This window comes from Acinonyx jubatus, chromosome A1 (genome assembly GCF_027475565.1).
Source record: "Acinonyx jubatus isolate Ajub_Pintada_27869175 chromosome A1, VMU_Ajub_asm_v1.0, whole genome shotgun sequence".
Lineage (NCBI taxonomy): Eukaryota > Metazoa > Chordata > Mammalia > Carnivora > Felidae > Acinonyx > Acinonyx jubatus.
This window is the reverse complement of record NC_069380.1, coordinates 155,431,663-155,492,287: the sequence shown is the minus strand read 5'-3', so window position 1 is coordinate 155,492,287 and position 60,625 is coordinate 155,431,663. Positions and strand designations below refer to the sequence as shown.

Below are 60,625 nucleotides of genomic sequence, written 5' to 3'. Positions count from 1 at the left end.
CTCCCTAAAGGCTGGGGAAAAAGGAGGCTGGGGAAGCTAGGCATTCAAGCCTGCTGGCCGCTCCAGCAGCCCAATTTTTTTCCCCTTTTGGCCTTGACCGAAAGTGTTTTACCACGTCTCCCGCTTTGTCATTTGTCAACATGCACTACAGCTGTTTTCTAAAATCATACTTGGGAGAAAAAAATAAAGGCAACATTCATGCTGGGGCAGAAAGAGTTCTTTGTTCACACAGCAATTAATTTGCTAATATCGCTTTTAAGGGATTATTTACTATTTCAAGCTATATTTGGCATAGTTTACCAAAAACTGCAGCTTTTCTTTTTTTTTGAGTGCTGGGGTTCTTATTGTGATAATGTTAAGAAGTTACGTGTGAGGTGTTTAACATACGGATAAGCTAAATGCTAGTTTACTTGGAGATTTTCCAGTGCACATTAAGGCTACCTATTTAATAACTCCTTAGACCAACTGAAAAAATAACGATCATGCTAATAATGCAAGGATACTTCAGATTCCTTCATGATAACTCACTGAAGTAAAGGTTATGACTGCCTCTAAAGGGCCTCGAACTATCCCAATGCAAATGAACACCCGAGTCCACTAATACCAAGAAGGGCCAGAGGTTACTGTGGGACTCAGCTTCTCCATAAACATGAAAATTCTCACAAGTGCTCTGTGTTGAAAGAGTTATTTCTCCCTTTCCTTATTTATTCATTTTGCCCTACTTTAAAATATCTTTTCTCAAGAGAGCTATTTTGAGGGTATGAGGTACTGAGGAGGGACTGAGGTACTGAGTAGGGGAGTGAAAAGACTAGGATAAGAGGCCTTTGGAATGTGAACAGCTTTTGATTATGGGCCCTTGTTGCTCAGTTGGAAGCAGTATAATATAGTTTCTCATGCTCATAGGGTATAGCAAGAGGCATTATTCATGTAGTCACTGATTTTTATTTTTACAATTTTTTTTAATGTTTATTCATTTTTGAGAGAGAGCGAGACAGAGAAAGAGGGAAGCAGAGTGTGAGCAGGCGAGGGGCAGAGAGAGGAAGACACAGAATGTGAAGCAGGCTCGGGCTCTGAGCTGTCAGCACAGAGCCTGATGAGGGGCCAAACCCATGAACCATAAGATCATGACCTGAGCCGAAGTCAAAACGCTTAGCCGACTGAACCACCCAGGCGCCCTATCACTGATTTTTTTTTTTTAAATCTAGTTTCCCTTGCACTAAGTATAATTTCCCTTAGTCTTTAGAACCTAAACCATCCTGAAATATCTAAGAGTATAGGATCACCTTTTCTCTTGGGTCAATAGAAAATATATTTTGTCAATCCCTTCTGGTAACCACAGGTCAAAAACAAAGACACTAGAATGGATGAATGCAGAAAGAAATTATGGTATGTACCTGCAATGAAATATTATTTGGGATTAAAAAAGAAGGAAATCCTGTCATCTGTTACAATATGAATGAATCTTGAGGGTGTTATGTTAAATGAAATAAGCCAGTCACAGAAAGACAACTACTGCATTATTCCATTTATGTCCGGTATCTAAGGTAGTCAGACTCTTAGAAACAGAAAGTAGAATGGTGGTTACCAGGGGCTGAGGGTAGGAGGAAATACAGAGTTGTTCAACAAGGAGAGTTTCAGTTTTGCAAGATGAAAAAAACTCTAGAGATCTAATGCAAACAAGGTGCATATAGTTAACACTACTGTAATGTATACTTTAAAACGGTGAAGATGGTAAATTTCATGTTATATTTTTATGTTTTGTCACAATACAAAAAAGGGGGGTGGGAATTGGGAAGTGGCAGGAAGAAGCATGCATTTTCTCCTCCATTATTGAGTATGGGAGCCAGGCCCATGGTGGGTAGCATGGGAGATACGAAGATACATAAGACTCAGGTGTTACCCTTGAGAAACCAAGTCTATAATTAATGGTCGCTACATTGTGAATATTAATGCACCCAATCCTTTGAAAACATACTGGTTGCTTAAATAATTATAATACAAGCTTATGCATTCAGCAGCAGAGGTAGGTACAAAGTACAAGGTTAAAATTCAGTGAACATTAAGAAGAGACTGTGCCTGTGTGTCACCAGAGAAAAGTTCACAGAGGAAGTAAACAGTGGCTTGGGTCCTAACAGATGAGAAGGAATTGCTAATATGAAGAGGAGGGAGGTGGGAAGGGAGAGAGTTTTAGAAGGAATAGACAAACATCATATGAAAATCACATGCAAAGGTGTAGAGACATGGAAGATCATGGTTTGTTCAGGAAACAGAGCTGAAATTAACACTGGTGTGCAGATTCCTTTATTACAGCAGACAAAAAAGAGAGTGGTAGAGGCTTTCCAAGAGATTTCAAAAGTCAGACCTGGGAATACTAACTATATAGATTAGGGGTCCCTCTGTATATACCAGAGAGCTCAGCTAGATGCTTACCAAACCCATCTTCTTTTCCAGGACCCATAGCTGAACTACATTTTCCAAAGCTTTTACATGTAGATAAGGCCATATCATTAATTCTGGGTAGCAGAATATAATCCCTACTGAGCTGTTAAGAAAAGTGTGCCTTCTCTATTCTCTTTTATCCCTCTCTACTAACTGGGTGAAACCAGGTCAATGTTGAAGCCATTGTTTGAATCTGTTGGTCTGCTGCATGGAGGAAGATTGGGTTCCTGAATGAATGGTTAGAGCAGAGCTGCTTCACAGCATGCATTGTACTGAGACATGAGTGAGAAAATAGATCTTTATTGAGTTAAGCCAAACATTTTAGGGTCAATTATTATAGCAGCTAGTGTTACTTATCTTGGCTAATACAAGATCACAGATGGTCTATTTCGTGATATCGTAAAGATTCTTTTTATAATTATCTTAAGGCTACTTTTTTTAATAATTATTTTCCTCTTATTTACAATTTTTATTTGGTTTATATATTTGTAGTTTCCCTCAGTAGCATTTAATTAAAAATTTACTTTTACTGGAGTATAACAAATTGGATTATCATTAGTCCTCCAGTCTCAAGGTCATGGGGAACACACAAGCAAGCACCTCCCACCCAAACAACGTGCTTCCCTATTTTTGCAGTGGAAATGCCACCATTTTCTATTCATTCTAATAGATGCTCTTATCTCCAGATACAATGTAGCCACATAAAAGCATTAAAGTATGTGTGAGGTAACTCAGAGAGTTATTACTGGTTCCCAGATCATGAATATTAATATACCAGTCTTTGAAAAATATGCTGATTCCTTAATGACTAGAGAGGAAGCAAGTGTTACTACGGGTAGGTCTGAAGAATTAGGCTTGGCATTAAGATTTTTCCAACTGTGTTTCAAAGGAACTAGTTTTCCATCTGAGGAGGTGGGGGAGAAAGATACCTAGAGAGGTCTGAGCACCACCTTCTCCCATCTCATAGTCAATCAGAGCAGTGTTATTGTCATCTAATTTTATGTTTTATTTTTTTTTCCAGTTTATTTATTTTGAGAGAGAGAGAGAGAGAGAGAGAGAGCGAGTGCACAGATCATGACTTGAGCCAAAACCAAGAGTTGGACGCTCAACTGACTGAACCACCCAGGAGTCCCTGAAAGAATATATTAGAGTTTCAAGTTTATTTTCAGTAAAAAGAGGGTATTTCTAACATTAAGAGGAATAAAATTTTAAGACTGTCTAGAGCAAGGGTCTCTAAAGTGGGGTACAGAGGATGAACCTGAACCTGAAATTTGAGAATAAAGTATTTGGACTTCTATGTACAAACACATATACTTTTATCAAAATAAAGGGAAAGAAGTCAAGCTTTAATAATATTGAAGGTGAAGACTGGCAGCAGCACCCCCACATGGTCCATAGGTGGACAGGCACCTGGGGTGCTCTGGGGAGAGGGTGGGAGCACAGCAGCACACAGAACAGAAGGGGAGGGCTCTCTCCATTGTTCGCTTTCAACATATTGCCACATGTTGCAGTTTCTGTCTCACTAAGTGGATTTATGTAGGATATTTAAATGAACAGTTACAGCATGGACCAATGGAGATAGTGTTAATAATGCAAGAATAAGCAAACACAGTTGGCTGCGTTGACATTTCTGATGTCCTTTGGAAGCCACATTGCAAAGTAAAAAATGAATGACTTAATCGGATCTGACAAGTTGGCCATAATCATTGAAATAATAAGAACATTTGTTTTAAGTATGAATTTACATATACTTTTGCTAACTGACTTCACCCGGTGTGTATCATAGTTAATAGATAATGATATTCTGAACTGATTACAATTAGCTAGCCATTTAAAAACTACGCATTCAAACATGAAGGCAAAACTCGGCATCTCCAGCATATTGAGTAATGTACTGTTCAAGCCAATACTTTAAAGAAAATTCATATATTACAAATGCTAAAAAGCTTTGTCTGAGCTTTCATAACCATGAATGTCAAAAAGCAACATACGATAGGGAAAATAGTTTTTTTTCTTGCCAAGATGAAAATCCCTGCAATTATACATGGAACACAAATGGAAAAAAACAACTTCATTTCTTTGACAGTGAATACCTTGAGAATATGCATATGAAACACTGCTAAAGACCCAAAGACACAAGTATTGGAACAAGTTACACAATGTGGGAAGTTTAGCATAAAGTTAAACTGAAAGCACAGATGTTTTTAATATGTCTCACGTTATGGTGGATAGATTCTGTTATGATAGATTCTGTTTCAGTGTGGTATTTACTACACTATGTTTTGATAATGAAATACATTTTAAAATGACATTTTTTGTGTGTGAGCCACTAAAGAAAAACTATAGTACAGAAGATATTCTTTCTTAACTACATCTTGAAATGATGTTTTAAATAATAGTTGAATTTGTAAAAATAAAAACTGTTTTATACAAAACTTGTGTAGTGTAATCATCGATGGATTCATTGTTTTGACTAAAACTTTTTAAAAAAATGAAGGGGAGGATTCCAAGCTAAGGTTATATGAGAGCATTCATGTGAAATTCATTCATGGTACATTTTATAGGAAGTTATTCCAGCAAAGAAGTTGGGGCCAGAATACACAGCACTATAAGATGTTAACAATGCAGTTAATTTTGTGCAAATGAGACTTGTAGAGAGTTTTTAAAATTTTTTCTTCATTGTGAAGTATAACACCTGTACACAGAAAATTGCATAAAAATCATCACAAATTAATAATTATAAAATAAACTTTCCTAAACATCTCCCAAGTCAGAAAATAGGGTATTATCAACATTCATGCAAGGGTACAGGCATGTGCAGACACACACACACACACACACACACACCTGGTGCCCACCCCCTTCCCCCTCCCCAGTTACAGTTATCTTTTCTTCCTTAGAGATAATCATCACCTGACTTTTGTGATGATTATTTATTTTTCTATATTGCTTTACTACATGTGCATCCCTAAGCAAACATTTTAATTTTGCTTCTTTTTGAACTTTTTATAAGTGGCATTACACTGTATATACTCTTTTGTGTCTTGATTCTTATGATCATCAACATTTGTCAGATTCATTCATGTGAATGTAGCTGTGGTTTGTTCCTTTCATTCATTTTTATTGCTGAATAACATCCAATGGATATATACACAACCATTTACTTTTCCATCCCATTGTAGATGCATATGTGGGTTATTTGTAGTTTTTGCCTATTACAAACAAAGCCTCAAGGACCACTCTTATTAAATATAGTGGGTATGCTACGTCACAGGGTATGTGTATGTCCAACTTTAATAGATAATACCCAACTGATTTCAAAAATCACTTTAATTACTACACTCTTAACTTCAGGGCATGAGAATTCTCCCCTTAATCCTTTATATACTTGAGTATACTTACTATATGTCAGATATGATAGTAAGTGTTTTACTATTATTGACTTATTTACTACTTATTAATATTTAATATCCGCCCTGTTGAGTACATGTCTTACTATCCTAATTTACAGGAGAGAAAATTGAGGCACAGAAAGAGGCTAAGTAACTTGCCCACAGTTATACAAACAATGAGTTGGGATTCCAACTTAGTAGACTGGCTCCAGAGTCTATGCCCTTACCCACTACACTGTGTTCATATATAAAAATACTTCCTTCATTATGTAATTTTTGTGAAGGAAAACATTGCGTGTAACCTATAAAAATGCATATATTATAGGCTTTTTTAACCTAGCTAAACATTTTCCAAATAAGATTTCCATGGGTTTTGAAGCCATTTGTTAAAAATATAAACATTTACAACATCTTCTGATTAGAGTGTAGAAACAAATGAGTAACATTAGGCAAGTTGGAAATGTATGTATCTAATATCATTAGATATTAACAAAAATCTTTACATAAAAAGTGGGGCTGAAAAATAAGTATCACGATTTAGTGACTCAGCTAAGGAAGCAGTTCTTCCATTCAAATTCATTTATCTTCATGAGATCTTTTCAGAGGAACTTGAAGTAAACAAAAGGTAAAAGCAGACATCTACATTGCTGTATCACAAAGAGTTAAACTAAGAGTTAAGAAAAATACTGAATTATTGTTCTCTCTAAAAAGCTCTAACAGTAACATTTTAAAGAAAATGTATTTTGTGTTATTGTTAATACAGTTTAAAATTATTTAAAATATAATTTGCTTCATCTTTATTTCATCTATTTATATCTTTATTTCTGTATGTTTTATTGTATTCATTATATATTAACAGGAATATATGCATGTAATTTATAAAGATATTGAGAGTGTGTTCAAAATTCTTTCTTATCGGGTATTCAGCCAAAAAAAGTTTGGAGACTACAGATCTGGTACTAGGGCTGTGCTCTAGAGAGCAAGCTTAGGAAAACACCATAGTGGAGTCCTGTGCTGTTGAATAGGGCATCAGGGCTGACTGCTGGGGTGAGAGAGGCGGGGAGAGAGGAAAGAAAGAGGAGATAGGAGGCAACACAGATAAACTGCCGATCTACGTGCCTAGAAACCTGCCTGGTAAAAAAAGTATTTATATTGTATTAACTTATCTAATGAGAGATAAAGCTTGCAAATTCACAGAAAAATCATAAAATTCAAGATTAGCATCTTTTTGTTTTTACAACAAGAGCATGCATGTACTTCACATAGAATAACCTAAGCAGAGTCACATGCCAAGGTCAGTAACCATACAGTCAGTCATGAGAAAAGTTGACTTTATTCATTTTATTACTTAGGTAATTCTTCCCAGAGAAGTAGCTGACAGTTTATTACTTCTTTCTTCTAGTGGATTTCTTCTAGTGGATTTCTTCTAAACTGCAAGGCTGCAATGCTGTCAATTCTGTTCGGATAAGCCAAGGTGAAAATCCAGAATCTAACTACCGTAAACTCTTTCAGAAAAGGTGTAAAATGTGCATTTGTTTGTTTGAATTTATATTAGCCACCCACCTCTATCATTGTGTGCAATCGTGTTTTTCAAACAATCATTCTGTTTTCCAGTTAAAATGTTACTTAAAAATACCAGAACATATGTTCCTTTGAACCAGGACTGCTTGTTGCTACCAGCATTTTTCAAAGGATTGAACTTCAAAGAAATCAGGTTGTTCAGCCTTCAATATGCCTACTCTGTTATTTAGTCCTTGAAAAATATATATACAAGTATCTTTATCAAACATTATTGATTGTATCATTTACTTATGCATAATGTTTGTGAATATTTCCATTTGTAGCTATACAGAAATATATCTAATATAAATATTAGATTTAAATGGTGTAATACTCTGCTGATAGACCTTTGTGAAAATCTTAAATACATGAAAAGATAGATTTTTTCAATATTACTATAATCTGGCTCTACTGTTAACTGTACTAAAAGTTGTGCCATTTACAATGGTAGATTCCTCATAAGTCCTCCCCATCTCTTATATTCCTTCTACTTGCCATCTCTGCTATGCATCTGTGCTACGACCATCCATTGGGCATTATCCCAACTGGGCATTTTACAAGGCTGCTTTGAAATGTTCTCTTTTTTGTTTTCTCTTTTATGTTTACTTTGAGACCCAGGGAGAGCATGCACAGTGTTGGTGGGGGAGGGGCAGAGATAAGGGGAGAGAGAGAACCCCAAGCAGGCTCCGTGGTGCAGAGCCTGATGAGGGGCTTGTTCCCAGGAACCCCAAGCTCATGACCTGAACCAAAATCAAGAGTTGGAGGCTTAACTGACTGAGCCACCCAGGTGCCCCCTCCTTTTTCATTTAACGGCAAGAACAAACCAATTCACCTCACTTCTGACCTCATACAATACTTCTGATCCTTATTTTTCTCACCTTGCTTTTTACTTTTCACACCCAACTCTATAATCTTGTCTGCAATGAAAAACTATTTTACAGTGAACAATTGAAATTTTCTTAGAAGCTTTTTTTTTTCTCTAAGAAATGCCCAGCTGGTTAACAGCTTGTATCCTTGGGGAATAGTCCTTTGGCATTCAAACATCACCTAACTCAGGCATTTAAAACTTTCAGTTTATCTTAAGGACATTTTTTTTTCTCTTCCTTTTGTTTTTCACCTTATCCCGAGATCCCCTGGGCATATTCTTACTGACAGTGATCTCCATGGTCCTCTTTAGAGCCCATTCAATGTTTTAAATATTAATCTGAGACTTCAGTATTATTATTTTTTATTGTTATTCTCACTACTCATCTTCAAATTAAAATATCTGGACTTGCATAGTTATTATTATCTTTCCAGTTATACTACCAGTTTCTTTCCCTGCTATAGCCAGATCCAAACTCCATTCCCAACTGGTAACTTTCCCCTACTCCTACAGGGCCGATACTATTTCTGCTAATGAAGGGGCTTGTCCAGTGTTCTTTCTCAAGATGTTCGGTGTAACAAGCTCCTTCCAGTTTTAGGACCAGGGTGGGACAAGAGCAATTCAATCTACATTAAAAGATTCAGCATCTTCATTCAAAAGTGTCTAGACTTTTCTCAGTGAAGTGGTAAGTAGCAGAAACAAAGCAAAGATGCTTTTGGACTCATCCCGGTGTCAATTAGATCTTCTCAGTTTCCACTGAAATATTCCCCTAAAGAGAGGAACTTGAGCAATACCCCTTACCACGCCCACACCTAAATCCCCATCCAGGCTGCAGCGTAAGTTCCCCACTGCAAGCCCAGGGCTTTAAGTTCTCAAGTTTTGTCTTTTCAGTCATAGTATATTCTTGCTGATTTAATATAAAGATTAAATTACTTACCAGCAGGTAAAATTAAAGGGTGTGCATATTTATACTGTGATGTTCCCCCCCCCACCACCACCACATATTTTGCTTTACTACCAAATTGGCAAATCATAAGAACTCATGAAATTCTGAAAGGCAAGAAAACTCTTCTTTCTAGTGAAATCTAGCAAGACATGACATTTTACTGAACTGGTTAGTTAGCAACTACCTTTTTATAGGTGAACAGAAACGAAAGGATCATCGGTATTTGTTATTGGAATGGTTGCCATGTCGGACAAAAATCCTGTTTTTACTGGTCATTATGTCCAACTCTTCAGAGTAGTGGGAAAAGTTTATGATTCTGTGAACAAAAAGAATGAGACACTCAGAAATGTGCAACTCTGCCATAACACAAGAAGCAATGAAGTAGAGAATACAAACAAAACAAAGCAGACACACACAAAAAAAGCAGTTTGCTTTGTTTTGTTTTGTTTTGTTACAAGCATTTTAGTACTCACTAGCTGTAGCCTTAAATGAAACAGTCTGTTACTAGGTCACTACCCATGAACAGTCACAAATTATATACACTGTTAATAACTCCCCACGCTAGACTCTAGAATTAGGAGACACCTTCAGCCACTGGGTTTTATTAACTCACTATGATTTCTAATACATGACTTAGTCCTGTTGCATTAACTGTGATTACAAGGATGTTTTGCTTATAACTCAGTCATGGTCTCAAAGCTTTTTATTGCAGGAGCTAAAAATGATGTAAATACAGTTGCTGTTCTAAACAACTGAGTTAGAAGTGTCACAGGGAGAGGCCAGCTGGGCTGCTCAGGCTGGCCTCAGGATGACATTGCCTCAGTCAAGTCACATTTTCCAGGGCTCATTCCTCAGTTTTGCAAGTCCAGAAACTTAATTTTGTCAGGGTGCCCAGAGCTGATCCTACTCAATGGATGAGTTTGTGCTAACTCAGTGCACAAGAAGCCAGTGTATAACCTAGATTTGCTCATTTATAATGAGAAGGGTAACTATTAAAGGGCCCAGAAACTTATGATATGTGGCCAACACCTTCTTTTCCCTGTAGGGAAGTCTACATGGGAAGCCCACTATTATCCTTTCAGTTGAACAAACGTTTTGTTTTGTTTTTTAAGAGAGACAGAGAGAGAGAGAGAGAGAGCGAGCAGGGGAGAGGGGCAGAGGGGGAGAGAGAGAAAGAGAGAATCTTAAGCTAGCTCCACGCCCAGCGCAGAGCCTGACACTGGGCTCGATCTCAGGACCATCGGATCAAGACTGATCCAAAATCAAGAGTAAGACAGTCAACCAACTGAACTACCCAGGTGCCTCTCAACAAGCATTTATTAGGCATCTAAGGTATAGGTCATTTTGATCCCAAGGATGTTTTGCATATATAAATAAATGGTTAATTGGAATTAAGCCAGCAAGTGGAAATTTGTGCCAATTTAAAACTTGCTCAATCTTCTACAGTTCTGTCTTCTGATTGGCAGATTCAGGCTTAGGAGAGACTAAGGTCTATCTACATGATGGGATTAGCTACAAAGATCATCCAACAGCCACATTTACAAAGCCATCTTCTAAATATGGTTCTTAACCTAGAGCTTCAAAGGAATCTAATAGCCCACGGAACAAGTATGGAAACAACTGTACTAAATGCACTTGTGTTCTTTACTTCTAGATTCTCATATCAGGGAAAACTTGGTATCTTCTAAACTTCTAAAACTTAGAAACTTCCAGAGCCAACCTGGGCAATCGGGACTATCAATACCACCTGCTAATCAATATTACTGCATTTCTAGAGTGAATTCTTCCTGAATTTTACAGCCACTTTAACCTGATATCCTCCTTGCTACAGGCCCAGCTATAATGTATCCTGGTCACCTAGATTTGCCCATGCATTTTTCCTGCAAAACTTTTCTAGTTTACCTTCTGTAATTCCAATTGGGGTAGAGGGGAGAACCAGACCATTATTCCTTTATCCTCCTGAAGAACTGTTCTTCTGATCCAAAGAGCCATTTGCTATGCTTCCTTCTATCTTTCCTCTTGCTGTCATTTAGCAACCTCCCACTCAACCACCAACCTCCACTTCATACATTGTTCATTATTTTTCTCTCTGCTCCAAATATGTTCATGATCCTCCATGATGTAGATGTCCACATGAATTACTCTTTCAACTTCTTAGCCTCTCTTCTTTGGTGACCTTCACCTCCACTCCACTTTATCCCTCCTTTTCAATGTCCTGTCCCTAGGCATTATCACTACCCACAACTGCTCCACACCTACAACAACACATTCAGATATTCCACAACCTGGACACGCAACCTTCATCCTTCCATTTCCATCATTCAGTTGCTCCCTGCTCATGCTCTCATACAATATCCAAACCCTTGACCCTTCCATGTTCTCCTTCTCTGATAGCCCTCTTCTGTATTTCCCACCCTATCCATTTGAAATCCCATGGTGCATCTCTTTGTGTTTAGCCTCACATCCCTTGTTCTGTAGTCCTTCAGTCCAAAACTCCAACCCTGGATCAATCCAGCTGTCTGATTTTTTCTACACCCATATTTTGATGGCTAAATCTTACTATAGAAAGTCATCGTGCAGATTGGTGGTGCTACAAATTCACAGTCTCCAACTTCAATTGAACACTGGGTATTTCTTGCCAAATGTGGTTATTGCTCTTATTCTCCAGAGTGGTTCAAGCCTTCTCACTGTCTTCTGTCTCAGACTTTGACATCTCCTCCCTCCTTATCTTCCCTAATGTTTTCTGTCCCAGAGAAAAAGGAAGCATCATGGGTGCCTGGGTGGCTCAGTCGGTTAACTGTTGAACTCTTGATTTCAGCTCAGGTCATGATCTCACAGTCGTGAAACTGAGCCTTGAAATTGGGCTCCACACTGGGCATGGAGCCTGCTTAAAATTCTCTCTCTCCCTCTCCCTCTTCCCCTCCCCTGCTTGTGCTCTTTCTCTCTCAAAAGAAAGAGAAAAGAAAAGAAAGAAGAAAAGAGAAGAAAAGGGAGGAAAGGAGAGGAGAGGAGAGGAGAGGAGAGGAGAGGAGAGGAAAGGGAAAGGGAAAGGGAAAGGGAAAGAAAAGAAAAGAAAAGAAAAGAAAAGAAAAGAAAAGAAAAGAAAAGAAAAGAAAAGAAAAGAAAAGACAAGACAAGACAAGACAAGACAAAGGAAGCATCAGATGGGGAACTACCCTCAGCTTCCCACTACTAAGCCAACAAATTTACATGTCACCACATACATCCTTTTCTTTGCCCTTCAGTTACCGTGCAATAGATTCCCTCATCTTATTTAAGGCTGGTATACCAGCCTCTGGTAGTGCTGTGTGTGCTTCCCCTTTTGACACTGGAGGAACTGCACTCCATCTGTTTCCCCTTTCTTCTCTGGTGTCTTCGACATTTACCTCTCTGCTATTCAATACTGTCAGTATTTAAACATGTCTGAGTCTCTAGTTACTATTTTTTCTTCCCCATTTGGCTCAAAGCAACTTTTTTTTTTAAAGAAAATATCTTTTAGTTCTGAGTTATTTAATTACTTCACTTGTCAGGACTTGTATGCTTATCTATAGCAAATTTCTAGTGTTTTCAACAGACCATTTTAAATGCTGCAAACTTGCTTACCTGGAAAATGGTTAGGACTTAAAACTCAAGTATTATACAAGTTTTTATTATTGTAAATTATGAAATATACAACAGCACATGATTAATGAATAATTATAAAACAAATACCCATTTAACCATCATTCAGGTGAGGAAATACCCCAACCTATGCATCCCTTCTAGATACTTTCTCACACTTCTACAGGTGACCACCAATCTGAATTTTATGGTAACAGTTTCCCAGCTTTTCCTTATAAAGTTTAACTCTTTCTTTGCCTGCTCAGGCCCACTCTTCTCACTTCTCCACCCTGCTCTATATACAGGGAAGCTAGCTTGTATGAACTGTATCAACAAGCTCCATTGGCCTCTGGCTTCCACTTGCATTTATCAACAGGGAGATCAGATGGAGTGGAATGAAATAGGATATTTTCCTCCCCTGCCTCCTCTCCTGGAGAGTCTCCCCAAGGGCTAGCTGGGTTGGTTTTATTACTAACTGTGTTCACCAGGGTTAGGCAGAGAAACGAATCAACATGGGGTGTGTGTGTGTGTGTGTGTGTGTGTGTGTGTGTGTGTGTTTATATATATAATAGTGTTATACATCCTGAACTGACATAAATGTCATATATATACATATATATATATATATATGTCATATATATGTATGTATATATGACATACATATATATGAGGGAGAAGGAGAGAGAGAGAGAGATTTATTTTAAAGAATTGGCCCATACAATTGTGGAGGTTTGGTGAATCAAAAATCTGTGTGGTAGGTCAGCAGTCTGGAGACCTGGGGAAGAGTTGCAGTTCAAGCCCAAAGACTGCTGGCAGAATTCCTTCTTGCTTGAGGGAAGTCAGTCTGTTCTGTTAAGGCCTTCAATTGATTGGATGAGGCCTACCCATATTATGGAGGTAATCTGCTTTACTCAAAATGCACTTATATAAATGTTAATGTAGAATGAATAAGTCACGGGAGTAAAAGGCACAGCATAGGGAATATAGTCAATGATATTATAATTGTGTTGTATGGTGACGGATGGTAACTACACTTGTGGTGAACATAACATAACATAGAGAAGATGAATCACTATGCTGTACACCTGAAACTAATGTAACATTGTGTGTCAACTGTACTAAAAAATGTGTTTAATAAATGTTAATTACATATTTTAAAACACCTTCACAGAAATCTAGAATAAGTTTGACAAATGTCTGGACACCATGGCCCAGTCCAGTTGGTATACAAAATTAAACATCACAACAACCAAAGGTCATTGTTCCTGTGAAACTTAACTCTTCATGCAACTCTCTCCCTCTGCGTTCAATCTGCTTACCCCTTGCCATCTAAGGATAGTTATGCCTCCTGCTCTTATTGGACTAGGACACTGTACCATTCCTTATAGCTTTTCCCAAACCCTTCCCACACCTTTTATTAAACAATCTTCACTTGCCTAGCTTGAGAATATCAATACACTACCCAAGTGTGTAATCCTAGAAAATAGAGTTTCCTGCTTTAGAACTTGATGGTGTGTATATTCTGTTGTGTCATGCTTCCTTTGTTCAATGGTATTTACAGAAGTTTCACCCATATTGTTACATATGAGAACAGTTCATTTATTTTCAGTACTGTATAGAGTTCGAATACATGAATGTATCAGTATTTATATATCCATTCTAGGGTTAATGAATTTATGCATTGTTTCCAGTTTGGGGCTATCATAAACAATACTGCTATGACTATTCTTTACATATGTCTCTTTCCCTGTCCCTCTGCCCCTCCTCCCCCCATGCACCTGCATATGTTCCCACTCTCTCAAAAACTAAAAAAATAATAAAAATAAAAGTAAGTCCTTTAAGTTCTTTTTTTTTAATTTTTTTAACGTTTATTTATTTTTTGAGACAGAGAGAGACAGAGCATGAACAGGGAAGGGGCAGAGAGAGAGGGAGACACAGAATCTGAAACAGGCTCCAGGCTCTGAGCTGTCAGCACAGAGCCCGACGCGGGGCTTGAACTCACGGACCGTGAGATCATGACCTGAGCTGAAGTCCGACGCTTAACCGACCAAGCCACCCAGGCGCCCCTAAGTTCTTTAAAACCTTTAAAGGTCAGCTGGTAATAATGTTTGTGAAGTAAATTTCTCTAATATAATTTCACAAAGGAAAATTAATTTCTGCTTTAAACAGGCTATGTTCCCACTAAAAGAATTTATACATTTTATAATATGTAAGCATGTAAAAATATTGCATTCATGGGTTGCAAATGAAAAAAAAAAAAGAACTGAGCAATTTAGAGAATAATGAATGCTATTTCCAAAACTAAAACATTCAGATCTCTGCCAAACTCTTTCACTTCTACAAAAGTAAGTTTTAGTAAGACTGTGTATCTCTGTGTGTGTTTCTGTGGTGTGGTGTGTTTATGTGTATCTATTGTGTGAGAGACTGTCTTGTGTCCGTGTGTCTGTGTTTCTGTGTGCATGTCTGTCTGTGCGTGTTTATGTATCTGTGGTATCTTGGGGCCAGGATAGAGAAGGTGGGATTTTAGTGGTATAAAAGAAAGGAAGGAATCCATTTCTGTTGGAACCCATCTTCCATTGGATAAGAAAAGAATAAAATACATTTATTTTTATTACCAAAAAACCCTTGACAATAGGTGAAATAATTGAATAATTTTATGTCTGTAAGTTTTAGACATTTTAATAAAACTTTATCACAAAAGAAATCCATGTCCATTGTTGTATAAGTTTCACATAAACACATCTGGCCACCCATTGATAACCACTTTATATCCTTCCAGATATTTTGATGTATATATACATACATATTTTTGCAAAATGGGATTACTGTCAATAAACCTTTTCTTAGCAATATGACATGAAGTCAACAAATACTTGTTAATTCTATTCCTAAACCATAGCAGAGTACAGGATATATGGAAAAAATTAAGAAAATATCTGTTAAATAAATGGATGATTTATGGTTGTCTTTGGTAATATTTTTCCCGTTGGCATGTTTATATATTTATGAATTCCATATGAAGTGAGGATTTTAGGCCTTTGTTTTTTATGTAACAAATGCTGTTTCCCCCATTTACACTTAATTTTAATTTTCCTCTTCCAAAAGAATAGAAAGTAACATTTGAACATATAGCTTAATCTCACTGAATAAAAAGTCACCTGATTTAAATCAAATGGGGCTTCACTGCAACTTTTAAAGAAATAAATGAAGCAAATGCAACAGATGAGAGCAAAGTGCTGACTGCTCCTCACTAGAGGTTCTGCTCTATTTAAATAAAGATATGGGAGTGATTTGTAGATAGTAGTGCAGAATATGCCAAAAAGCAGTACATTGTTGAGTCAGAATGTGTTGGTTCTTATCCCACTTGTGCCCTTCAGCAGCTCGGTGATAAGGGAAAAATCACTTAATGCCTCTAAGTATCTGTAAGCAAATGGTCTCTAAGTAGTATTCCATCCCTTAAAGATTACTTCCAGAATAGATACTTATTCTTAAATATGAAACAAAATATATCTAAACCCCCAAATCAGGCTCAGTTCCTCTGCCATAAATTTGATGGTAACATGAGAATATATATATGTATATTATCCTGTTTTATTTTTGCCATAATTATTTTTAAATACCTGGGTTTTTTGAGTTATGTTTAATACTTCTTGCAGAGAAGGCTTTGTTTTGTTTTGTTTTGTTTTGTTTTGTTTTTCTCTCTGTTGGCAGAGTTGGTAGAGAGTCAACTCTGTGGACTAAAAGCAAGTATTTTGTGTTCTTAATTTCTCCCTTGAGAGAATCTTGGTATCATGAAATGGAACTATTAGTACAGTTGTAAATGGAACAAGCTACTGAATGATCCTTTAAATATACTCCATTAACTTTAGTTCAGTAAAAGTAACATCATGGGGTATTTTAGTCCACTGTGTTTTGTTGTTGTTGTTGTTGTTTAAACTAGGATATTATTAAATTAGAAACCTAATTTTACTATAGGCATTATTTATCTCCATTTTATAGATGAGGAAACCCAGAGTCTAGGAGATTAACAATGTGTCCCATTTTTTAAAGTAGGAGAGCTGAGACATGAACACAGGTTAGCCCAGCTCCAATCACTCTGAAAACACCATTCTCCTAAATATATATACATCCTGTCCATTCATGGAAACGTGCCCAGCTGAACCTCAGCCTGGCAAAAATAAATGCTCAATAGTTATTGTAACCACTTTATTACAGGAGAACTCAGTGGTGTGCAAGCTGAAAGTAACAATCTCCTTTCTCCAGCTGTCCTTCAAATTTGCACTGTTACAACTGTCTGTGCTCCACCTTCACTATCTTGAAACCCCAGGTAGATTTTATAGTTCTGTGCTGGCTCTCATGTAATAAATGAAGTTTTAGTACCTAGAGTCCAGTCTGGGGTAATAATCCAAACACTAATCTCATTCCATTTAAAACTTTCCTTTCCTAGTTCAGTTTTGCTGGGGGTTGGAGGGTGGGGGCGGAAAGCTCTTACTTAACTATGTGGTTGTGACCGCTTTGGTGCCCTCAGGAACCACAAATAGTCAAAGGTGACTGTGCTATATGGAACCCTACTGGTAACCTCCTATTGCACTTCTATTTGGTTTACCATTCTGAGAAGCCCATGGGCTTCTAGCAGCCTTCCTCCCTCACACTGCCCCTTCAGGTGGAGTCTATTTTGTGGAGATGTTAGGCTGGGTCCCTCCACAGGTGCCCATATCTAATCCACAGCTTGCTCCCAAATAGCCTTCCCTTTCTTTCCTCTTGAATAGAACGTGCCCATTTCATTCCAGCTCCACTGGTTTTGCCTACTTGCCTTTCCCACCTTTCTTCCTCTCTGTCAATTGAAATGTAATTCCAGCTAATCTCAACACACACCCTTCCCCATGAAGCTTTTCCAGATTTACCTATTCCTACAATGGTTTTCCCAGTTTGAAGTCCTGAGCACTACAGTCTGTCCAAAAAAAAAAAAAAAAAAGGCAACTTTACCTAAGAATATCTTGGATGAAGCAATGAAAATGATCAATTTTATTAAATATTGACCCTTAGATATATGTCATTTTAATATTGTGTGTGAGTTAACAGGAAGTATGCATAAAGCCCTTCTGCTGCATACTGAAATACATGACTGCCTCAAGGAAAAACTAATAGTATACTTGTCCTGACCCGTGACTTGAATTAGTGACTTTTTCCATGGAATATAATTTTCTACTTGAAAGAACACCTGACAGAAACCATGGTTATATAGCATTGAGTGTTTGCCAGGGTATTTTCTAAAAAATGAAAGAAGGTTGTCATTTCAAGGAAAACAAGTGACAGTGTTTAATGCCAATGATAAATTTAGAACAAAAATTAGAATTTGGGAAAACTTACATCTGGCACCATAAGTTTGACAATTTGTGGTGGTTATGTAGCTATGTCCCAATATTCTTTGATCCAGTTCTCGTCAAGAGGCAGGGCTTAGTTTCCCAACCATTGATTGTGGGCTCAGCCATTTCTACTAAATAGAATATGGCTGAAGTGATGAGCTGTCATATTGAGAATAGGTTATAAAATGACTATGCTTCTGTCTTAGGTGAGCTCTTTTATATTCATATTCTCTCTCTCTCTGTCTCTCATCACTCGTCTAGGACAAGCTGTCAGGTTGTGAGGTAGCCCTGGGAGAAGAAAGCCAACTGCTACACCTTGAAAACACTCAAGCAGCCTATGGAAAGGTTCACTTGGCAAGGAACTGAGGCTTGCAAGCAACCATGTGAGTAAACTTGGAAGTGGATCCTCTGAAGCCTGCCAAATGGCACATGAGTCAGTTTGGAAGTAGTCTGTCTCTCAGTTTAGCCTTGAAATGACTGCAGCCCAGCCAACAGCTTGATTGCAACCTTTTGAAAGACCCTGAACTGGAACCACTCAGCTAAGTCCCTCTGGATTCCTGACCCACAGAAACTGTGAAATAGTTAAAATTTATTGTTCTAAGTTGCTAAGTTTGAGTAATTTGCTATGCAATAATAGATGATACTATAGCTTCCCCAAACTTAAAGACTTTTCTGATAAGAGCAGTGGTAATATTAACAAAGAGGGTTTTTTTTGGGGGGGAGAGGGGAGAATAGAGGAATACCGGGAAATTGTTGAATGATGAAACATGTCAATGGAAGGTCTACATAAATCAGAGGACCAATATTATCCAAATGATCAATGCATGATGCTACGAAATCATGCATTAATAAAAGATCCAGTCAAAGCACACAACAGACCAATAAATTTAAATGTAACAGAGTATATGATTTCTATGTTGCAACTAACCCTTAAGAAACTACCACCTATTGAATGCTGATACAGGATCAAAGAAGACTGCCCACACTTATCAGCAAAGAGTATTAACACACTCCTTCCTTATACAACTACATATCTGTCTAAGGCTGAAATTTCCTCATGTATTTCAACCAAAGTAGTGTACTGTAACAGATTAAATTCAGAGGCAGATTTGAGAAGCCAGATGTTTTCCATAAAATTAGACATGTGAGAGATTTGCAAAAACATAAACAATATCACTCATCTCACTACGTGTTTTATTTTGAAAAATATAGTGATTTTTCATGAAAAGATTGTTATTGTTATTTTAAAAGAAACTGTATTAGTTGTATACTGCTGTATCACAAGTCATGCCAAAATTTAGTGGCTTCACAGTATTTATTTCTTATCTCACCATTTCTGTGTGTCAGGAATCTAGGTGCAGCTTCTTTGGGTTCCTCTGGCTCAAGGTCTCTCCCAAAGTTACCTACATTCAAGGTGTCTGCAGAGCTGCAGTCATCTTAAGGCCTGCCTGGGGCAGGATCAGCTGCTCAGCACACTTACATGGCTGTCAGCAGGTCCCAGTTCCACACTGCTGTCAATCAGAGACATCAGTTCCTTGCTATATCGGTCTCTCCACAGGAAAGTCACAACATGGCAGCTGGCTTCCCTCAAAGAGAGAGAGAGAGAGAGGAGCCACAGTCTTTCTGTAACCGAATCTTGAAAGTGGCATCCCATCATTTTGGCCGTGTCCTTCAAAAAAAAAAAAAAAAAAAAGAATTAATCCAGCACATGCTCAAGGGGAGGGGATTACACAAGGGCATGAATACCACCAGGTAAGAATCACTGGGGGCCATCATAAAGACTGCCTACCATATGAATTAACAAGTATTTTCTAAATATCTCAGCATTAATTTCTAATAAGTTATTAATCATAAACAAAAATTTGGGGGGGTTCTCAATAATTTGTAAGAGTGCAAACAGCTTTTGAGACCAAAAAGTTGAGAATTGCTATTCTAGTAATACAAACATTGGCTTTCCACATGGGAAAGATGCAGGGCATTTTTTCAAGAGCTGATAATTCATATCTTACTTTTATTATTATTCATAACTATAAACTCTTTTCCCCAAAATGATAGTATTTATAATAGCATTATAAGATACACAAGTACATAGTGAAATACAGTAATGTTTGCCAGAAGTACATATACAGTGGGTATAGTATCAAGACTTATAAGTACTATATATACCATATATTTATCACATATCTGAGGATACTGCATTAAAAATTTTTAATAATACTTATTCAATATACTAAGTGCTTACATTGATGCCACCAATAATTGGTGATTTTATTATTATTTTATTCAGCAAATATTTGGAAAACTCTGGACAAAGAATAGTATTAGAGTTAGAGATTTATAAAGTTTCTAAAATAATTTAAGGCAATATTCAGATGTGATTTCCATGAAACAGAATTTAATGATAAAATGAATGAAGTACAAGACTTTGGGGTGTGGAGAAAGGAGAGGAAGGAGGAAGAGAAGACATAGAGAATAGCCAGAAATAAAACACAAACTTATCTTACGAAAGAAAAAGAAGGTTATGTTAAGAAGTATAGGATATTGCTAGCATCAGATACTTATAAAACTCAAAAAGAATGAAGACTGAAAAAGTTTTAGATTTGGTGATAGGACTTTAACACACACACACACACACACACACACACACACACACATCCAAAAAAAAAAAAAACCTGCACAGGGCCAGAATCAAATCTAAGTGGGAAGTAAGAAAGCTGAGACCACAAAGGGAAGAGAAAACTTTGGTCAGTAACAAAGAAACAAAAGAAGGTTGCGAGATCTAAGGAACAGGAGATCTAAATATGTACCTTCCTACTGTCTTTAAGAACCGAAGAACTGACAGCATTTACTCTTTATACAAGCCAATAAGGGTCAATTTTGAATTGTATTCAACTACATTAAACCAAATGGTTTGATAAACTAAATTTTAGGGCTGTCTGGGTGGCTCAGTCAGTTAAACATCTGACTTTGGGTCAGGTCACTATCTCACCATTTGTGGGTTCGAGCCCGGTGTCTGGCTCTGTGCTGACAACTCAGAGCCTGGAACCCACTCTGTGTCCCCCCCTCTCTCTCTGCCCCTCCCCTGCTGGTGCTCGGTCTCTCTCTGTCCCTCAAAAATAAATAAAAAACGTTAATAAAAAAAATTTAATAAACTAAATTTTAGAGATACTGCTTTGACTAAGAATTTTTCTATTTTTTTTTCTTGCCAGTATGCTCTAAGTCTATCCTTGATTTGTTCCCTGTACTAAGCGTCCCTAATATCTGGTGTGATCCTGGCAAAGCTACAGTTACAAAAATTTGCATGACTATCTGTGATAATTTGACCTTTGCTAAAGTCAAAAAAATTTTTAAGAGCTCTGTTTCAACTCCCTTACTTTACTGATCAATAAATTTGAGGCAAGGGAATGTAGTTCCTACAGGTGGCCACATCAAGCCTGGCACTAATATCCCAAGTCTCTTAACTTCTAATCCTGGGGTCCCTTATTGGCATCACATTATGCAACATTACTTTTGATGATATTTTCCAAAATTACTGCTGGTGTAATTTTAACAAAAACTTGATACTTTGGGAGAAAGGGTTTGAGGGCGAATAAACCTCTGAAAAACAAGGGACACTGAATTGACAAGAATTGAAAGGTGTTAGCTTTTAGGATTAAATATTTCTGCTCCCTGGTACTATTTTTGGGCTTCCTAAATCCATCATTCCTTTTGTTCAAAATGATATATGGCAGGACCTTGTCTCTTGAGCCTTCGTTTTCATCACAAATAAATCAACCACATTCTGCCCCATTTACTCTTCTCCACAGACTGAACTCCAAACCTCTGGGGCCAGAGGATCTCCAATTTAAGCTAGGAGCGCAGTTCTCTGGGTCCGCATTTAAATCTCAGTTGCTAGGGCCAGAAGCACTCCCAAAATTGAGGGATGAGTTGTAGGAGATGGCAAGAAAACCCCTCGGAGCCTGCGCCACATCCCGGGGCCTTTGAGAGGTCCTGAGCGTTACAATACCACACACGCAATTCAGGACCCACCTTCCTGCGCCTGGAGACCAATGTCTGTCCCAGGTTCCAACTGGCGTGGCTCTGCCCTGTGCGTGACGTATGACGTCACGCGTTTGGCACGTGCCACCAGATCTGCAAGGACTATCCCAGAGGCTCGTGGTTACACGTGTTTGGAAGTGGGAGGAGGTGGGCCTTAGGCTATTGGTTTTTCATTTCCAAGTGGGAGGCTGCTGGTGGAGGGCAGAGGCTGCAGCCTTCTGGTCTGGGCGGGCCTGGGACAGATGCGTTAGGAGCGGCCGAGCTGGAGCTCCAAGGGCAAGGAGGCAGCCTGCACCTGGCACCTGCACGGAGCGCACCGCACCCTCATTCGGACGGCGCACTTCCAGGAGAGCTGGCCTAGGTGAGGACAGCCCTCAGTGCCATCAGCACCTTGTCGCCGCTACCCCAGGCTACCTTCTGCTGAGAACAGCTCTGTTTATTGAAAGGAGAAGGGTTCTTTCATCTTTATTTTTTCAACTGGGTGATGATGAAACTTCAACCAAGAGATTTTGAGCTTTAGCGAAATGACACCATTACCTGAAAGTAAAGTAAACTTTATGTAGACTATAAAGGTACTTAGTTTTTAAAAACATACTGATTTTGCCCCCAAAGGCTAAACAATAACTATTTAAAATGGTATACATCCCTGACGTCTCAGGTCTTCCTCATTTTTTCACGGGAGTTCTTCCTTGATATGTCAATTGATAGTGACCCAGTCTTCTCTGTATGTTGATCTATTTCATTCCAGTATCACATGGGATGACCTCGTTTATTTGCTTGTTTATAGTGTCTTCTATAATGCAAGTTCAAGGAGAGCTATGATCCGGTCTGTTTTATTTATCTGCTCCAGCTTCTGGCACAGTGCCTAATGTTTGTTGATTAGATGAAATGTTTTCTGACTCTGGCCACCCAAAGCTGGCACCCTTGCTCTTGCTTGCATAGGTGACAACATCCTCTGTATGTCAGTGTTCTTGTATTCATAATATTTTATTGTAATTGTCGCTGAATATGTCTGTGCTACACTACGTGCTCCTTTATTTAGAGTAAGGACTTTTATTCATTTTTGTCTCCCATGTGCCTGGCATACAGTGGACACTCAGATTTTTATTGAAAAGGTGGAAGTTATCCAAAATAAAATTTTTAATAATCTGTATCTTTTCTAAACTTTAGACTATCTGAGAGTATTTCTCCTCTTTTTGGTATTTTTTCCCCCTGATACTGAAAGCCACTCACTCCAACTAAGAGAGGTAATAATATGTGTGGTGAAAATAATTCAAAATTTTGAATAGAGAATCTAGATAAGAGTCTCTGTTCTGCTATTTTCTGGTTTGGAGATACTCTAAATTTTTCAGAGCCTGGCTCACCATTTGTAGATAGAGATAATAATACTTACATATGGTCTATGTAACCATTCTATTTCTTTAGATAGAATCCTAAAAAAAAAGCCAAACAAAACACAACAAAACAAAAGTGACTTAATACACTCTTTTAAAAGAAAAAAAAAATAAAGATTCTCCATTCTCCCATCCTCTGCTTAGATTAGACATATTTAGTTTTGAGTTTGATTGAAACTTATTCATGTACAAATGTGTAAAAACCACAAATTAGGCAGATACAATTTAAATCATTGGTCAGAAACACTTTATTTTAAATAAAAGGCATTGTTTTTTACATAAATGTTACATATAATCTTTACAATTTAGGACTGTAGGTTATTTATTAGTCTTTTAACATATAAAAATTGTGTACAAAATAACTTAGAAATACCTAAGAGGATTGGTTGGTACTGGCTGAAAATAAATGTAGTCTCATGACAAGTTGAGATAAATTCACACCTAGTTAATTAAGTCTTGTCAGCGCTCCACGTCATAGAGGTGTCATTGACTTGCTGTTAACGTGTTTGGTGGAAATAAAGAATGGGATCCATCATTCAGTGTATTCATTTTTGCCACTGTTGAATGAACATAATTTTCTTTTTTGATAATTATGTAGAATTACATGGAATAACTAGTTTTCTTTTTCATTGTGCTTGAATATTACTGGTTTGACCAGAGATACTTAAGTATTTGGGTAATTAAGTTATACATTCTGTGACCCTAAGTGAAGGGACCAAAATACACAATCTGTATTGGTTCCTGCAAAGGTTATTGCAGAAGTGGATAAATTTAAGAGTTCTAACCAAAGGCTGTAAGAAATGTGGACTATGAATACTTAAGTGTATTTAATATGTATTTATTTGCTTTACTTGACATGCTTCAATTTAGATTGCTTGTTTCCTAGGTAGAAAAATCTATCAAGATATGTAGCTGCTCAAAAACCCTTATTGGACAATGATAACTACAGATTTGATGAATGATATGTAAGAAAAGAATGATTTTAATTTAAAATGTAAATTTATAGCAAAATTTTCTAATACTAAAATAAGATCTATTTTTCAATCACAGGTATATATAATATATGTATTATGTATATGGCATATATATATATATATGGTGTGTATATATATATACACACCATATATATATATATATATACATATATATAACATAGTTTAAATTCATAAAACCTGAACAAGTTACTAGTAAAAGAAATGGCTTCTCTTGGTTCATAGAAAATAGCAAGAAGGAGTTGATTCTGTCCCACTGGATGTAAGCTCCAATAGAATAAGGGTTTTGTTTATTTTGTTATTTTGTTCACTCAGTGCTGAACAGTGAGGGCACATAGTAGCTGCTCAGTAAATACTGAATAAATGAGAGAAGCCTCCTCCCTGTTATTACTGGAATAGCCATTAATGATAATTTTGTCACAAAAGTCATTATAGGAATTTGCTCTCCAGGTTTTTATTGTCTTATTGTTTTTATTAAATATTAGGAAATCACATATATTTATAAATCGTTGCAAGACATAAATAACTATAGTACATTGACATTTGTGCACACGATTAAGTTTTAGAAAAAAGTAGGGTACTGTTACCTTGGAAATTGTTGTGTGCGCTTGGACAAATCCTGTGTCTTAGTCTCACCCTCCGAGATAGCAACCAGTACACTGAATTTTGTTTATTGTTCCCTTTCTTTTTCTATAGTTTTACCACACATAGGTGTACTCCTAATATATTGCTTAGTTTTGAATATTTTTGAACTTCATATAAATGAGATCTTGCTATTTTTTCTGTATCTTTTCCTCATTCAATATTATTACATTCCTGAGATTTATTCATGATGTTGCGTGTAGCTATATTTTTTCATTTTTACTGCTGTGTAATTAACTATTATGGATATATTATAATTTGTTAACTCTGTAGTTAATAGATGTTTGAGTTGCTTACATTTTTTTCATATTACAGTTAGAGCAGCAGTGAACATTTTAGTCCATGTATCCTGGTGCCAGAGGGGATTTTTCCAGAATTGAAATTGGTGGTCACAGCTATGCATATCTTCACTGGTACTTCATAATACTGTTTTTCGAAGTCATCATGCCAATTTACATTCTTATTACCACTGAATGAGAATTTCTGAGTTCTACATTACTGCTAGCACTTGATATAAGATGAAAGCAATGAGAATTGCAAGGAAAACTTGAATATAATTTATGGAAGATTTGAACATTGTTTTACAGTGACAGAGCTAATAGGCAGAAATTAGTGGGCTATATAAGAATTGAATAATATAATCAATAAGCTGAGTTTTTTCATAATGTAAATGTACTTATACATCTTTTGACTGAAGAATATATGGTTCCTTTGTATGATTTAGGACATTTATAAAAAATTGGTCATGTACTTGTTCACAAAAGAAACATTAAAATCAGGAAAGTAGACATTTTATGGGCAATATTCTCTGATCTAAAAGCCAATCAAGTAGAAACAATAATAGAGTATCAAATCTTAATGACTTGGAAATTATAAAACATAATTAAGATTGTTCTTGGAGCAAAGAAGAAATCACAGGAAGTGTTATAAAGAACTCTTTAAAAAAATTTATGGGATAAAGTAAAAGATTTATTTAAAGTACTTTCATTATTGAAGAAGAAAGACTAAAATAAGTAAATTTTGTACTTAAATTCTTTCTGAGTATAAATTAAAGAAGAAATAAAGAGGAATGTATAAGATGAGAAATAATATAGATACAGAAGATTAAAATAATTACATTCAGCTCAGTGACAACATACTTGAAAATCTTATATAAGAGGATTTCCTAATGAGACATAAATTATTAAAATGGCCCAAGAAGAAGAAAATTTTAATATATAAATGAACATATATGAAATGTAAAAGTTGGTAAATCTAATTTTTAAAACAATAATCAAGACTAAATACTTCCACAATGGAATTCTAGCTAGCATTAAAAAAAAGCAAGGGGGGAATTTTATTGTATATAAAATAAACTTCTGGGGTTTTTTTTAAGATTTTTTTTTCAATATATGAAATTTATTGTCAAATTGGTTTCCATAAAACACCCAGTGCTCATCCCAAAAGGTGCCCTCCTCAATACCCATTACCCACCCTCCCCGCCCTCCCACCCCCCATCAACCCTCAGTTTGTTCTCAGTTTTTAACAGTCTCTTATGCTTTGGCTCTCTCCCACTCTAACCTCTTTTTTTTTTTCCTTCCCCTCCCCCATGGGTTTCTGTTAAGTTTCTCAGGATCCACATGAGAGTGAAAATATGTGGTATCTGTCTTTCTCTGTATGACTTATTTCACTTAGCATCACACTCTCCAGTTCCATCCACGTTGCTACAAAGGGCCATATTTCGTTCTTTCTCATTGCCATGTAGTACTCCATTGTGTATATAAACCACAGTTCTTTATCCATTCATCAGTTGATGGACATTTAGGCTCTTTCCATAATTTGGCTATTATTGAGACTGCTGCTATAAACATTGGGGTACAAGTGCCCCTATGCATCAGTACTCCTGTATCCCTTGGGTAAATTCCTAGCAGTGCTATTGCTGGGTCATAGGGTAGGTCTATTTTTAATTTTTTGAGGAAACTCCACGAGTGGCTGCACCAATTTGCATTCCCACCAACAGTGCAAGAGGGTTCCCGTTTCTCCACATCCTCTCCAGCATCTAGAGTCTCCTGATTTGTTCATTTTGGCCACTCTGACTGGTGTGAGGTGATATCTGAGTGTGGTTTTGATTTGTATTTCCCTGATGAGGAGCGACGATGAGCATCTTTTCATGTGCCTGTTGGCCATCCGGATGTCTTCTTTAAAGAAGTGTCTATTCATGTTTTCTGCCCATGTCTTCACTGGGTTATTTGTTTTTTGGGTGTGGAGTTTGGTGAGCTCTTTATAGATTTTGGATACTAGCCCTTTGTCCGATATGTCATTTGCAAATATCTTTTCCCATTCCGTTGGTTGCCTTTTAGTTTTGTTGGTTGTTTCCTTTGCTGTGCAGAAGCTTTTTCTCTTCATAAGGTCCCAGTAATTCATTTTTGCTTTTAATTCCCTTGCCTTTGGGGATGTGTCAAGTAAGAAACTGCTATGGCTGAGGTCAGAGAGGTCTTTTCCTGCTTTCTCCTCTAGGGTTTTGATGGTTTCTTGTCTCACACTCAGGTCCTTTATCCATTTTGAGTTTATTTTTGTGAATGGTGTGAGAAAGTGGTCTAGTTTCAATCTTCTTCATGTTGCTGTCCAGTTCTCCCAGCACGATTTGTAAAGAGACTGTCTTTTTTCCATTGGATGTTGTTTTTAAGATTTGTTTTAATGTTTATTTATTTTAGAGAGAGAGAGAGCGTGCAAGTGCAAACAGGGTAGGGGCAGAGAGAAAGGAAGACAGGGGATCCAAGGCAGGCTGTGTGCTGACAGCAGAGATGCAGGCCTGATGCATGGCTCATACTCATGAACCATGAGATTGTGACATGAGCCAAAGTTGGACACATAACCAACTGAGCCACCCAGATGCCCCTATACCTCTGTTTTAAAAAAGGAAAAAGAAAGAAAAAGGGATACTAAATACTCTGAAAGATACAAGCCTTCTCAATTCATACTCACATAAATTTAGGACTCACCTGTTTGTACAGAAAAGAAAGGCAAGGACAAATCTCACTTAGGAATATAGTTACGAAAACTATATATGAAATATGAACAAGTGACTCTAGCAAAATATCAAAGCAATAATATGCTATCACCAGGTACACATTATTTTCCAGGAATGCAAATATGGTTGCAATATCAGGAAAGCTAATACAGAATTTATTATATGAACACATTGAGAGGAACAAAAAAGAAGTGATCACATCTATAGATTATGAAATGGAAGTTGATAAAATTCACAACCATTCCTAATAATAATGAACAAAACCAGAATGGGCATAGAGGGAAACTAAATATGATTTAGATAATTTAGAATAACATTTTCTGTTGTTTTTTTGGTAAAAAATTGAAATAAAATATTGAAGCTGTTTTCATTGAAAACAATCATAATTACTTAACATTGTGTTTTGAAGTCCTGGTGAATGTATTTAAATAAGATAATAAAATAATTGATATGGACACAGGAAAAAGTAAGATGAAATTATCTTTTTCCCCCTTTGATGTCAGTGAATACATAGAAAATCTAAGGGGCGCCTGGGTGGCTAGTCGGTTGACCTCTGTCTTCGGCTCAGGTCATGATCTCACAGTTCGTGAGTTCAAGCCCCGCGTGGGCTCTGTGCTGACAGCTCGGAGCCTGGGTCCTGCTTCGGATTCTGTGTCTCCCTCTCTCTCCACCCCTCCTCCGCTCACGTGCTCGCTGGCTCTCTCTCTCTCTCTCTTTCAAAAATAAACATTAAGGGGCGCCTGGGTGGCTCAGTCGGTTAAGCGTGCGACTTCCGCTCAGGTCACGATCTCACTGTCTGTGAGTTCGAGCCCTGCGTCGGGCTCTGTGCTGACAGCTCGGAGCCTGGAGCCTGTCTCAGATTCTGTGTCTCCCTCTCTCTCTGACCCTCCCCCGTTCATGCTCTGTCTCTCCCTGTCTCAAAAATAAATAAATCGTTTTAAAAAAATTAAAAAATAAACATTAAAAAAATTATTTAAACTTTTTAAAAAAAATTTTTTTTCAGCGTTTATTTATTATTGAGAGACACACAGAGCATGAGCAGGGGAGGGGCAGAGAGAGGGGGAGACACAGAATCCGAAGCAGGCTCCAGGCTGCGAGCTGTCAGCACAGAGCCCGACGTGGGGCTCGAACTCACAAACTGCAAGATCATGACCTGAGCCGAAGTCAGTCGCTCAACCAACTGAGCCACCCAGGCGCCCCTATTAAAAAAAAAAAAAATTTTTTTTAATAAAAAGTTACTTTTTAGAGAAAGAAAACCTAAGAAAATTTAGGAGACTGAATGTTTAACTTAGGGCCTGGATAAACTTTATTAACAGAAAAACCAGAAGCTTTGGAAAGAAAATATAGTTTAATTTGACTGTGTGAATATTTAAAAATTTAAAAATGCCTTTCCGGTTGTTTACATAAATATAATTTTTTAAGACCATGCACTTTTCAAAAATTTTTTTGAAGTTTTTTATTTATTTATTTTGAGAGACAGAAAGAGCAAGCAGGGCAGGGGTAGAGAGAGAGGGAGAGAGAGTGTGTGTCAGTGTGGAGTCTGATGTGGGGCTTGAGCCTAATAACTGTGAGATCATGACGTGAGCCCAAACCAAGAGTTCCTAGTTTATCATAGTGGGGAATGATATTGAAGCCCAGAATATGAGTAGTAGGGGTGTTCTTTACGGGGCTAGCAATGTTTCTGGCCATTCCAGTCTGTACAGCTAGACAAAAAATGCATGCTTAAAAATCATTTTCAATTCTCTTTAACATTAAACAATGTTTTATTTTGTTCTTTTATTTCCTGAGTAGGTCTATTTTTTCTCTTATACTGAAATTTTGATTCTTAACATTATTAACTAAAACATGTGTTTATCTTTCACTGTAAGAAACATACTTTCAAATAACAAAACTAATATTAAAACTACCAAGAAAATGACTGAAAGAAATTTAAAAGGTCGTTGTAGTTCTTTTTGTCCTTGTAGTGTTCTGAGCTGTGTTCTTTTTTTTTAAATGTTTATTTGTTTATTGAGAGAGAGAGTGAGAGAGAGAGAGGGAGAGAGAGAGGAAGCAGGGGAAGGGCAGAGAGAGAGAAGGAGAGAGAGAATCCCAAGCAGGTAGAGCCTGATTTGGGGCTTGAACTTACGAACTGTGAGATCATGACCTGAGCCAAAATCAAAAGTTGGATACTTAACCAACTGAGCCACCCAGGTGCCCCTGAGCTGTGTTCTAGAGTCACTGGACTTAAATCATTTTTAGGTGTTGGAAGAAATTTTAATATACAGCTATTTTTTAAAATATCTTTGTTTTAGGGATTAGTTCTTAAAAATACCTATTTTGAAAGTTTTTACATATGTATGCTTTTTATCTCTGTTGCATTACATATTTTCATTTACTTTACTCATGTTTATCAATACTATACATATTAACTTGTACACTTTTATTTTATATTTTCAGATATACAGAATAATAGACGGTCTGCAGTGAATATACCCAGAATTATTTACCAAATAAAAAAGCAGAAAGGGAAATCAAAGACAAATGTTCTTGTTGTATCTGTTTTCAAGTTCTTATTGATTGAGCTCATAATGAATTAATTATATCAGTTAATTAATTAGGACATGTCACATGAGTTAGTATTCACTATGATGGGTAAAGTAAATAAAAATAAAGTGCTTCATATGTAGGGGAAAAGTTTTCTTCCCATAACGTGTGATAAGCATTGTATGTATGTGTGTGTATGTATGTATTTATGTATGTAATGTGTCTTATGTGTTCTGTAGTTACAAATCAGTGGTTGACTCCATGACGAATTTGTTAATGGTAAAATTTTTCATTCTATCTGAAATATAAGTAATATACTTGATTATATTCATTCAGGAAATATTTTGTAATATTGTGAAATTATAAAAGCACTGTCCAGGTTTTGGGAATACAGCCTTAAGTGAACCAAGACCCTGAACTCATGGAGCTTATATTGTGTTGTGGGAAACAGCCAACAAAGAGTCTGACCTTGTCAGCTTCCTACCATCTAACCAACCTCCGCAATTCCTACAATTGGGCGGCAGTGCTAACATTGCAATTTCTGTCTCCTATACGTCCTGCCGTTTTACTGTAACTATTTGAAGACTTCCATTGGGCTTTCCAAGTCTACTCAATATTAATGGTACCCTACTGAAATTATAGAAGAGAATTATTAAAGAATTTTTCAGAGGAAACAAAATGTTGTAAATAGATCTGTTTTGAAATATTTTTGAAAAATGTATATTTATAAGATACATAGCAGATATTTAGTTGGGTATTAAAAAGATGATTTTTTGCCTTGCAGAAGAATTTTATTTATGGTTACTTTTATTTTTTATTTATTTTTACATATATTTTTAAATATTTTTAGTATCTTTAATATTTAAACATATTTTTAAATATTATATATTTATTTTGAGAGAGAAAGAGAGAGTGGGAGTGGAAGAGGAGCAGAGAGAGAGGGTGGGAGAGAGAATCTCAAGCAGGCTTTGTGGGGTCAGTGCAGAACTCACAAACCCTAAGATCATGACCTGAGCCCAAATCAAGAGTCGGAAGCTTAACCAACTGAGCTACCCGGGCTCCCCTCTAGGGTTACTTTTACAAAATAAGTTCCCCTAATATTTTTCAAATGATTTAAGTTAGAAATATCCTGTTGACACACAAGCTGTCTCTAATTCTTACTATAATGAGAAGGTCTGTATATTTTCTCTTGTGACCCAGGATTTCCCAAGCTTGGTCAACTTATGATTGTAAGTAGGATCACAAGAATAACAATAACCTATACTTCAGTGGCTTTGCCCCACCTGCAGAACTTCAAATCTGTACAAAGGCTTGAATCTTCTCCCTTCCCTGCAAATATTTTTGGGAATTCCCAAAGTGTCTAATTATTAAGAACAAATCTGGTCAGCTGCCTTGCAAGTAGCATCTGGTTGGCATTTGTGACTACTTCTATGGATACTACTGTGTCTCCCTGGGCACTGTTTCAGTTTTGGCTCTTCTCTGGACACTGCATCCTCACAATGCACTCCCACACTAATGTGATGACACTTTCAGAGAGCCAAGATCTTTGGCAAAGTCCTGAAAATGCTTCCTTTCCCTTTTTCTTTTACTTTCTGTGGGGGATACCCTAATTGTATAGCTAATTTGTGCTCACTGCCTTAAGAAAGCTTAGTAAGACTGTTTATGGCCTCTCTTTCCTTCCATCTACTCCGAATCCCTACTGGAGGGATCTGAATGACATACACCAGCCTGTGCTCAGAATCACTCTTCTCCCAAGATAATTAAGGCATCGTTACTAGACTGTCTTTGCTAGAGCTGACCCTTGTACTTAAATCTGTGTTCTCTCCAGACGGATCCTGTAGTCTAGTGTATATACATAGGCTTGTGTCAGTCTGCCCCGTCAGTTCTCCAACATCAGGACCTGTCTGAGCCTTTAACAGTAGTTGTGGAGACGTCTCCTACACACTAAATTTATCGATATAAAATTTTTCACTAGTCTCTGAACAAAGTGATATACTATCTTACTATCTTACTTATACTATCTATCTTATACTATCTTACTTTATACTTCATGACATAAACTTGATATTTAATCAGTTAGGCATAAGTGAATAATCATATGGAAACAGTTTTTCTATAGTGTTTTTTAAAATTTATGTGCTTTGTTTGCCATGACACAATTTTAGGGGGCATAAAGAACCCAATAAACATTGCTTTTTGTTAGTATTTTCCTTTCTAAGCCTTGTTTGTGTACGTATAACTTTGGGTGGTTATAAACGAAATTGTTTTCCATACTTTTTGTTAAATTTAGTTTATGCACATAGTTAGATTTTTAAAGACTCCACATTTTACGAATACAACGAGCAGAAGCTTTTCCATAGTGTTGGGGTAGCAATAATTTGATGAATGCTATGTACAGGTAGTCCCTACTTTTCAAAAGTTTGTGTTATACCCACTGTGCTTTTATAAAAGACTTGATAGTACTACCTGCTTTTACTCTCTGGAAGAAATCCAAAGAAGATTTTCACTTTTATGAAAAGGAAAGAAAAATGAAAATAGCATTCAGTGTTTGTGTTGTGGCGAGCTGTTATCGAGGCTATCCAGACCTGAGCAGCAACAGTGGCCCCACCAAGCTCCTTTCCCAGAACTACACTCAGTATCAAGCAGCCATAATAGCTTTGGACCGTGTCTTTGAGCACCTATGCTTTACCTCAATTGATTTTGTGTATCACTTAGCAAGAAGTGTCCTAGGCTATTGGAAAGGCCTAAGAGAGGTTAATTTTTGCTCTGGAAACACTCAAAACATTTTCCATATAAGTTAGTGATAATTGCTTCTTTGCTTTATTCCATTTCAGCTTATAAAATATTTCATAGGAATAGGGAAGCTCTTCTTTCTGATAGCAGGGGAAACCTGTATTTGAATTACTTCCAATTTATGCCATCCTGAAGAGCCTTGCATTAACTATTTTTATACAAATTATTATAGAGGATTTTTAAAAATTGGGATATAGTCCCACGATGACAATTGGTATTGGTAATATCAATGTATTGGTATTGTTTGATATTTTCAGATTGCTTTCAGAACATTCCTACCTCTGACAGTCGTTATGAGAATTAAGAGATAAGTGGTATAACCTAGCTCTTAGCACAGTGTTAAATTAATTAAGCATGGAGGCCATTAGATTGAGGTGCCTCCGATGCCTAAACCTGTAAATGCCTCAAGATTATGCCGTTTAAATCTAAGGCAACAAATCACAAACAACCAACTAGGCTTTCCTAAATAATGCATGCGCTTAAGCTAATACAGTCAAAATAAGTTCCTTGCTTTGTTTCCATGTCTTCCCTATGAAAGTCTTGGCCCTACCTACTGTCTGTGGAGAGCTCCTAATCACTTCTGGTTTAGTCATGCCTAATCAATTCTGGTTTGGCGATACCTGATACGAATAGATTTTTGTCCAAATAAACTTAAACTTTTTAATGTCCCTCAGTTTATTCTTTAACAACAGTTACTAGTACTTATTTGGCCTTCAGTAAGTGTCAGTATCCTTCCTTCAGATAATGATTTTTAAAATTATTTTGACATTACTAAGCATTTAATACATAGTCTGAGATGTACGTAGTCTCAAAGCATGCTGTGAACTGGAGGAATATAGCGCTGGGACCAACAGAACTCATCCACCTGTGAGGCTGGCACCAAAAAGAGAAGGCTTCCAGTCCAAATCCCTGACTGGGCCAAGGATGATTCTGAAAGAAGTCATTCAAAAGACTTGATAGGTAATACTTGAAATCAGGTGAGTAGCTCTGTATCATTTGAGTTCGAAGAAGGTCTGAGGGAAGAATCTACTTAGGATGGTTCCAGCCAGTTGTGTGAGAAATGAAAACAGGCTGAAACCCATGTGAACAAGGCAAACTTAGTATTGACTTTCACCCAAATTTTGCAAATTTTCCAAAAGCAAAATAGCTATTGTATATTTGACAACAGCTGCCATTTATTGAACATAATTGGTCCATCAAATAAGTACTGCCAACTTTTTAAAGACAAAATTTAGGTTTAGAAAACATAATTTGCCCAAGTTTACACAGCCCAGTATGTAGGTGATAAAGTTGGAATTTAAATCTGGGTCTGACTGAACCCCAAAACTCTTCATTCTCGAAGCTGATACTGCCTTCACTTACAGTGTGTAAAATACTCATTTTCTTCTAAGCTTTGTGCAAATCAAAGATTCTCTTTTTTCCCGTATTAAAGCCTTTTAAATACAAATAATTTTGCAGAGCTTACGTAAATACTATTTGGAAGTATTTGCAACTGTTTCCTAATTAATTTTTATAAGTATGGAGCACTCTATTGTGAGCTATAAAAAAAAAAGAATATAGTAGTTAAAGAACATAACATAATTTATTTTGTCTAACATTATTACCTGAAATAACATGATACATAAAGATATGGGTAAAAATGGTAATTAAGCAAAACCCAAAATATTATCATACATGGTCACAAACATAAAATAAGCGTGACAAGTTGCGATTTTCTTAAATCTCATTATCCCCTGTCTTTTTTTCATCATTCCTCTTCCAAGAAGAGACTCAGTAGAAAGCAAAGGACTTTGTTAGCATAACACATAGAGTCCCGTTATGCCTTTTAGCATGAGAACTGCTTTTCTTATAGATTTGTTAATTTCAAATTTCATAGGATGCCTAGGAGAGTGAGAAAAGATAAAAAGAGAAAACAAAAACTGGCTGAAACTAATTGGAAGCTAGGACATCAAGTGGTAGGCAGATGGATGAAAAGAAATTAGGGGGCCAAGGAGAGTGGAGAAGAGAACAGGGAAGAAGACCAGAGAACGAAGGTACTGCCAGCTGTTCCCTGGGGTAAATTCTGATAGGCGTATAACTTAATAGGACAAATAAAGGTTTACATTATCTTACAGACTTTCAGTCTGTGTGTTCATCGTCTAATAAGATTTTCTTTCTGGCAGTGGATTGCAGTTTCTAAATATTAATGGCATAATTATCTTAAACATAAGGGTCATGATGGAGGGAAACATGTTCTACTAAGGTTAAGAGAAGTGGTTGGGTGTCGTGAAGAGTGTTCTCAGATGAGGACTAAGGACAAATCGAAACCAGGGATCTGGCAGGCTTTACGTAGGAAAAGAATCCTCTGATGAACATTTCCTAGACAGTTCCTATGAGCAGACCCTTAGCGCCCACAGATTTATGCTTGCTGAGGACAATGGTCTAGCTACAATTAAATATAAAGTCTTCAAATTAAAATGGGATTTGTGGTGCCTGGGTGGCTCAGTCGACTGAGCGTCCGACTGTGGCTCAGGTCATCATCTCAAGGTTGGTGGATTCGAGCCCCGTGTTGGGCTTTGTGCTGACAGTGCAGAGACTGCTTTGGATTCTCTGTCTCCTTCTCTCTATCCCTCTCCTGTTTGCATGCTCTCTCTCTCAAAAATAAATAAGCACGAAAAAAATTTTAAATGGGATTTATGTTAATCGACTCTGAATTCATCCACACTAAAATAGTAACTAGGTAATCAAGCACACGACATGAAATTCTTCCTAGACTTGATAAATGGAAAATAATGAAGTGGGAGAGGACTATGAGGGAAAAAGATGAAGAAGAAAAAAATAGCTTGGTATTTTAAAGAAGACAAACGATATATTTTATAACTTTGCCTGTCTTTTACTTAGTGATATTTATTTGAGTGAAGGAAAAACAACCTGTTCAAAAGTATTTCTGAATTAACTGCTGGTGTTTCTTTTCCACTTGGCATCATATGTGAAACATTTCTTTTAAAGCATATGCCAACTCTTTTCAAAGGGAGCTTTGTTTCAGATGATCCATTAACTGAGGTATCATTATAGAAATTGGGTCAAAATTCAACGTATAATGCAGAACTCCTTAGTACAGTTTATTTTTCACTTTCCTTTCTCCTCCCCTTCAATGTGTCTTCAAACACATTCTTCCTCTTCTCAGTGCCAGCGTGATTTCAGAAGATTCTGTAACAAGTTCTCAGAGGCCCATTGTGCAGTAACAGAGAATTCTGGCAATGAGCTGTAGGTTCTGTCCTTGCCTCCTTTCCTGAGTGGAAGGGTGCCCTCATCCCTCACAAATGACAGAGTAGGACAAGTGTGGCCGTGGCCTGCAAGCTTGCCAAGCACTAGGAACCCAAGCAAGAACTTGTCATGCCAATCAAACCTGTTGGGTGGATATGTGGGCAGGTGTTGAAGAACTTTTCTGGAAGAAGTATATGCAATCTCATTGTAAAGGGGATAATGGGTGTGGGAAACAACTGGGAATAAAGTTCCCTAGGGTTTACTTGCTTTCCCAGTCACTTACAAAGTGGACCCAGTGTCCCATGTTCTTTTGAATTGTGGCTAGGGAATGTTTTTAGTTAAGCTTTCTCCACCCCCACCCCAATTTCTTTTGGTCTTAGTCGAGGGGATCCAGAAAATAATCATGGACCTTCTAGATGAGTTTAAAGATGAATTCCCTACCATCCTAAGATTATCACGGTCTGATCAGGTAATGTGATTTCATAACTTTGAAAAGGATTACAAAAAGTATATTGAATTTTTAATATCATACCAATTATTTAATGCTTGATTTTGAGATCAGTGCCTGTAGCTTAGGAAAAAATTAATTTTGTCTCAGAAAAACAAATTTCAAATCTTACTCATTGTGTAAGTCTATGGAAAGCAGAGAAATGGCGGACAATGAAGTGAGATAGATACATAAATCTATCTCCAGACTGGAAATCTGGAACCTTTTTATAGCCACAATTGCAATGCATGTAGTTTGCTATATTTGCTTAAGATTTGCTTAATATAAAATCAGAAACATATCTAGATATATTTTAACTAAAATCTATGGCAATTAAGTCAGTGAAAAAACTGATATGAATTATAGTAATAGAAACATAAATATGGTATGGGTATATGTTTTAATGTGGAAAGAAAATAGCGATACCAATTTAAACAAAGCATATGTGCATATGTTTTGTATAACCTCTGTTCCCAAAAGAATTTGCAACAGATAAAATATTGGGAATTGGAGAGTGGATAGGTTGAAAAGATATCTGATCAGGAAAAAGTAATATCTTGTAACATAATTTACTTCAAAGTACACAGCTCTTAATGGATAAGTGTATTTTAGTCATCTAGACCACAGTTAGAATAGAATATGTTGTAAAGTTACACAGTACGGTAATAACCTCCTTATCCAGATAATCAGAGTTCGGGCAATGTCAAACATAAGGATCATAGCCAAAACCTGGAAATATACCCAAAAAACTCTCTGAGTAACATAGTAATCCCAAAGTCTATATATTTCATTCCAAAGGAGGGATCTTAGAACCACTTTTAACCATTCATCCAGACCACCAGGCATCAGACATTTACTAAATACTTACCTATTGGTTGGGACTGGGGACAGGGAATACAGAGATAAAACAGGATTCTTTCAGTCAATGAGCTTAATCTAGTGGAGTCAATTGGAACTGTAAACAAGTAATTGTCTTTGGAACATGGTAGGAGGTACATTTATCTTTGAGGAATGAATGGCTCTACCATTCTGAATGGTCAGAGAAGGATTTATGGAAGAAGGATGCTCAAATTGGGTCTCAGAGAATGATTATAAATTTTCTAAGTGAAAAAAGGGATAGGGTAAGTGGATAGGAACAGAGGAAGCAGTATCACTTAGGTCAAAAAGTATGAAACAGCATAACATGTTCCCAGAATATCAAGTAAATCGGAACCAATGGTATGGGTTTTTGGTGTAGACTTTGGGGAGGGATGATGGTGAAGTGCAGGTATCTGGATACATAGTGGGAAGATGGCATCCAGATGGTGGTCCGCCAGACAGCAAATCAGACTTTATAAATCTGTATCTTAGACTCGGTGTCTAGTTGTTTCCCCCTTTTACACTCCCCTAGTTTTAGTATAAAATCTTTTTAGACAAATCTTTTTGGACATTTTTCTTGAGTATGCTCTGGAATATTACGGTAGGAAATGGGCAGGTGACCATGCTTGGTCTAGAATGTAAAATGATTAAGGCTAGCACACTAGTGGCAATGATTCCTGAGGAAGCCTCAAGGTGAATCCTAGGAAGGCAGAGACTGGTCTGGAAACCCCTCTTGCTGCTTCCACGTTGTGATTCTCTCACCATTGCCAACACTAAAGAATGAAAGAAGTTGCAGCTTTCTTCACAACTCCCTTCATCTCTTCCTACCCTCTGACTTACCTTATTATCACTTGAGCCATAAATTTGGTTTAATAGTGAAATAGATTGATACTCTGATCCCAAAGAAAGAACTCTGAGTTCCTATTTCCAAGTCACTGAAGTCATTTATTTATGAGAACTTTACCTCATTCAGAGAAGAATATAAGCATAGTTACTTTATTTCTCATTTTCAAAACACTTACACTGTACTTTTCCCACCATTTTACTATGAAGAATGTGTTGCTGAGATTGGCAAGAAAACCCAAGTTGTTAGGGGATACTGTACAGATGGAAGTTACTTGTACTTCAACAATAAATTATTCAGAACACAATGCTAATGCTTGGATAATGAAATTATTTTTAAAAGGTCAGATTGTAAATGCTGCAAATTTTATTTTTTTGGGAATGATCCATAGTTCCCAAACATGCTGAAAGGAGTGGTTTTAACAATACTTAGGGGGCTTTAGTTAATTGAGTTGGATTTCATGATTAAATTTAAATTGAGTTTCTAGATTTCATGATTAGTTTTTAAAATCTCTCTTTTTAAAAATTTTATGCATTTATTTATTTAGGAAAAGGCCACCTTGTTGGCCTGAAACAAACAAACAAAATGTCTGGTGGGATTTGTATAGAGGGACATACCAAGAATAATGGTTCTTAAATAGTTCTTCATGACTAATGACTTGAAGGAAATTTTCTTCCTGGGGCTGAGAAAATTTAATTTTAGGCTCTTGGCTTGAGGTCGTGGCTTCTGAAGTCATGTGTTCTTCAGTCAAACCCATATCCCAGTACCTTCAGTATCCACTTCCTTTAGCAAGAAGTAAGTTTTAAAGGTTTACACTTGCCAATTGCAACTGATTTCTTCATGAGGACTTAAAAATATTAAACTTTTACATTTGAACAAGTGAAAACTGTATTCTACAATTAGGGAACTAAAAGTTTTAATTCAGATGAACTTTTACTTGAATGAGAGAAATCTTTTGTGGTAAATAGGGTCAATTTTTGTGGTTTTAATTATTAAAGGTGATTATGTGTTTTATTCTGTAATTATCTTGCATTTAGCCTTATACTATAAAATTGGGAGTAGTAAATAGAACATATTAGAATCCATTTAAATTTTGGATTTTTATAGCTGTTGATGTACTTTTCTGAATTCTCTTGGCTTTTTTTTTTTTTTTTTTGAACATGTGGGACAAAACTCTTGGGGCTGCACCTATAATGTCTGGAAATCACTTTTAATGGTGTTGATATTTCTAAATATGATGAGAATAGGAGTGTAACTAAAGTGTTCTATAATTAAGTTGTATTTTTGTTTTTGGTGAGTTGTTATGGCACTGTCATAATTGTGAAAGTTACAGAGCACATTGTACACTGAAAACTTTCAAGGTGATTCCTAATTTAATATTTGGTATATTTATTTCTCTCTATTAATCTATTTTCAGATAGTCTTCATTCATTCATTCATTTCAACAAATATTTAGAGCACTCTATTTTGTGTCAGACACTATTCTAGGTACTGGGAAAAGATCAGTGATCCAAATGGATATAAAACACTGCTGTCATAGAACTTACATCCTAGTCAGGTAGAAAAACAAGAAACAAGTTTATTTATGTTAATGGTATGTATAAGAAGAAGAATAAATATAGTAGAAATATGAAATAGGGGTAGAAAAGGGAAAACAACTGACTGTTAAGTTAGGATGACCGAGAGGGTCTTAGTGAGAAAATGATTCCTTTTTTTTTTTTTTTAACTTCTTTTTTTTTTTAATTGAGAGAGCATGATCGGGGGGAGGAGCAGAGAAAGAGAGAGAGAATCTCAAGCACACTCCACACTCAGCACAGAGCCTGATGCAGGGGTCAGTCCCATGACTCTGTGATCATGACTTGGGCCAAAAATCCAGAGCCAAACACTCAACCAACTGAGCCACCCAGAGGCCCTGAGAAAGTGATTCTTAAGAAAGACTTGAGGGAAGCCAAGGAGCAGACCTTGGTACCTTTGAAGAATCAAATGACATAGCTAATGCAAAGTCCCTGAGGTGGGAGTATACCTAACCAGCTCAACAACTAGTGAGGAGGAAAGGAGAGAAAAAGACAATGAGGGTAGAGAGGTAAAAAAATGGCAACCTTTGTAGCATTTGTAATTTGGCTTTTACACTGAGCATACTAGGAGGCCACTGAAGCATCTGAAAAGAAAAGCAAGATAGGATCTAAGTTTTACTTGTATCTCTCTGGCTGAGGTGTTGAGGAGTAGAATGGCAACAGACAAGGAGAGAAGGAGAGAGACCACTGAAGAGGCTCCTTGACTAGTCTGGAGAAGAGATAGTATAAATAGAATGGACTGAGTGCTGGCAGAGGGCATAGTGAGAAGTGGTCAAATTCTAGGACTATTCAGAGAAAGAATTGAATGAGACTTGCTGACAGGCTGGTTTTTTGGATGTGGAGTAGTAAAAAGCTGATGTAATGGAAATCGGAGTTCAGCATGAAAACTGCTGATGTTAGAGAAATGGGCATGGCTCTAGAAAACAAAAAGAAAAGAAAAAGGGAAAGCAGCATACATTCAAATAATGGAGGTCAAATAGTGAAATCTGGAGCAGGATTCTCAAAACAATCTGATTAACTGATGCTAGGTTTCTAGTGATAAATGAACATTGCCTGGTGATGCTGGTGAGGGGAGTTGGAATATCTTTTCATACATTTGGTAATGTACTCTGGTGATGATAATGACAATAAGAATCATCTAAACTTGCACACTTTGCAACCAATTCCAGGATACTTAGGCCAGGAGTCAAACAAAACAAAACAACCCAGGGAAAAGAAATGAGCACTTCTTAATTTGGGGTCAACATTTAAATTTACACACATAGTTTGGGAGGAAAATACATAGCATAGATAGTAGACAAAAGGAAAAGCTGGTAGCTCAACAAAAGGACAAAAACTTTTTATTTTAAAATATTTTACTGGAGCCTTTTTCAACAATTCACTGAAGGGGCACCTGGGTGGCTCAGTTGGTTAAGCATCTGACTTTGACTCAGGTCATGGGTTCATGGGTTCGAGTCCCACATCGGGCTCTGTGCTGACAGCTCAGAACCTGAAGCCTGCCTCAGGTTCTGTATCTCCCTCTCTCTCTGCCCCTCCCTGGTTTGTGCTCTGTCTCTGTCTCTCAAAAATGAGGGGTGCCTGGGTGGCTCAGTCGGTTGAGCGTCCGACTTCAGCTCAGGTCATGATCTCTGAGTTCGAGCCCCGTGTCAGGCTCTGTGCTGACAGCTCAGAGCCTGAAAACTGCTTCAGATTCTGTGTCTCCCTCTTTGTCTCCTCCTCCCCCCTCACACTCTGTCTCTGAAAAATGAATAAACCATAAAATTTTTTTTAAATGAATAAACAACATCAAAAAAATAAAAATTCACTGAAAAGTGAATTGGAATCATTACCATAAACTGGTATTTTTTAAATGTTTATTTATTTATCTTAAGGGGGAAGGGGCAAAGAGCAAAAGAGAGAGAGAGAGAGAGAGGAAATCTTAAGCAGGCTTCGCAGCGCTGTCAGCACAGAGCCAAATGTAGAGCTCAGTCTCATGAACTGTGAGATCATGATGTAAGCCAAAATCAAGAGTCAAATGCTTAACCAACTAAGCCACCCAGGTGCTCCAGTGAGTTTTTTTGTTTTTTTGTTTTTTTGCTTTTTTAAAAAGAGGAACATCTTACTCTTCATCTAAAGGACTGTTAAGTAGCCTCTGTTGTTACCTTCCTATTCTCAAAGTCACAAAAACCCCACTTTATATTCACCCCAGTATCCAGATTTGGTTTCTAATACTATTTTTTTAATGTTTATTTATTTTTGAGAGGCAGAGAGAGATCGAGTGCAAGGGGGGAGGGACAGAGAGAGAGGGAGGCATAGAATACCAAGCAGGCTCCAGGCTCTGAGCTGTCAGCACAGAGCCTGAGGCGGGGCGTGAACCCACGAACCCACGAAAACCCATGTGAACCCACGTGAACCCACGTGAACCCACGTGAAATCATGACCTGAGCTGAAGTCAGATGCTTATCTGACTGAGCCACCCAGGCACCCTGTGGTTTCTAATACTATTCTTAAAAGCAGTAATGGTCTTCTTGGGAACAAGTTGATTGTATGCTTTGTGTCAGGGAAAAATAAAGGGGTCAGAAACATTTTATTGCTGGAGGTAATATTTGTTTCGGAGGTAACTGAAAGTTTTGAAAAAGGAAAGCAATGTAAAAATCATGAAGGGAAGCAAAGTCATCAAATTGTAACTATTTCAGCATTAAAAGGAAACAAAGATGATATTAATTAGGAACTGGTTGAGTCTGTTGGAAAAAGCTATGAATTTATGACAATACTGAAAGGAGAAATATGCAAAGGGCACTAAAGCATTATTGTAATGCACACTTGAATTTTTTTAAAATACCGTTTATCATAAATGCTGTATTTATAATGATATTCAAATTCAAATGATACGATCCTACAGGAGAATTTTGATTAACAGTTTATCAATTACAAATAGACTTATTTCTCTACAGAGGAAAATATTTAGAAAGGCAATGTTATAAAAGAGGAGAAGTTTGAACGGATCAATCTAGTATAGTGTTTGGGGGAATGAATTAAGATTAGTTAACAGAAATATCCGAATAAAGCCAGTGAATCCAGGCCAACAAGTACAGACCACCAAGACTTTGTAAAGGCACAAAGTACAGAGAGGGAAGCTCCATAATGTTAATGTCTTGCATCTGCAAAAATTAGAGTCCTTAATACACTGAATGACTATTAGATGAAATTTCAGTAGAGTGTGCATGTCCCACTGCTGTTTGCCCTGGCATTATGCCTCACTTTATGATTATAAATTATGAGAGAAAACACAGTAAACTGTAATCAGAAGTAAAACTAGACATTCTAGCTGCTCCAACTGAAGGAGGAGTGGGAAAGAAGAATCAGCGAAGCAAAGCATAAGATCGCAAGAGAAATTGAATCTGTATGTGCAAGAGCTTTGGCTATGGCAGATAATTGTGGTTTCTCTCCCTGGTGTGCTCGAAACCTAGATATAATATCAAGTGATAGCACCTGTGTGTGATTTTGCTTATTTTACCCACCACATAATTACTTTTAAGGGTTTCTCTACCCTAAATTGGCTTGGAATTGCAGCAATTCTAGCAGCCCGCAACTTAGATTGTTTTCTGGACTGTTAGTATTGACTAGGAAGGTTGAGACAAAAGGTAGGCTAATGGGACTTTTTCAGTAAAGTTAACAGATTTTAAGAAAGTTTTTTAATGTTTATTTTTGAGAGAGAGAGCACGAGTTAGGGACAGACAGAGAGGGGAAGGGACAGACAGGGAAGGAGAGAGAATCTGAAGCAGGTTCCAAGCTGTCAGCACAGAGCCCAATGTAGGGCTCATACCCATGAACTTTGAGATCATGACCTGAGCCAAAGTCAGATGCCCAACTGACTGAGCCACCCAGGCACCCCAGTAAAGTTAACAGATTAAACCACAATAAGACACCAGATCTGCAGAAATACATCCCCATTGACAGACTAGAACAGCTTTTGGTTATCTCCAATGACAAATGCTCAACAGTAAAAGGAGTATTCAACTTTAATGACAAAAACAGCAATAATAAAATTATTTCTTCAGTATAAAAGTTGATGCATTTAAAGTTGATGCACAAAAGTTGATGCATAAAAATGATACATAGTACTTTAGCTCTTCAACAAATGCATGTTGCTCATTGTAGACCAAAAAAAAAAAAAAAAATCCGTGTAAAAGATGTTTTGTGTTTATATATTTAGACTCAATAAATAGAGGTTCAAAGTTCCTTATTTGTGTTATGAACCATTAGTTTCCCCTAAGTCACATACAAAAAAGCCAGAATAGCCCATAAAATTACTTAAAGGAATAATGGCAACTATACTTGCCTGTTGCCTGGAATGCAGTCTAACCGCATTGTAAGTAATTTCTCTGTGGTTCACCTTCTGGTCCAGCAGGGAAAGATCTACATGTCATATGTTTTGCTAATGCCACGATTTTCTTCTGTCAGAATGTTCATGGGAGTTTTTAAGTTTTTACAAGTAAAAGTTCCTTAAGCTTGTTTATTAGTATATAGGATATTTTATTTTCTTACATTGCACAATGCATTATGTATGTATGCATTATCACTTAAGATTTTAAAGTAAACTGGAGAAATATTTGTAACAGTTTTGAATAAGAATTATTGTTTGAATTATTCAAACACTGAATAATATTTGAATAAGAACTGTTTGGTTTTGAAAGTGCCCTTAAAAAAAATCAATGCAAAAATAAATAAACGCAGAGAGAAAAATGAAAAATGTAGATCTTCTGGCTAGTAACTTAAATTCTAGATATTTATGCTAAGGCAAAAATCATATATTTATTCAAAGATTTAGGTACATGGGGTGGGATGTAATTATCAGACACTGAGTATATGCATAGGACCATGCATAATGTACTGTTATGCGGTACTTGGTCTCGGCCTGAAGTAGATTTTAATGATCCACTGGAGAATCACACATCAGTCACTTTTCAGAGGCTTATTTTCCAGAAAAGAGAACCCATGCGAAACCCATCCAAAATCAGAATGGCTGTTGCTCTAGCGAAGATCAACCGAGGAACATTAATTCAAGGATTAAGCAGCATATCCAGATCTTCCAAATCAGTGGCCAAACTTCTGCAGCCTCAACTTGCTTGTAGACTTTTAGAATTAAGGGACATATCGCATCGTTTGCTGAGGGAGCTTAATGTACAAAAGCAACCCGTATGTAACATGCAGGTGAGTCAATACTGCATGTGCACAAGATATGAAATTGCAAGATCTGAAAAATGAAAATGTAGCACATTTGGTTGTCCTACATGTAAAACACGAATATTTGGATAAGGAATGGTTTGGCCTTTTTCCAATATGGCATATATATTCTGGTTAAAGTACATCTGAAAGAGGAAGTAATGTGGACTTTTTTCCTACTTTGTTACGTGACTTAAATATATGAAACTGTAAATTTCAGATGGTTCAACCTAAATATTAGCATACAAATTACCACTTATAGCAAACCTAAAACTAATCGTATAACAAGCCTTAAAAATAATTTTGTTCCTTTTTCCTCATAACCTTGCTATGTTTCCAAGAAAGTCTTTGTTTGACTTAACATATTTGAGTACATTCAACTATAAACTCATTTTGATAGACCCATCAACATCCAAGTATATTTCAAATTACATGTTCTACATGGCTTTGTTGAGGGTCTGTTATATTTCATTAAGGACAGCAGCTCTTAAAACTTTTTCAGGACCAGTTTCCTTTTTTCTAAACTTTATGGGGTAGAACTCTGAGTTTTTCCATCTGGGCATTATTCAAAGCATTCTAAATGTTTGCTACAAAAGATTTGGAATCCTGCAAGTCTGGTACCTAAACCCCAGAGTGGGTCATTTTGACTCTGTTGTTGAAGGGAGAAAAACTCTCACTCAAACGGATTTAAGCCAGAAAGATGTATTAGTTTACATAGTTGAGCAATCCAGAGTAGATGAGGCTTCAGGATATATATAGGTGCTCAAGTGATGCCTTCAGAGTCCTGTTTTTCTCTTTTCCCCCATCTCCTGGCTCTACTTCCTCTGTGTAGACTCCATTCCCGGACTGACTTTTCCTTTCATGGCTACAAGGTGATTTGCAGCTTTCCCAGGACTCCCATCCTTCCAGGTTCAATTAGAGTAGCAAAGAATGAAAGTTCTTGACCCAGCATTCCTAGACAAGTCCTGAGTTTCACTCTTGGAGGTGGGCTTACCTCTAAACCAGGGAAATGGGATGCACTGACTGGCCTAGGACTTGATTGCCTATTTTTTCTCTGCAGTGGAGGTTGGAGCTCCATCCAGATCACATGACCAGAGAATGGGGGAAAGGATGAATCATCAGACAAAATTTGGGCTCTTTTGAAAAGATGAGCAAGCAAATGGATGATGGATTGTTAGAATCAACACAATATCCATTACATAGGAATCTCTCTTTAATCAAAGATTTTAACATTTTCAGAAATAACTGGATAGTTCAATTATGAATTGCTTGAGATAGCAATTATAAAAAGCTCCCTTATAATACCTGATGTTTGAGAAAGTAAAAAATGCTTTGTGTTTGTTAACTACTGGTTTCTCTAAGTATTCCTGTATCTTTAGGTTGTCAGAAAGAAATGTCGCTGAGCTGTATAATTGACATAAGAAGTGTTCTTTGAAGAATATTTCTGTATTTATTATGAAATCACGTTTAAAGACACTATCCATTATGTTATTTAATCTTTCTTTTTGCTCCTCTTTGGTAAGTTAGAACTGAAGAAGAATCTGTGATTTTACACTCTTTTGAAACTAACAAATTAGCCTGCCACAGGTATACACACACACACACACACACACACACACGCACACACACTGACCGACTGACAGACACACAAGACTCCCTTGAATCAGGGACAGAGATTGTTTATTGTCTACTGCAAAAGCAGCAGCCAGAGCAATGTCTTGTGTCATTCCCATACCCCCTCAGTTCCCTCAGGACAATGTGATGAGAGCCACATGATACCTATGCATATAGTGAGTTGCATCACAGGAGAGGAGCCTGAAATTAGGAGACTCAGCTTTTATAGGAGTGTTGGTGGGGCACCTGAGTGGCTCAGTCAATTAGGCGTCCAAATCTTGGTTTTGGGGTTGTGATATGACAGTTGGTGGTTTTGAGCCCCATGCAGAGGCTGCTTGGGATTCTCTGTCTCTCCCTCTCTCTCTGCCCCTCCCATGCTTGCACTTTCTCTCTCTCTCTCAAAATAAATAAATAAACTTAAAAAAAAAAAAAAAAGGATGTTGGTGTATCTGCCCAGCCTTGGGAGGAGGGGTGGGAAGGGAGAGAAAGACAGAGAGGTTTGGGGAGAGAAGCAAATGTCTCCAGAGGGGGAAGTTGAAGGCTCTTGGGAAGTACACCTCTAAATCCCTCCAGAGTAACATATTTTCTCTAGCTTCAAAAACTGTTTCCTATTCAAACATGTGCTTTGTTCAGAAGGTCCAATCTGTACAGGAATGAGAGACATCCATGGAAGAATTGTCTTCCAATACTTATGAAGATTCAATGGCAGGAAAATAATCTATCTTTCTAGTTGAATTTGTGTTTCCTTTTATCTAGTCATAAGAACTAAGAAACATCACACATTTGCCTTTTTGCCCTGACAGTGAATTTCACAGGTAAATTTAGAGCTTAGTTGTGATAACTTATTCCAAGAACCTGAAGTGAGAGAAGCAGGGTGATGGAGTAAATGACCTGTCCAAGGTCCATATGCTGACTGTGACAGTCTCTTTGACATCATTTCAAAATCAACACCTATGAAATTTCTTCTCCTTTGCTCTTGTTCTAATTGTCTTAGAATATAGCTTTAATTTTTAAAATTCTTACTGATAAAATATTTCAAAACATATAAAAGGTAGTTTATCAGAAGTCCTATCCAAATTTAAATTGGTAGTAATATTTTGCAATGTTACCTTCAGATATCTCCTCTATAAAAAGAAATATAATTAACTATGTCCCAATCCATTCCCCATTTTTTCTCTACCAAAGGAAATCATTATCCTGAAGTTGATGTGAGCATTTCTATGCATACTTTCATATTTTCACTACATTTGTACAATCTATTATTCTTCATACATTTAAAATTTATATAAATGATATACTATACTCATCTTTCTGTAACTTTCTTTTTTCACTCAACATTTTTTTCAAACGTTTATTTTGAGAGAGAGCGTGCGTGTGAGCGAGTGGGGGAGGGGCAGAGAGAGGGAGAGAGAGAGAATACCAAGCAGGCTCTGTGCTGACAGCAGAGGGCTCAATCTCACGAACCATGAGATCATGACCTGAACCAAAATCAAGAGCCAAACACTGAAATGACTGAGCCATTTAGGCACCTGTACTCAACATTTTTTATATGAATAGCTATGGTTTATTATTTTATTTTGTTTGTGGTATCCCACAACTGTTTTTATTACAAACAGTATTTCAATGAACACTCTTGTAAATGGCTCCTTATCCATGTGTGTAAGATGCTCTCCAAGGGTACATCTAGAAGAGGCATTACTGGGTTATGAGGGATGCACATCTTCAATTGTATTAGCTGTTGTCAAAATGCTTTTCCCTTGTGAATCATAGTGATTCTTGAATCTGAGGATAATTTCTTCAATTCTAGAAAATTCTTAGCTATTGTTTGTTCAAATATTGCCTCTTTCTCATTTTCTCTAATCTCTTATTCTGGAATATCTATTCAATATACCTTGGACATTTTCATTTTATTCTTTATGTCTATTTACCTTCCTCATATTTTCCTTTCACTTACCTCTTTTTCATACCTGCTGGGCAATATACTCACACACTTACTGCTCCACCTTTTCGTTCCTAGCACAGGGAATCTTTCTTTAAAAAAAAATGTTTATTTCTTTGAGAGAGAGAGAGAGAGAGGGAGAAAGAACATGAGGGGGAGAGGCAGAGAGAGAGAGAGGGAGAGAGAATCCCTAGCAGGCTCTGCACCACCAGCACAGAGCCTGATGCGGGGCTCCATCCCATGAACCATGAGATCATGACTCGAACCAAAATCAAGTCAGATGCTAAACCAACTGAGCCACCCAGGCACTCCAGGAATCAATCTTTCTTTCTTTCTTTCTTTCTTTCTTTCTTTCTTTCTTTCTTTCTTTCTTTCTTCCCCTCCCTTCCTTCCTTATTTTTTTCTTTTCTTTTTTTTTCCAAATGCAGTCTTGTATTACATTTTGGAGTTTGATTTTATATAAAATTTCTAGGTATGTGGGGGAAGGGGAGGGAGTTCCACATTAGCTCAGTCTGCCATACTACTAGAATCAGATATCCTTCAGCTTTGCTTAGTATCTTTTTTATGAGTTTTAATAGAAGACCATTAAATTTCTTTCTGGAAGTAAGTGAATTATTATTCTACTTTTTCCATTTATTCAACACATATTTATTGAAAATCGACATGTAAGATCACTAGTTTAGATACTAGGATTCATAGATGTCTTGCCTTTGCCCTATATGGACTGTGGGGACGATAGGCAAATAAGCAGTGTCAGTGGAGTGTAGTAAGTGCATAATCAGAGAGTGCAAAGTGTACTCTGGAAGTGGCAACAAGGAGCATGTAATTCCAAAGAGTAGTTGGTGCAGGCTTTCGAGAAGATAATACCAGATCTTGAGGGAGGAGATATTAAGCAAGTGAAGAACTAGGAGAATTATTCCCAGAAGTGAACATCGTATAGTAAGATGCTAAGGTGAGAGAGAACATGACTTATTTAGGAAAGGTAAGAAGTTCCACATCGCAAGAGTGAGACAAGTGGGAACCGCCTTCGGTCAGAGATTCCAGGGTCCTCGAGGGTTAGGAATGAGGAATAAGCTATACTTCAATAATATGTATTAGTTAGGGTGGAGAATCAGAATTGCCGCTGAGAGGAAATTAAGTTGTAACAAGCAAGAAAACAACATATCTCAAATATAAAAGTCTCAGTGAGGAGGGAATAGAAGTATGAATAGTGAAGACAATGGCCTAGAGAGTGAAAGTAACAACAGAGTAACGCAAGAAGTGTGATGGAGGTCACTGGATTGGTATGGGAATGGAGTATATCCATGGTGTCAGTGTACCAGAGAGGTAAGTGGCATAGTACGAGTGAGTTACACCAGCCCTGGTATATACATTGCTTGGTTGTCTTTCCACAGTGACAGAGTTTAGCTTACCCAGAGTGGATTCCAGCATGAATTCCTTCAAGGATTGCCAGGCTGCCTGTGTCAAGGTAGAACTTCCTGGTGTGCAGAGAAGTAAAAGGAGTGAAATCTGGAATTGCTATGCAAGGGGATATGCTTGTTGATGCATGGAGGACATCATTTTATGTAGGAAGATAAGCAGACTAGATAATCTGAAAGTGTGTGTTAAAGATCCTCTTTATGTGCTCTGTTTTGTCACTGATCTGAGGATAATTAATGATAGAAAGATATTTTTGTACATAGAGCACCTTAAATGGTTCTACCAATACTCTTGTTGGATATTATGTAGCTGGGAATGCCAGTCAGATTACTCCTTCAAGAACACATAATAGAGAAGCATTTTTTCATTAGGACACTGACTATGACTAGGATAGTATTTCAGCCTTCTGATGTGGTCTGGGATGAAGCATACAGTAATAGTCTCCTCAAGATAATTAGAGCATGAATGTTGTTACAGGAGCTCCCTTGACTTTCTGGTTCTGTGCTCAGACCTAGAGTAAGTCTTCTATATGTTAACATATTCAAAGATTTTGAGCCCAATATGAACTATCCAAAGACCCAATTGATGCAAGTGACCTGAAGAGATCCCAATGGCTTTTGTAACATGAGCACATAGTTCAAGTCTGCCTTCTCCAGCTGGCCATCTTGTTGAAAGAGACTTCCTTTGCACCTGTCTTTATGGGTGCGGTGCTGAGTCAAGTTGCTCCTCAAATCCTTCCAGGTTATGCAGGGTTGAGATTATAGCAAGATATCTGCTAGTCCTAAAAGGGCCTCCGGAATGGAAAACTCTGGTTAGATATTTCTTGGTAGTTTTCAACATCCTAGCATCAGTACTTATGGAATGGTGCATCTGCTTAGCCTTGTAAGCTGTCTGGATGAGTAAAACTTGCAGCTACTTTAGGCTGCAGTGACCTAGATAATCAGCTTCAATGCTGACTCCAGCCAAGACACGTCAGCTCCCAGACACAGTTGTTGACTTTGGCAGGGCAGTGCAGGGCCACAGGACCAGGAGCTCTTCCTATGATAGAATCTTCCTTATAGTGGCATTAAGAGATGATGTGTAGGCACTGTGAAGTGGTGTAGGCAAGATACGGGCAAAGGGGAAGAAAACCCGCGGCATCTAAAATGCCTGTGATATATGTGGATCCAAGTGAACTTGTGTTCCCTTTTTCAGAATGAAGATCAGACACTTTTCTAAGTATAGTTTTTTCCTCATCCCCAACCCTTCAAGGTAGACTTCAGTTTGGGGGTTAAATTGAAACTTCACATATTTTGTGTAACAAATATGTGTGAACCTCAAAAATATCAAGAATCTCTACAGGTCTTCAGTGAGCCTATGGGGTAATCTTGGGTGGTATAATTCAAGACCTGAGGAGAAAGGACAATTCCTGGAAAGTAGACTACTTGGAATCTTGAAGACATACTTCTCCAGAGGTTGGGACATTTGAGCTTTAATAGGACTATGTAAGATCTTATTCAAAAACAATGTTACAGAGGATATTAATACTGGGTAAACGAAGTCAAATAACTTTTTTTACTGTGCACTGCTAGGAGGCTTCCCCGCGCTCATGAATACTGTGTTTTACTCAAGCAAAGACATGGTCATGTAGCTTTTCCAAACTTACAGGAAAGACTTTTTTTCTGGACCTATTAACCCGTCAGTGCTTCTTGCAACACTTACTTGTGAATCATGGAGTTCAAGTTTCCCCCCATTACTCCCTGGATATCCTTCTTCAAGGTGGTTTTGAGCAACATAAACTAAGTTGGGCCTGGTGGTTCTTTATCCTTCAGGTCATCTATAAGTGGATCTTTATTATTTTCTAAACTATTTACTGTTTGCTTTTTTGTGATTTATCTCAGTATGACTGAAAATAAGATAATCACAGATACTCCTTTAATGAGATGAGGCAAAGTTATGTGGCAAAATTTCATTAAACATCGAAATGTTTTTACTGTTGAAATATCCATGTATCTGATATGTTAGTATGACCATATAACCTATCCACATATCTTATATATCCAAATATCTTACACACATATTAACATTAATATTAAAAGTTCAAACAAATATATGGCCATAATACTGATATCAAGATGCTTTCAAATTTGCAAATAAAACTAATACAATAAGTTAGGATAAATTTTTTTAAATGGCTGAGGTAATCTAAATAAAACCTTTGATATAGGAAGGTCTCCTGTTTATTTGTTTTATCATACTCTATTCCTGCTTAGAACAAGCCAAAAAGGAAACAGCATGGTTTATATATGAAAAACATGTATTGGAAGTGGATCATAAAATTGAAAAATGGCTACCTGCCAGTAGCCACATAAATTTTGGATGAAATGTGTTTTCCACAGGAATGATTTGTTACGGGAATAGCAAGTATTTATCAAAAGCATTAAAATGATGAAAAACTAACTCTTAAGCAATATACAGATTCATCATTCAGAAGCATAACGTATATCAGATATAGAATCTATTTTGAAACTTTGAAAAATAATCAGTTTTAATTACTTTAGGTGAAGGACAAAAATCTGGAAAAAAATAGAAACGGTAATTTCTCATGCATGCAGATGCCACTTTTACTTTTATTGTATATGGCCTACGAATTATTGAATATGGACCCCCCCACTGTACTCATGAATCTTTTACTCTGCTAGGAGGCATTTTGTTGGAGTGTATCTGTTTTCTTTCCTAACATCAGCTCTCTACTTGTATGTTTGTCTCCCTGTAGCCTAATAGTGGGATTCAAAGGCACACTATCAATTTGATTCTTCTAGCAAGAGGGAAAGAGCAGCAGCTGCTTTGTTTCCTGGAAACTCTTTCCAGAAGCCAGGAACTCTGGGAAGTTTTCCACACTTAAGGAGTGTGGGCTAAAACTCCCCTTACCTGTCTCTGTATTTAGGAGTTAGTACGGGCCTGGAAAACAAGGAAGGAGAAGGAACTCCTCCCCACCATCCCCACCTCCATCTCTCAACTAGTAGGCTAGAAGTAGGCTAGAGAATGTTCTTGGCGTCAGCATTCCATAAATCACTTAAGGGAGAGAGGAAGGTAAATTGTGATGGGCAATTTTGTTCTTCATTCCGCAGTGGTAGCAGTAAGCAAAAACTGAAGATACTACAAGCACTTAGATAGAACACAGTGCCATACAAATGTTTGTTCAACAAAGTGGTATTAAGCATCCTTCAGAAGCACCTTTTAAAAGGCTATAATATGCCATTAAGTAGATACAGCTTATTTTACCTAACCGTCCTGCTATCAATTGTTCCAGTTTTTCAATGTTTTAAATAACATACACATACATGCTGTTCTTTCTAGTTTGTATGCATTTTTACTGTGTATTTACACGATTTTATTAGCTACAGCCTGTACCTTTGGGAGTTACTGAAGCCACTGAGTGTCTTGGCACTTACCTCAGAGGAGCATGGCTAACTGCCACTACACTGCTGAATGGGAAAGGAATGTTTTTCCTAATGTCCTCATTTCATATCCTACTCAAGGCAACAGAGGTGACCGAGAAGAGACTACAGTTCCCTTAAACTAAATATATTCTGTTATGTTTGAGGCAGGGACAGCTACCACCTGAAGCTAGAAACATCTGAGAGACAAATTCGTTATTGGTGTAAACCTCTGTTTCAAAATGCATGCTGGATGTGAGCACAGAGCATTCCCTGAAGCTTAATGTTCATCTAAGGTTAATGCTGGCCTTCAGCAGTCTCATGATTAACATTTCCAAGCAGGTCATTAATCTGCAGGAAATCCTTAGTATTTCAATTGCTGCTTGCCTAATGAAGAGGTGAATAATTTAGTAAAGGATGATTACATGAATTTGAACAAAGAAAAGACTGTTTTTCTAACAACATGCACAGTGGCACCCCCTAGTGAGCACACTTGTTAAATGTAAAAAAGTTAAAGTAATTTAGATTTTAGAAATGCAAGGTTTTTTATAGATCTTTCATAGGTTTTTATAGATCTGTCATAGCAAAAGAAAGTACCTTTTTGTAAAAAAAAAAAAAAAAACAAAGAGAAAAATAAACCAAAATATTTTCTGAATGTGAAAAAAACCCAGATAGATCCAGTAGATAACTTTTTTTGGAAAGAAATATTGAAATTCTCATTTTACAGTAACATGGTAAAATTTAACATTGTAACACTGAAAACTTTTATTATAATAAGAAAACTCTTCTGTTTTTGCAGGTCAGAAGGGGTTCTTTGTTCGAAATCATTTCTTTTCCAGCAAAGACTGCTTTAACTAGCATCATGTATGCTTCATATGCAGCACTAATTTATTTGGTGAGTTAAGAAAATTATTACAATCTAGATATAAATATACTTATTTCATGTATGTTAAAGATATAGATATATATTATAAATTCATAAACCAAGGTACTATTCTCTTGTTACACAATTTTGCATTAAAAATTTACTCTTCTAAAATAAAATTACTTTTCTGAGGTAAAGTCAACCCATTTCTGACCCAAGTCAATTCACCAAAAACTAATTTGCTTAAATAACTAAAATTATTTTTATAATGTTTATTATGATTTGTTCAAAATGTTTTGGTTTTACTTTCACTTAGCTATGGTTGTTTTGTTTCAGCCATTGTGCCATGGTTGGCTAAAGTTCAGCATTCCATCAATTAGGTCCATGATATGGGGAATACAAATATTAGTGTATTTTGAATTACAAGTGTTGTAATTCAAAAGTGTTCATTACAAAGTGTGACAAAAGTATAAAGGGTTTTATAAATTATAAGGGGTTATTTTCTTTTAATCATTGCCATTTATACTTACCTTTAAATTTTTTTTTAAAAAAAGTATAACACACAAAGACAGAAAACTACACAGCTTGATGAATTCTCACAAAAGCTATTAATCTACCTACCACACACACATTGAGAAACAAAATGTAATCATCATTCTAGAAGCTTCTTTCTTGTTCCCCTCACAAATTACTTGCCTCTTATATAAAAGTAACCATTATTTTGACTTCTAACACTAAAGACAGTTTTCTGTAAATTGTATATAAATGAAATAATATACTGTATATTCTTTTTTGCTCAACATTATCATTATGAGATTTATTGTGTATAGTAGTAGTTTGTTGATTTTCATTGCTGTGTATTATTCCATTTGTTGAAATATATATATATGTGTGTATATATATAGAACATATATGGATTCAATATATGTGCCACTATCCATTTTGTGGTTTGAATTGAATATTATTATGTAAATATAATATTATTATAATAATATAATATGATGTATTTTATATAATATATGAATTTAATATTATATAGCGTTATAATATAATATATAACAATATATATTATAACTATAATATATAGTTTATATTATATAAACATAACATTATATTTATATATTACATAAATATATTAATAATATAAATATATAATTATAATATGTTACATAATATATACTATTATTATATATTTTATATTACTTGTATTTTTGGCCATTGTGAATATGGTTTCTATGAATATTCTTGTGCATATGTTTTGGTAAAATTACTGGACCATCAGAATATGCACATGTTCATGTCTAGCAGATACTGCCAAACAGTCGGTATTGTCAGTCTTTTCCATTTTAGCGATTCTTGTGGATATGTAGTATTATCACATTGTGGCTTTAGTTTGCATTTCCTTGATCGTTAATGAGATTGAGTTCATTTTTATGCACTAAGTGGACATTTGGATAGCCTCTTTTGTGAATTTCTGTTAAAGTCTTCTATTTTTCTATTCTATCTTTTTATTATTGATTTGTACTTTAAAAATATATTCTAGGAATAAACCCTCTTTTGGTTATTTCTTTTATTCAATGACTTCCTTTTCACTCTTTTAGCAGTGTCTTTAAAACAGAAGTTTTTAATTTTAATGTAGTTCAAGGTATTAATCTTTTCTTTATGTTAAGTGCTTTTTATGTCTTAATTAGGGAATCTTGACCTATACCCAAAGTCATGAAACTATTCCTCCTGATATATTCTAGGAACTTTGTTATTTTACCTTTCACTTTCAGATTTATAATCCATCTGGAATTGGTATCAGGTAAGGAACAAATTTTTCCTTCATGGGTATCCAACTGATCCAACTCAATTTATGGGGGGGGGGGGTACTTTTCCTATTGCCCCAGAATACTTCTTTTGTCGTATATCAAGTTCCCTTATATATGCAGGTCTGTTTATAGACTCTCTGTTCTATTCAGTTGATCTATTTTTCTATTCTTAGATTCAATATTGTATTATTTACAAGAGCTTTATAAGTCTTGATAACTAGTAGAAAAAGTCCTCCCTTCAATCCTTGTACATGGTCTATCCCTCTATTTGTTTAGGTCTTCTTTAATTTCTCAATAATTCTTATGGGTTTTTTGTTGTTGTTCAAGATCTTATATATTTTTGTTAATATTTTTTAGCAGATTGAAACACACAATACTAAAGATTCAGTTTTTCCCATAATCTATAGATTCATTGTAGTCCCAATTTAAATATCAGCAGGTGTGTAAGTTGACTATTTTATTCTAAAATTTAGAGGGGAATGAAAAAGGTCAAGAAGAGCCAAGACATCATTGAAAAAAAAAAAGTAAAAGGACTTTAAACATATTCATAGTTTTTTTTAAATAACTGAACTTATAAATATTTTACAAGCATTTAAAACTTTTGAGAAATGCTCAATATCTTAAATGTGAATCTCATGCAAAAATGACATCCAACTGAGCTAGAATGCAAAAATGCTGCAAAAAATGGGTGGAATGAAATAGATATGGTAAAACTAAAACAAATTAGACTAACACCAAAATTAAACTCTAATTTCTCAAAGGCTTTTGAAATCATCCCACATGACTTGTCATGCTATAAATTTTCTAAGTAGGTAAAAGAAACAGTATTTTGGGGGACCTGATGATTGGTCATGTATCCAACCCAACGTCTAGGAGAGGCCAGGGCTGGAGTTATGATTTTGAAATCAAACAACATACGTGTTGGAAGTTAATGCCCTGTGTATGGAACCACAGTGGAAAAAGTGAAAAGTCTGGAAATGGAAAGTCAAAAGAAATGTGAAAAATAGCAACATTTACGGTGAGCTAAGAGCAAATCTGTGAAGGAGACAAAAAAGGAATAATCAGAAAAGTAGGAAGAGAATCAGGAGGAAAAGTGTCAAGGAAATAGAGACTCAGGAAGTTGTGGGCAGTTAGGTGTCAAATATAAACAGAAAAAGTCAAGTAAAATAAAGTTGTGAAAAGTGTCTAGATCTAGTACAAAAGATGTTGGAGCCAACATCTTGAGAACTATTTCAGTGATGCGACAGGATAAGGAGGACAGGAATAAGCTGGTTTCAGAGTGAAGAGGAGATGGTACAATGGAGGCCATGAATAGAGACTCTGGTTTGATCAAGAAAAGCCAGCATATATAGCAATCAAGAGGGAAACAGGGTGCCAGGGGTTTTTAATGTTTAATTTTAAGATGGAAGATACTGGAGCACATTCTAAGTTGCAGGGGAAGAGCCAGTCAAGAACGAGAGGCTGAAAAGGCAGGGGATTATTAATAGAGAACAGGTAGGCTATAGGTTAAAAAGAAACATAGATACTGATCTTGATCAAGACCCTTCATTTTCGGAGACTGGGGTAGAAGTGGTTATAATGGGCACAGATAAAATTTTGTAGGTGAGGGAAGAAGAAATACATCAAATAGGACAGGGCTTCCTAATCTTCTTTCACAGCATGGCATAGAAAATGATCACATATGGGGATAAATGAATGAAGCTGTTTGCAGCTGAAAGTGACGGACCTCAAAATTTTATAGGTCCTGGTTGGGATATACTTGTATGCATGTAACAAAAAATAGCTGCCAGGGCCTTCATCAATGAAGACATTTAAATATCTCAGTTAATTAGAAGTCTAGAGTTAGGTGGTTCCCAGGTTTGTACAGTGGATCTACAATGTCATCATGAACCCAGGGCCTTTCCATTTTTCTCTTCTGCTACCTTGTTTGTTGTTTTTGATCCTTAGGTTTGTCACCTCATGGTCAGGCATCCTATCTATATCATTGTCCAAATTAGGAGGAAAAGATGAAGAGCCTTCCTTTTTATATAGGAGAAAAACTTCCAAAAATCCCTCCTGACCTTCCCCCAGCAGACATATTTTATTTTATTTTTTGGCTAGAACAGGGTCAGGTGACTACATACTAACTACACGAAAGTGAAGGAAAGAATCAGTGGGATGCAGGCCAAGAGAGGAGGAGGCAGGAGGTCAGGAAGAACTTGTCAATCTAAGGCCCTTGATCTTTTCTCCATTACCCTCTTTAGGAAAATCTTCAAAGTGTTTATTGCCTGTTATGTCAGCTTTAGGCATCACTTTGGTAAAATAAGCTGGTTAGGTATTCTCATATTTGTGGATTTCATTATTCTTGTTACTTGTCTTAAACACTAGGCATCATCATCTTCATTAGTAAACTTTAAGTTTACTGGATATAGTTCTTAGTGGTTCTCAATTTTCAAAGTTATATTTCTCTATGTGTTTTGTTTTGACACTCTTAAAGTACTGAATGGCATTTTTTTTTTTTTTTGGAGGGAAAATGGATCGTGTGTTTGTTTAGAAATCATTGCTCCACTGGGTTACTAAATTCTTTCTAAAATGTTAATGCCCTTCCAATTGTACACATAGGTATAAGCAAAGTCTAGGGGGAAAAATTAAAAACAAAAACCTACTTTGAGATATTAACATGTTTGGTGACAAATTTCATCTCCCAGAAAATGTTTCATTTAATTCAGGAGAATAAAAGAGTTTAATTAAATCAGGGAGTAAAGATGTAAGACAACTAATGAATTGAAGGGAAAAGAGGGAAAGCTTGTCTTTACTGAAGTATACCAGGCTTTAATTTTCTTTCTAGCTTATGATGTAATATATTTAGAACAAGGAAGCAATCTCTAGATGTTTATCATGTGCCAGGAAAGGAAGCGCTTCTTTATTAGAATTAAGTAGATTAATGGCTTTATGTTAAATATTTTATTGGATTTGTTAGTGGAAAGTTCAGTAGCTTAAGAAGAAACTTTACTTTTCAAACACATTTTTTTATTATTAGACAGTCTGTGTTAATGCTGTGCTGGAGAAGGTAAAGAAAATTTTCCAAGAAGAAGAATCCATAAGGCAAAACAGAAAGGAGAGTGAAAATCTTAGAAAAGCCTTTTCAGAGCCTGTGCTTTCTGAACCTACGTTTGATGAAGGTGAAATCAAAGCAAAACCTTACAGGTCATTACTGGAGAAACCAGACAGTATTTTGGATTGCTCCAAACTTCTTGCCAATAAGTTGAGTAACAAGATCCAGGTTTTACATTCTGTGTTTGACCAATGCACTGAAATGAATGAATGAGCAAATCTGAACATAAATATCATTGAGTGGAGCTTAAGAGCTATCTATCTAATCACATTTCAACTGACAAAACTAAGAAACTAGTTTTCATATACTAATGCTCTGCTTTAGAAAAGGGGTAGAGAACTACTAAAATGTCATTCTCAAGTACTTATATAGTGGAGAAAATAAAATGAATCTTGATGTAGAATTTATGTATGACTATGATTTTAAAGTTTATTTATATATTTTCAGAGAGAGAGAGAGAGTGAGCGAGCAAGCACGTGCACATACATGAATAAGGGGCAGACAGAGAGGGAGAAAATCCCAAGCAGGCTGAGTGCTGTCAACGCAGAGCCTAACATAGGGCTCAAACTTATGAGATGTGAGATCATGACCTGAACCAAAATCAAGAGTCAGATGCTTAACCAACTGAGCCACCCAGGTGCCCCTATATGATATTTTTTAATGAACAAGAAAGTGTACCCTTTGGAGGGT

At 36.6% G+C, this 60,625-nt stretch overlaps 1 protein-coding gene and 1 long non-coding RNA gene across 4 annotated transcripts; one reads left to right on the top strand and one right to left on the bottom strand.

The window, feature by feature from the left end:
• Positions 1–6,604: 6,604 nt before the first annotated feature.
• On the bottom strand, positions 6,605–22,417 carry LOC106968988 (uncharacterized). Its single transcript, XR_001429266.3, has 4 exons — positions 22,198–22,417; positions 19,500–19,837; positions 9,387–9,518; positions 6,605–7,287 (listed from the first exon to the last, which is right to left on the bottom strand). It is a non-coding gene; the product is annotated as an uncharacterized LOC106968988 (long non-coding RNA).
• Positions 22,418–29,505: 7,088 nt separating this feature from the next.
• On the top strand, positions 29,506–60,342 carry SPATA9 (spermatogenesis associated 9). Of its 3 annotated transcripts, none has more exons than XM_027037661.2 (5): positions 29,506–36,971; positions 37,187–37,275; positions 45,535–45,762; positions 54,965–55,060; positions 59,861–60,342. In XM_027037661.2, the coding sequence occupies exons 1-5, from the start codon at positions 36,962–36,964 to the stop codon at positions 60,146–60,148; spliced, it is 711 nt and encodes a 236-aa protein (XP_026893462.1). In that variant the 5' UTR covers positions 29,506–36,961; the 3' UTR covers positions 60,149–60,342. The 3 variants fall into 3 exon arrangements, with proteins under 3 accessions (XP_026893462.1, XP_014920945.1, XP_053081015.1); XM_015065459.3 differs by having other exon boundaries at positions 29,510–36,996; XM_053225040.1 differs by lacking the exons at positions 29,506–36,971; positions 37,187–37,275 and adding an exon at positions 37,300–38,278.
• Positions 60,343–60,625: the final 283 nt, after the last annotated feature.

Excerpts from the sequence above, each read along its gene's own strand:
- SPATA9 (XM_015065459.3), top strand. The coding sequence starts at position 36,936 with ATGCCAATCAAACCTGTTGGGTGGATATGTGGGCAGGTGTTGAAGAAC. Across the intron at positions 37,276-45,534 it reads GATTATCACGGTCTGATCAG|AAAAGAGAACCCATGCGAAA; the intron begins GTAATGTGATTT and ends CTTATTTTCCAG. Across the intron at positions 45,763-54,964 it reads AACCCGTATGTAACATGCAG|GTCAGAAGGGGTTCTTTGTT; the intron begins GTGAGTCAATAC and ends CTGTTTTTGCAG.